This window comes from Poromitra crassiceps, assembly GCF_964638095.1.
Source record: "Poromitra crassiceps genome assembly, chromosome: 2".
Classification (NCBI taxonomy): domain Eukaryota; kingdom Metazoa; phylum Chordata; class Actinopteri; order Beryciformes; family Melamphaidae; genus Poromitra; species Poromitra crassiceps.
Genome location: NC_139624.1, coordinates 104694465 through 104766553, shown reverse-complemented (window position 1 = coordinate 104766553; position 72089 = coordinate 104694465). Strand labels below are relative to the sequence as shown.

The window sequence follows — 72089 nt, the reverse complement described above, 5'->3', positions numbered from 1 at the left end:
GACAAACAGTTACGAAAGGAGCTAGGTTTTCCTAAGTTTGGGGTCAGTCACAGTGCTAAGGTATTCTGCCACTGTGTAGTCTCTGTCTAGGCCAGGTAGCATTCCAGTTTACTCTGCTTTTTGGTTGATTCTTTCCAGTGTGTCAGATAATTTTATTTTCGTTTTCTTATGCAGTAATTTGGTTTAATCTATAGGGTTGTCTGTCTGGTGACTCTGCTTGTGCTTGTGAACGGAGCCCCAGGACCAGCTCACTGAGGGGGCATCTCCTAGGCTCTCTCTGTAGACGAGGGCTTTGTTTTGGAGCATATCAGGGTCACTTTCTTTAAGGTGGTCATACAATTTAGACACCCTCTGAATTTTGATAATTAGTGGTAATCATCCTAATTCTGCTCTGCATGCATTGTTTGGTGTCTTTCGTTGGACATGGAGAATTAATTTATAGAATTCTGCATGCAGAGTCTCCATTTGGTGTTTGTCCCATTTCGTGAAGTCTTGGTTGGCAAGTGGACCCCAGACCTCGCAACCATAAAGGGAAATAGGTTATATGACAGAGTCCAGTATTTTGAGCCAGGTTTTAAACGGTATATCAAACTTGATGTTTCTTTTGTTCACTAGCAAGGACCACACCACAACAATATATCGTTTAGAAGTTTAATGAAGATTGAAATGTGTATGTGTTGAAGATTGAAATGTGTATGTGTTGAGGTGCAGGTGAGGGTGCATGAAGATGTCGTCCGTTGACATCTGTCTGGTCTGAGAGGAGGAACTGAAGACAGGGCAGAGGGAGACTCAGCGTTGGGGGTTCCGTCTCAGCATGAGCTGCCCGAGTGGATTGCTTCTCAGGCGTGTTTACGTTCGAGCTCATTTCAGACCCCTCCAGACAGATCATGGGAATGAGACATGAGAGAGACATGCACCGAATTTGACGGGAAGGAATGAGGATGTTAGGAGGTGAGGGTTGGGATGAGGGTTGAGGGTCGGAATGAGGAATGAATGAAGGGATGAGGGTTGTGGGTAGGGATAAAGGGAAGGGAGGGTGGGTCGAGAGAACTGAGACGATCTGAGACAAACAGGGCAGGATAGGTTCACCAGGTACATGTAACCTGCCAGATAATTGAGGTGTGGTTAGAGGCGTGGTTAGAGAAGTGGTTTAGGTGTGGCCCTGCTCCTGAACCTATATATATGTGATGCTGGGGGCTGGGCCCTTTTTGGAATATCATGATTTTTGTCTTGGATAGGTTAACTGTCAAGGCCCAGGTCTGGGAGAATTTGTGCAGAATGTCAATTTGTTGTTGTAGCCCTTTTTTGGTTGGAAACAGCAGCACCAGATCATCTGCAAACAGTAGACATTTAACTTCTGTGTGTGTCTCTCTCTCTATCAATACAGTACATCAGTGGGTGGCTCGTGCGCGTGTCAGTATTTGTGTATTTCCCTCACAAGTGATCGACTGACTCCCACAGATACGAGGAGGGTGAAAATAATAGGCCTACTGTATATTCCCAGGACACGTTTAATCAGGCTGTGTGTGTGTGTGTGTGTGTGTGTGTGTGTGTGTGTGTGTGTGTGTGTGTGTGTGTGTGTGTGTGTGTGTGTGTGTGTGTGTGTGTGTGTGTGTGTGAGAGAGAGAGAGAGAGAGAGAGAGAGAGTGAACAGGAATGGGGAAACAGCTACACTGGTATAGCTACTGTGTACAAAAGTATCCCTTTAATTGGACACAATATAAACAGATAGAAGCTGAGGCTCAGGTAGCATTCCATCTTACTCCCCAGGCTCCAAAAATCAATTAAGACCTCAATTAAGACGTCTGTAACACATCAAACCTTCTTTATCTATCTATCTATCTATCTATCTATCTATCTATCTATCTATCTATCTATCTATCTATCTATCTATCTATCTATCTGCCTTCATAAATGTATAGTATTTTAGAAGGACGCCATACAAACAAAAAATAGGCTACATAAAACAAGCCCATGAGCAGACTTTTTTTTGTGTGTGACCAAACTCTTGTCAACTCATGTTATCCACATCAACAGTGGGTATGATGTCACTTGACGATTGTGAGTCATGACATGACATCATCAGTGATTATGACATTTAATTAAGCTCAGTGTTTTCCAGTTGACCCCTGCCTGCCCCACTGCCCGCTGACCTCGTCTCTGTCAGGGATTTGCTGTTTAGAACGTAACATCAAAAAAGCCCAACAGCGCCTCTATGGCCTCAGGCATCTAAAGAAGTTTTTGTTCTGTTCTTTTGTTTAACTAGGCATCTCGCGCGCTACGTGCACTCGATTCCTAGGCTCGCCCGTTGCGTGGGCTCGCCTGTCCTGCAGCTCGCTGAGCTGGCCGTGCGGCTTGCATTCGCAGCTCGGCTGTGGCTCGGCTGCTGTGTGGCCTTGCCTGCCCTATTGGCGCAGGCACAATGTCTCCCTCTCTCTCTCCCTCAGTCTCTCTCCCCCTCACGCCTCATGCACACCTACAATGGCAAAATCGCTTTTTCCGCTGTGACGCAGCGTTTTGTGGGCGTGGAAACCAGCTTCCAGCTTGGAGCTGTAGAAACGTTTTCAGGTAGATGTACACAGAAGGGTGGGGGGACGAAATGTGTAGAAAGAGCTGTCATTGGGTAGCTTAACGAAAGGTCCCGCCCTAGTCCCGCCCCGCGAGCGTGAAGCCACTCAGAGACAAGCCGCCTCTAGTCTGCGACAGCGAAACGCAGGGTGGTTCCTGCGGCAGGGGGCGCAAGGTTGAAATGGACCAATCAGACGCGGAAATAGAGCAAGACAGCCTATCAAGCTGCAGCGTCAAAGAGGCTTTCACAGGAGGCATGCCGCCTAGTGTTTCATGATGTGCATGAGGCGTTAGTCTCTCCCCCCTCTTTCTCCCTCTCCTCTCTCTCCCTCCCTCTCGTCCTCTCTCTCCCTCTTCCTCAGTCTCTCTCCCCCTCTCTCTCCCTCTCCCTCAGTCTCTCTCGTGACTTTGTGTGTGTGTGTCTGTGTGTGTGTGTGTGCGTGCGTGCGTGTGTGTGTGTGTGTGTGTGTGTGTGTGTGTGTGTGTGTGTGTGAATGTATGACATCACTGATGATGTCATCAGTGGGACAGACAGAGAAACAAACAGACAGGGCTGCTGTGTGGCCTTGTCTGCCCTATTGGCGCACACTCCCTGTCTCTCTCCCTCAGTCTCTCTCCCCCCCTCTCTCTCTCGCTCAGTCTCTCCCCCCTCTCTCCCTCTCCTCTATCTCCCTCTCCCTCAGCCTCTCTCCCCCTCTTTTTCCCTCTCCCTCAGTCTCTCTCGTGACTTTGTGTGGTGTGTGTGTGTGTGTGTGTGTGTGTGTGTGTGTGCGTGCGTGCGTGCGTGCACGCGCGTGTGTGTGCGTGTGTGTGTGTGTGTGAATGTATGACATCACTGATGATGTCATCAGTGGGACAGACAGAGAAACAAACAGACAGGGCTGCTGTGTGGCCTTGTCTGCCCTATTGGCGCACACTCCCTGTCTCTCTCCCTCAGTCTCTCTCCCCCCCTCTCTCTCTCGCTCAGTCTCTCCCCCCTCTCTCCCTCTCCTCTATCTCCCTCTCCCTCAGCCTCTCTCCCCCTCTTTCTCCCTCTCCCTCAGTCTCTCTCGTGACTTTGTGTGGTGTGTGTGTGTGTGTGTGTGTGTGTGTGTGTGTGTGAGTGAATTTATGACATCACTGATGATGTCATCAGTGGGATTTATGACATCACTGATTATGTAATCAGTGGGATTCATCAGTGGGACAGACAGAGAAACAAACAGAGCCCTAGCTCCCATTTATATACTGATGATCAGGATGATGATATAGTTTATTTTCCCTTTAAAAGTATTGTTAATTATTGTGTTATATTGTTATTATTATGTTTTATTGTTACTTTTACTTTGGCGTATGACTCCTTTCATTATTTCCTTGAGATGGGTTGTAACAGATCTAAATGCAATTGGGATTATTGAGTATATTTTATTTTCCCTATGTTCCCCCCCCCCCCCCCCCCCCCGCTCCCCCCTGCGTGGTGGGCACACCCACACATTCCCACAGGCTCTGATGGTATTCTACCATACACTCTTACATTACACGCACCCACGTCATCCACGCACCAGTACATATTCCACACAGTTATTATTATTAAGGAGCGCAATGGAAACAAGCTATCAGCTTTTTTGCGTTAATCCTTTTGTTAATGGTGGGCTGATGATGGGCTGATGATGATGGGCCTGCCATCCATTCAGGACCTACAGTAGTACTGCCAGAGGCTAACCTGGCTGACACCCCCCCCCCCCCCCCCCCCTGAGCCAACCAGGCTCACAGACAATTAAAGGGCTTTTACTTGACATGTTACATGGACATTTTACATGGACATTATCCCACAGATACTACCCCCCATTAAGGACTTAGGCCTTTGCCACACTGATCTGTGGTGTCTGTCCGTGTGCGTTCATTTCTCTGTTCACTTCCATTCATTTTCAATGACAGCTGTCCGACTGTCCGTGGAGCACTCAGAAACGTACATATCCAGAAAATTTGCATACGTTTTGATGGACAGAAAGTTGAAGAGATGAACTTTTTCTGGATGGACGTATAGGATGGTCGGATAGTCACTGTCCGTTTAGCCAATCAGAGTCGAGGTCTCGAGAGGAGGCGTTCCGAGATTTGTTTCAACTTTTCAAAGAAGATGGCGGCCGAGGCGGTGAAGGAGGCTATAATTAATGCTGTGTACACCATCCCGCTGTTGTACAACGTGATAGTCAGTGTCACTGTCTGATTTCACCATCTAATCTGGTCATTCAGTGGCATTTTATTGCCACATAAGTAACGTAGCGCACAGAGCTAACAGCTAGCTGACGCCAGCTTTCTTCCTCTCTCGGTTTATAGGCGGGTCGCTGACACCTTCCAGGTGCTTACCGCCACCTGCTGTACAAGTAGGTTACTTGTACATGCAACGTACATAAATCTATCCGTCTATCCGTTCTGTCCATTTTATGACGGATCAGTGTGGCCAAGGCCTAAGTGGACATGTTACATGGACATTTACATAGACCCCCGGTCCATATCACTTTAAAGGACTTTTACTTTGCACTTTATAATTTATCATTTGGGATTGTTTTTCTGTTTGCTTCATCTTCTGCTATTGCTGTCCTGCATGCTGCACAAAGACAAATTCCTCAGTTGTAATATGATTACTCACTATAATTATTAAAATTATCTTGAATCTTGAATGTCGACAAGATTCTGCCCTGCTGAGCAAGGCACAAAATCTGACCGTGAGCAGTCAATGTATTGAAGACTGTATTTTGGGGTTGATTTTGGAATATTATTTTGCCTTTTGGAACTAAATTGGAGAGCCATATGTCAAGAAAGACAACAAGAAGTATTTCTGTAGTGAAGCAATGGATGATATTTTGGGCAGAATTGATGATGGAAAAGGATGAGAAAATATGGGCCATCCTGAGGTCCCAGTTTCAAGCTCTTTTGTCAGCAAACATACAGTATATCATCCTGAAGAGGCCTTGAGCAAGAAACCCGTGGGTGTGTCCAGTATGTGTACATGTGTGTGTAGATATGTTTGTGTATGGGTATGTATGTATGTATGTATGTATGTATGTATGTATGTATGTATGTATGTATGTATGCGTGTGTGTGTGTGTGTGTGTGTGTGTGTGTGTGTGTATGTGTGTGTGCGTGTGTGTGTGTACGTGTGTGTGTGTGTGTGTGTGTGTGTGTATGTGTGCGTGCGTGCGTGCGTGCGTGTGTGTGTGTGTGCGTGCGTGCGTGCGTGCGTGTGTGTGTGTATGCATATGTTTATATGTATGCAATATATATTTGTATGCATGTTTCATTTAAATGTTTTGTCACATTATAACCTGGGGACTGAACCCAAATGCAAGCTGGGAGACAGAGAGCTTTGCTGAAGCAAAAAGCTTTAATAACAGAATTAAGGCAGTCGTACAGCAACCAACAGTAAACCAAACGGCAAACAGAACAAACCGGCTGGCGGGCAAAGGGAAACACAGGTAACACGGGTCTTGGCAGCCTCAGGTAAAAACACAGGAAAACAGAGTGCAACAAAAAACTGACACAGACAATACATACACACAATATACAATATACACAATATACAATACACACAGGGACTAAATATATACACTAAATATATACACACAGGGACTAATGAGATCAGTGTACAGCTGGATTGTGATGAGTCTAGGAGCTATTTGGCTGAAAGCACGCAGGAAGAGTGGACAAATTAACAGAGCTAATGGACTGATGGATGGAAGGCAGTCGTGTGTGTGTGTACGTTTGTGTGTGTGTGTGTGTGTGTGTGTTGGTGTAGGAGGGAAAGTCCAAGGACATCTGGTGGCTGGTTGGAGGATGGCAGGACTGAGGAGCAGAAGTGGTTGGCCAGGAAACGCGGGCAGATCATGAAATTAGATCATCAGTGATGTTGCGCAACTCGGGCAACTCAGCATCACCAATTCTATGAGTGATGTCCTCAGTGATGATCAGTGATCTGTGTGTCACACAGGCACACACACACCGCTCGACTTGCCCAAGTGACTCTTGACATTGCGCAATCATCAGTGCACAATAGACCTTTTCACGGTGGCGATTCTGTGTCTAAAAGGCAGGATAAACACAGGTGTACCAATCACATTCATCCAGTACATTTAGGTTCCATTCCAGCTGTGGCCCTAATTAGTGAGTTGGTTGCATCATTGTTTATCCTGCCTTAGACACAAAATGGCGGCTGTGAAAAGGGTCTATTGCTCAACTGACCATGCTCAGCCTGAGTGGTGGATTCAGTAAGTGATGTCATCAGTGAGTATGTCATCAGTGAGTGACCCAATTGCTCAAGTTGCACATGTTGCTGACATCACTGATGATGCCACAGACAACTGATGTCAACTGAGCATGCTCGACCCGATGACACACACACACACACACACACACACACACACACACACACACACACACACACACACACACACACACACACACACACACACACACACACACACAGTCACTCGACAGCCAAGCAAAGGAATTGTTTTTTCACATGTTTTTTCAGATATCAGGATCAGGGGGAAAATGTGAGTTAAGGGGAAAGATAAATGAAAATCATCAGAACAAAAATAAAATAGATAAAGATAAAGTAAGTAATGCATACAATTAAGAGCATAATAGTGAAATTGAAACCAAGAGACCAATGCATCACAGACAAGGGGAAGATTACTGTAAAAAAATAAAATAAAAGGATTGTATCAAAAGCAAGGTAAAAACTAAATTAAGGTCAGATTAGCTCTTTAATTACAATAGCACATTTTTATGTAAAAGGTAAAATAAAACAACAATGGTATTTAACTTTCATCTCTGTAATTATCAAGCCACATTCTTCTGCTTTGGAGAATAAAGTGCTTCCAATTCTCATCCCACTTTGAGGATGCATTATTTTGTATATTGATGATTATCAGTGGGAGGCTCAGCTAGCAGCATGCAGTGAGTTGAGTCAGGTGTGTTCATAAATGACTGTTATTATTAGACAATTATTGGAGTGCGTGCGTGGTGCATGTGTGTGTGTGTGTGTGGGGGGGTGTGTGTGTGTGTGTGAGAGAGAGAGAGAGAGAGAGAGAAAGGAGGGAGGGAGGAAGGGAGGGAGAGAGTGAGGGAGAGAGCGAAGGTATAAATGGGTTAATGGAGTGGTAATGCACTTCCTCAGACATTTGGATGCTACGGGTGTCAAATTTATCTCCCAGACATTACTATCATCACCTTTCAAGCATTTCTTTTACACACACACACACACACACACACACACACACACACACACACACACACACACACACACACACACACACACACACACACACACACACAGACACAGATGCATGCAAGCACAAATACTGCACACACAGTACAGAATGGACTATGAATAAAATGGGGTCGTGTTTTGACTTGACTCGCTGCTGCGTCATCTCTTCTGTAGATGTATGCACCTACAGAGTACTACTGGGTGCTGTAATCCAGTGAACTCAGCACAGAGGAGGATGGCAGGAGTTTCCCTTCCCAACTCTGACCTCTGCTGGTGACAAAGTGTTTGAGTTGGTGATCTGTGGTGATGTTCTGTGGTCAGTGGTTAGACCTGTCGCCTCACAGCAAAGTCATGGGTTCTCCACCCGGTCCTTTCTCTGTGGAATTTGCATGTTCTCCCTGTGTCTGTGTGAAAAATTTAGAAAAATGTCTAGTATGTAACCTATGTTGTGTTATGATATGATGTAGTATGACTACAGTATGATGCTATAAGCCCTTTGATACATGCTTGTGATAAAAGTAACTAGAAAAGTGCACACACTCAGTAGAGTGCAGATCTCCGCCAGGCACCAAAGCCCAATTTATGGTTCGTCGCTGTCTCCAATTGCACTTATCTGTTTCACCATTCCTCAGCATCAACATCATCACCCCTCAATAATGAAGTCATCAGCGATGTCATCAGTGATGTCACTCGAGCAATTGTGATAGAATTGATGTCATCAGTGATGCCGGGGCGCATTATTATTATAGTAGTCGGTGGGCACTACAGCGATATTTTATAATTTTACATGTAGGCCTTCTTACAGAGCCATTGTGACAGCATCAGCAATGATAGACATCAGTGATGTCACTCGAGAATTGAGATGTCATCAGTTATTTTTAGACACTGATGATGTCATAATAATAACACAACCCAGCGAGGAGGGAACAGACATACACGACCGATCACATAATCTCCCCACGGATTCGCCTCTGGCGGACATAATTACACAACGCCAGTGGTTCATACATAGGGACACTCTGGAGTTACTTCCGGTGTTTTTACTTCGGGATCGGGGCTCGCTCTCTTATGGGTTACGCCCACTGACGCCAAACTCAATCCAAAAACCTGTCTGTTTTACTGTTGTCTTGCTGGTCACTAAGTGCGCTCGACTGCTATAACATGACTTTAGACCTGTTATGAATCAGTGGGGTCTTTTCTAATATTCGAGCTAAAAACCGAAGCTCAGACCACGTACGTGTCTTGTTTATTTACAAAATTCATGCCGCCGTGCCGCCCCCCTTGCTCGCGTGATGCGTGAGTGACCTTACGAATGCATATAGATAGACTAAATAAATAGCCTACAGAGAATAAACAGTCAAATTGTCATGCTAATTGTGAGAGGTGTCGAAATAAACTCATGACATTCTACATTTTGCTAGTAAAACTTTGCCATCTTGCTGGATGTCACATGGGGCTCTATCTTCGTACAGGCGATAACCCCTATTTGCGCTTGCGCACCTGTTTGCGCATGTCTTAAGGCAGGGAAGATACCGGTCTGCCTTGCGCATTTGTCCAGGTGTTATGCCGAGTTTTGCACCCCTGCCCGGCAGCATCCCCACCTCACAGGAGCATATTGTAATGATTTCTACAGAAATGTAACTGTTTAAAAGTGATAAAATTGTCTGGGTAGACGTAACCTCCCTGATTTCTAAGTTAAAACAGTCCCGAAATATGTTGGGGATGCAATTCTCTGCGGGCATGTGGAAACGTTCATGGCACGTGCCCGAGGCACAAATTAGAGCTGTGCCAAAATTATCTGCGCCTCAAAATGTCTGCGCAAACGGGATTTGGGTGGTCTTAAGTACCAGAATTATTCACAGGTGTGGCCAGGCAATGCTGGGCATTATTATAGTAGTAGGGGGGCACTACAGCGATATTTTATCATTTTACATGTAGGCCTTCTTACAGAGCCATTGTGACAGCATCAGCAATGATAGACATCAGTGATGTCACTCGAGAATTGGGATGTCATCAGTTATTTTTAGACACTGATGATGTCATAATAATAACACAACCCAGCGAGGACAGAACAGACATACACGACCGATCACATAATCTCCCCTCTCCCATAATCTCCCCTGTTCGCCTCTGGCGGACATAATTACACTACGCCTGACATAGATCTTGGCCAAGAGCAAGAGATGCACTCTTGGCCAAGAGATGCACTCTTGCATATTCACAAATGGATACACAGGCTTACATCCATTGAACAGAAAGTCAAAGATACTTATAGGACACACATCAGATTACATGTCTTGACGCACACTTGAAGGCTACTCTGTAGACTCAACCTATCTGTTATTCTGGCCCTGTAGAGGGCACCGTGGCACGGTGACAGGGCACAGTGTGCGATAGAGAGGAGCTGCAAATGTAAGGTACAAGTTATCTAAATACGTCTGTCTGTGTATGTACACAGGTTATCCAAATATGTCTATCTGTGTATGTACACAGGTCATCTAAATATGAAGTCTGTCTGTGTCATAACTATATGTAACTAAAATGGAAATGTATATGAATATATTAATAACTAGTGATTGTCCAAATAAAGGCTAATGTGATGTAAATTTTCTCTCTCAGTCCCTCCTATTGTTACTGTTTCAATTGTAACAACAACATTGAAAATTTAAATACAATTATAGTTATCTAGAATCATGGCCTTCCAAAGCAATGTGACTGATTTCTATATGAACATTCTGTGGATAAAACACATTAAAAATGGGGGGGGGATTTTGGGAGAGACAGAGAGGGGAACATATCAAAATCAAATGCACTATTTCAAAATCACACAAATCAACTGTAGTAGTCTATATTAAGAGAAACAAATCAACTGTAGTAGTCTATATTAAGAGAAACAAATCAACTGTAGTAGTCTATATTAAGAGAACAAATCAACTGTAGTAGTCTATATTAAGAGAAACAAATCAACTGTAGTAGTCTATATTAAGAGAACAAATCAACGGTAATAGTCTATATTAAGAGAAACAAATCAACTTTTAATATTTGCTGAATGGAAACATCCTGGAGCCCCAGAATGCACGTGGCTGTCTACACAGTCACATGTCGGTGCTTTGAAGGTCCTCCTCGGAGTCGATGTCTCCCATGAAGAATGGGGACCAGGCCAGGTCATAGGCCGTGGCTGAGGCTGAGTCGGATAGGGGCTGGAAATATGAGCCATGTTTTTGTGTAAGGATGCCTGTGGCAAAACCATCCTTTTCATGGACATGCAAGTGGAAGGCTTGTTGATAGTCTGGGAGACTGAGGGCTGGTGTGGTGACAAGCGACTGCTTTAGGGTTTGGAAAGCGTTCTTCATTTGTTGTGACCAAGTAATCCTTGTTTCAGTGTTGATGGCCGCAGGATCGAGTCATTGCGGCTGTAATCATGCAACCAGTGTCTCATGTACTTTGCCATCCCCCCGAAACGATGTCATGCTTGTCTTTATGGCAGGAGGAGGAAGGGAGCACAGTACTTTCACCCTTTCTGGGGACAACAGTCTTTGGCCATTTGACAACAGCTGACCAAGGTATGTTATAGCGGGCAGGCAAAACTGTAACTTGGCAAGTGATGCACGATGTCCTTTCTCAGCAAGGCAGGTCAGCAGTGTAACAGAGTCAAGTTCACATGCCTCCTTAGTTGGTGATGCTATCAGCAGGTCATCAGCATATATCAACAAAGAACTTCCACTTGGCAATGTCACTGATTACAAATCTTTTCTCACAGCTTCAGCATCCTGGAATCAGAAACCTTGTGGCAGATTAATTTGCTCTTTTCCCAGATGTTATTTGTTAATATGACAAACAGGGAATACTTCATTGCAAACTTCCATATTTTACAATTATTGTACTCCTTTATTTCTGGTTCTTGGAAGATGTATGAATTTGGAAATGTATGAATTTGTTCACTTTTGCTGTTTATAATGCTTTTGGTTTCATTAGTATGGTTGTGGGGTCCGTATCAATTATTGCCTAGGCTCTCTCACGTGTTCACCGCAGTTTCCAACTGGACTATGCTAGTCGCTGCATTATGCAGCCTTCTGGCTTTGAAAGAGAGCTCATCTTGCCGCAGTTTCCCAACTGGACTATCCTAGTCGCTGCTTTATGCAGCCTTCTGGCTTTTGAGGCAATATGTGATAACGCTTCTCAGGCTCTCTTGCCCTGCAGCTTAACACTGGACCATCCTGGTCACTGCAAAATACAGCCTGTCAAGAGAGTTTCTAATGGTCCTGAGGTCATCTTTATTATTTACATTGGGGCATCCCCCCCTTGTCTCAAGAAACCCACAAGATACTAACTTAGGTTCTTTTATATCAGACAAACAGTTAGGTAAGGAATTATTCAATTTAATTCAACTTACCGAACTGTTAGTATTTTAGTTACACAGACAGACTTCATATTTAGATGACCTGTGTACATACACAGATAGACATCATATTTGGATAACCTGTGTACATACACAGACAGATGTATTTAGATAACTTGTACCTTACATTTGCAGCTCCTCTCTATCGCACACTGTGCCCTGTCACCGTGCCACGGTGCCCTCTACAGGGCCAGAATAACAGATAGGTTGAGTCTACAGAGTAGCCTTCAAGTGTGCGTCAAGACATGTAATCTGATGTGTGTCTTATAAGTATCTTTGACTTTCTGTTCAATGGATGTAAGCCTGTGTATCCATTTGTGAATATGCAAGAGTGCATCTCTTGGCCAAGAGTGCATCTCTTGCTCTTGGCCAAGATCTATGTCAAATACATCATATCAGACGACTTCTTCTGACTCCTGGCTCCATCATTTCATTTCAACTGGTTTCCTTCAAGTGGTTCACTGTTTACCTTTTGGCTGTGGAATTTCATTCTCTAACAACGCCAGTGGTTCATACATAGGGACACTCTGGAGTTACTTCCGGTGTTTTTACTGGGGGATCGGGGCTCGCTCTCTTATGGGTTACGCCCACTGACGCCAAACTCAATCCAAAAACCTGTTTTACTGTTGTCTTGCTGGTCACTAAGTGCGTCCGACTGCTATAACATGACTTTAGACCTGTTATGAATCAGTGGGGTCTTTTCTAATATTCGAGCTAAAAACATCAAAACAACAAAACAGGTGTGGCCAGGCAAGGCTGGGCATTATGTCAATCAAAACCAATGAGATTCCCGTTTCGCGATCGCTGTTTGCACGAGGCATGATGCAATATGCTGTAATTCTCTCCATGCGTAATAGAGTGGACTCACTCGTGCCGAGGACAAAGAGAGATGGAGAGAGCTTATTGACAGATCGTCTGTGGTGCCAATGACCCTCCGGGTTATGGGATAGGTGAAGGTGAATAGCCTATGTTCATTGTCCAACAGGTTTTCTCAATTAATTTCCCTCTTTGCGATGTGATAAAAGTTTCTCAGTGAGTTATAGTTGATTGCCTCACTGAATGATCTGCTAATACCCAATTTTAGCAGCAGAATTTGAGGTCCTGGGTGGCAAGGCTGTGCGTAATGACATCTCCAAAAGGAATTAATTACTTTGCACTGCGCTGCGCAGCACAGAGATTATGGTGCGCTCCAGCGCACCGAGGTATTTAGTACTAAGAGGTCCTTTTCAAAGCTCTTAGCGCAAAGTAATTGCCTGCTGCTGACGATAGGATAATGCCATCTATCCCACATTTTAGCGCGGAAACGCTTGCTTTGGCATGTGGCAGCCATTGCCCAGTACAATTATGACAGGCATGCGCTTGTGCCCGCCCCCAATTTGCATTGCTCACGGCGTTAAAGGAGCGCAAACGCTAAAATACAGCTTTAGGAAGATAGGGCCCATGGTTGTTGATGCTAAGAAGGCACTAAATAAATTAGTAATATCTGTAAGGGTGTGATCACACCTTGAGGTTGTTCTTTCTTTTCAGGATCTTCGTGAACAAGCATAGCTTCTGTTTACCAGGGAACCAGGGCATGGAAACAACAGACTCACAAGCAGCTTGCTTATTGGACAGAGTTTTGGCAACCTGTCGTCATGCAAGTTTAAAGATTTTGACGACGGGAAGTCAAAAAAAAACGGACTCTGCATGATCTCCTTGCTGTAATTTACTCTGCATGTTCTCCTTGCTGTAATTTAATCTGCATGTTCTCCTTGCTGTAATTTCCCTTCTCTGGTCATCGGCCCATGTGGCTGCTGAGGAGATCGAAAGTCCCCCCTTCCTTCTCCAAATCTGTTGGCCACTGTTTCACTGTGAGAAATCGGCCCATGTGGCTGCTGCGGAGATGGAAAGTCCAGCCTTCCTTCTCCAAATCTGTTGGCCACTGTGAGAAAGTTTGTCTGTTTCATGCAGGTTCACTTTTGAATCTCTTTCTCACATCCTCATCCGTAGTTCTTCATTATTTAGTTCCTCCATTGAACAGATGATGTAACTGGCTTCACTCATTGTCTGTCTGGTGTCAGCCATGTCCTGAAATGACATCCAAAACAGATCCCACTAGTCTGCCTACAGAGAGTCCAGAGTATTTGTAACAGCTTATTAGTTGACATTCAACAATTCAACAGATGTTTAACACATCATAGAGTAGTCTATACACAGTAGCCTATGTGACAATTCATACTACCTAAGCTACATATAGGTGACTGTATACGCATGCAGTTCTGACATTGAAGAGGGGGGGGGGGGGGGGGGCATTGTAGGAAGTGCAACAGAATATCTGTTTGTTGAATGAATCTCAACTGATAGGCTGTTGAAACAACTTCTACAGACAAAGAAAGACAATTGAATTGTTAAATGTCAAGTCAACTATAAACTTTAGAAATGTTACAAATAATCTCTGTAGGTGGACCATCCAAATAAAGTGTTACAGTTACAGTTAGTTATTTTTATTGACACAAATAGTTAACACATTTGGGTTCAAACATGAAAAATAACACATGAATATGATAAACCCATAAGTAAAAGTAATAAAAAGTAATTCAGTACAATTTACAGCACAAAGTACCGTAAATTCCGGACTATAAGCCGCGGCTTTTTTCCCGTTTTTTGGCCCCTGCGGCTTATATAACGGTGCGTCTTATCTATGGATTTTTTCAGAAAAAAAATAATAAATACAAATAAAATCTCTCTTTTTTAGCACTCTTTCTAACTATAAATCCACTTCTGTTTTAATTTCCTCTCTTGCCCTCTTTTCACCACACCGCGGACACTGTGTGCACTGTAAAAATAAACAACGGTGGTGTTGTGTTATGTTGTTTTGTTGAAATGTTACGGTAATACGGTAAATGGGAGCTTCCTCAAACAGCCATCTCTTTCCCGACAATCCCCTCTGTGCGTGACCACTTACATATGGTAATTACGGTAAGCAAACGGCCACTCGGCCATCAACTCCCTCCCCCGACTACCAGGAGAAAATCACAAACTTCGGCGAATTCACACAAAGGAAGATCAAGGAATATTCCATCGAACCGGAGCAGATCATAAATATGGATGAAGTGCCTTTGACGTTCGACCTGCCACTCACTCGGACTGTTAACAAGAAGCGCCCTGGAGGATTCTTTCACCAAAAAAAAGCTTTGCTCGTTCTCGACAGCATGAGAACGAGCAGTAGAAGCAACACTCTCACTTACCATGGGGAAGGTACGCAGAAATTCACACGACGGAGCATTCAAGTTGAAAGCAGTCAATCTCGCATTAAAAGAGGGAAACAGAGCAGCCGCGCGTAACCTGGGCATCGATGAGTCAATGGTGAGGCGTTGGACGGTGCAGCAGGAGGAACTGTCTCAGCACGGAATATTATAGGAGTGTGAAAACATCCACAATCACCAACGGGTTCCAAAACGCTGGACTGCTGCGGGATGAAGAGGATGACACCGCCACAGCTGGCGCTGAGGGCCGTCAGAGGCTTCAGAGGCTGTTCGATGCCGACAGTGATGAAGAGGAGTTCGTTGGTTTTGAGTGACAATGAAGGAGAGAGGAGAGTGGTTGACGAAGCCACCCTGAACCTGTTCGTTTCCGACACTGAAGATGAGGACTTTGGTGGTTTCAGTACGCAGGAAGAAGAGGAAGACGAGGATTAGTGACTTGACTTCTCTGGTTACAGGTTTGCTGCACATATAGCCTATTGTTGTGTGATTTTGTCTGGGGATTAGTGACCTGACTTTTGTTTTGTTTTGTTGAAATGTTAATAAATGGGAGCTTCCCCAAACAGCCATCGCTTTCCCGACATTCCTCTCTGTGCACGAACCCTTTCATATGGTAATTAAACATCAAAACACCCACGGCTTATAGACCGGTGCGGCTTATAGAAGAAAAAAATAGTCAATTTTGGTCCCGCGGCTTATAGACCGGTGCGTCTTATAGTCCGGAATTTACGGTAATGCCATCACTCCATAGAAGCTTGCTGGTGCTCTAATAACTCAAGGCAAGCATGTATCATCACTAGGGTTCTTTTATTAGTGTTGATGAAAAGTGAGCTCAGTTCAGTGGAGTCATGTCCATATTTTGCACAAATGTTCTGCGTGACAGGGCACACCAATTAATGTGTTCTTCATTTTGGATGCCAGCCTTACAACAACACACCCGTTGTTCTAGTGGTGTACGACTCCACCTTCCCATCTCTACTCTGTCTGTGAGAGGACAGTCTGAATGATAACGTGTATATCGCGTGAAGCCATTGGAGCCGACCTCCCAGTGGTTAGAGGACCCGCGCATCCGAGACTCTGAAGGAAGAATGAGTGATGAGTCTCGCGCTAGCTAGCTGGCTGGTAGCTGGCCGCTAGCTACTTTTAGGTGATCACTCGCCTCAAACTCGATGTACTTCGGTGATATTTTAATTCCGTTTTACACAAGGTGCAAACTACGGTTCCCGACTTGCTGTGCCATTTGGGAGTTTTTTCAAGTAAAACGAGCCATTTAGAAGCGTATTGCTGTCGTTCTCTTCCATGCCTGCACAAGCAGGAGACAGGAAACCGAACGGCTTGACTACAAGTACGGGTGCGACGAAGGGACAAAATAGCGGCATGCGATTAACGCAATAAAAAAAACGCGTTATGGTGGGCCCTTAATCGCATCGCGATTAACGCGTTAACGCTGACAGCCCTAGTAATTACGCAGCGGAGATGCAGGAGAGATGCAGATTCAGCGCGCCGGCCCCGGGGATGCACTCACTCTCTCTCCCCCCTCTCTCTCTCTCACTCCCTCTCTCCCTCTCTTTCGCGTGTCAATTTCTGCCCCTATAGCGCACTGCAAGCATCAGATCTGAAATGTAGGCTAAAGCACAGAATGACAGAACATCACTATTTTGGGGAAAAGGCCACTAATTTATAGCCTATGTAGAAAGGCAGACACAAAGTTGTTATACCGTAGTTTTGAGCCCCTGTCATTCAGAGGCTGTTGCATCATCCTCCCTGTGCAGTGGGGGAGAAGAAAAGGTAGCGAGATAAAACGATATCATTCTGCCCAAACTTTCACCAATCTAATCTCATCATGACATCTAGGGATAGGCTATATTTTTCTAGCCGATGCGTTTAGAACATTCTTTTCACTTTGATCTTGCTATAGTGTAGCGTATTTACATGCTTGCTGTATTTAAACTGCAGTGAGATTTGTTTGAGGAGCATAATAATATGGAATAATATATATGGAGACAGACGGGGATGAAAGAGGGAGGGGGGGAGCTCAAAGCGCTTTGGTCGGGCTTTTCTGAGCGGACTGGATCGCTCTGTGGAATTGGAGCTTAAAAGGGAAGATTGTGATTAGTTTACTGCAGTTCTCCAATGAGCATGTTGTGAATAATTCTACGCTTAAAAGGTGTGGTTAAGTGGTTAACAGATCAGGGGCGTTGGAAGTACTTTTAGGTAGGGGGTGCTGTCACCGATTCAACATTGGGGGGGACGGCTGACGGCGCCCGCAGGGCGCCAAAAAATTTGGCCACTTTGTAGCCAGATTAGAGGAATATTAATATTAAGATTAGACTGTTGTGTCATTATTCAGTCACCTTTTCTCACTCACCTCCATGTCACCACTTGCTCCCACTGCTGTGTTGGAATCCTCATTCTCTCTCCCACCCTTTTTGGACTTTTAGCCATATTTAGAGGAATATTAAATTTTAAATTAACATTAGGATTATTCTGTTGTGATGTCATTATTCAGTGTCTTCTCCTCTTCTCTGCAGCATTACTCAATTTACCCTCAGGACTCAGGGACAGTGATAGCCTACCTGCTATTCCTCCGATATATCCAGGGCCGGATTAATAGTACCATGGGCCCCCGGTGCTATTCATTTTCTAAGCTATTCATTTAGCCTTTTAAGGTAGTCATAAAGATTATATCTTCCAGACTGAAATGTTATAACAGAAGTGGAGTATTGGCCAGAATTACATGAACATTTGGACACTTATTCAGCGGGTATTTTGCATGTTGCGTTCAGGTGCACTGTAAAAAAAAAAAAAAAAAAAAAAAAATTTTTTTTTTTTTTTTTTTTTTTTTACATCTCTTGCCACCAGGGGGTGCTGCAGCGCCCACCGCACCGTGCTTCCAACGCCGTTGTAACAGATGGGTTTAGCACCGAGGGGAAAATATGGACTGCGTTTGACCACGCCCAAAATTTGCGCTGCGCCTGGCCTTAAATGCTATTTTAAGGCCAGGGGGGAGATAGGGCCCGATATGTGGCCTCCACACAGTATTGGTTAATCAAACAAGTTCAATTTGCATTTTTTCCCTTCACCTAATGATGACAGCATTATCATACAGTTTGTAGAGAAGCACCAAGAAGGAACAGCACAGGCAGAACTAATGTTTTCAGATGGTAAACAAGATCCTTAGAGTAGAATTGTTTTTTATGTCTGTTTTTTTTTTTTAAATAAACAATATGACGCGCAAAGCAGTTGGCCACCTGGTATTTTCACATTATCTAATCTGGCCCCCATTCATAAAAGTGTGGACACCCCTGTTTTAGATCATTATTGCCAATTTGATATTTTTATTTATTTTGTTGCTTACACACTGCCTTCATTATTTTCTCTGCATCATACAGTTTTTATTTGTCTATTACACTGTATTAATGCTTAACCGTACTTCTTCCCTCCATAGTTTTTATTTATTTATGTATATTACCTTATTATCTTTTTTGTAGAATTATTTATTACCATATTACCTTCCCTGTAGCCTACTTTCTTCTGCTTTTGTACTGCACGTTGCATCTGAATTTTGCCAAATAAAGTGCTATCTTCAAGATGAAGGCATTTGCAAGTTGAGAAGAGGAACTGAAAGCAGCAACTCTCATTATTACTTTGCAGAGAAGAACTGAGCCAGACCACATGGACAACACAAAAGGAAGAGATACTAAATCAACTCTGACTATTGCAAATGAGAATATCTTACATTTGTGTTACTTTCTTCCCTTTCTTTATTTGATTAAAATCAGCTATAGCATACTCAGTGGAAAAAACTGTGAAACAAATGTGTAAAAAAACAATCCAAAATAAGCACTGAAACAGTAGCTATTTTCTGAAAACGGCACCATCAACACCATGCCACACAGATTTCCATCATCTATCTCCCTTCTGATGGTATCAGTTAGATAGAGTAGGCACGTGTCGGTGGAATAAGACTTTCTGAATCCTGATTGCAAATCATACAGTATATTATGTTCATTGACATACTCTGAAATCTGTTCATGTACTATCCTCTCCAAGATTTTAGATGTTACACTGAGTATTGGGGACACCTCGGCATTCCGAAATGTCGGCACTCCGAAATACCGGCATTCCGACAAAATTGAGATCTGTCTCGCCATTGCGAAAGAACCCTCCCCCAGACCCTAACCCTAAACCTAACCTCTCCCACCCCCCACGCCTAAGCCTAACCTCCCCCAGAACCTAACCTCTAGGCGAAACATTTTTTGGAGATAAAAAGGGCCGCCTCTCCGAAAGCATAGAAGTCAATGATCGGAATGCCGACACTTCGGAATGGCGAGCTGACCCCCTGAGTATTGATACTGGCCTATAATTACCAGGGTCAGTCGTAACACCTTTCTTATATAATGGGATGATCTTGGCATGTTTAGTGGCCTGGGGGACAATACCTTGATCTAAAGAGATGTTAACAAGATGGGTGACACAGGGGGCAATTTCATGAGCACCATCCCTTAAGAATCTGGCTGAGACGTTGTCTAAGCCTGTGGCTTTTGATGCATTCAACATGGCCAGCCTTTCTGCTATACTTTCCACGGACACCCTGGAGAAAGTACAACTATTGGCTAGAATCCCTCTGCTCAGGAAAAAAGTGGAATGCGCGCACATCCTAGTAGACAGGTGCTGGACCAAATGAGATAACTTAAGAAAAATGATAGAGGTCCGCACACTGCATAATGCTCCCGAAGTGGATTTATTAAAAGCACAACATTTCGGACGTCACGTCCTTCATCAAGGTGCAATACAAAACAGGTGTGGGGGAGTGGTATAAATACCTGGGGAAATGGGAGTGTCCCAATTGATTAAAAGATACACAGGATGCACACTAGGGGCCCTATTGACCAGAGTAGACAATCAAAAAAACTTGGTTGTCCTAGAAAAAAACATTAGGCCTACAGGCCTGTATAACAAGGAACAGAGAAAACAAACAGTGTCATACAGGCAAGGCTCAGCAGTGACAATGTGTCTAATGTAGGCATATATAGCTCTTTAAACATCATACATTTAGCATATCATGTGTATATCATAGCCTACACACTACACATGTTCAGTATTTCTTATATATGGTAATGAGGAAAACCTGAGCTTGGAAAGATATCAACAATGAGTATACAGAAAGAATAGCCTACAGGAACGGTTTGACATCAAACTCTTCATTTAAGCCTGCTGGCGACATGGTGTTAAGAGTGTGAATATAATATGTCTCACGCTGTAATAGCAGGCGCTTATGATCGCCACCTCTCGGGGGTTTGTTAACTTTTTCAATTCCCGTATACTGGAGGAAACAGAGGTTGTGGCCAGCCTTTTTGAAGTTCAAAAAGGCTGGCCACAACCTCTGTTTCCTGCACTGGTGAATGGTGGTTTCCCTGAATTATAAAGAGATCCAAAATCTGACTGAAAACAAAGTTGGCATTTTCCCAATTACTCTGTTTGTATTGATTAACTGATATTATTGTTTTTTTCCCCCTCTCGGATGAGCCAATGAACCTATATACCTAAAAGTTAAATGGCTGGTGTTTTTAAATACATTTCTTATTGTCAACAAATCCTATGAAAATACCACACTATTTTCATGGAAATACAGAAATAGTTGTTTGAAGTTGATTTCTATGGCTACTGGTTTTATTGGGCAGCATCAGCTTCATGGATGAAACTTGTTAGCTAAACAAATTAATTGCTGAATGTCCTAGGATTTATTGTAAACACCAGCCTTATTCTTTATGATTCTGTGACAAACATTCTGTGGAAAAAACAACATCCAAGGATGTAGCACTCTCCAACTTGGAAAAGGACAAGGACCGTGCCTCAATTTCACAAATTTATTTTGGCCATTTAATTCTCGGAAACTGCACGTCCAACTCCTCTACTGGAAAATTCTGTGAACACTCCTTTTATATCTGCATGATGGAAGTTGTTTATTATTTAATTCCTTTGGAAAAAATAATGCAATGGAGGTTTTAGAGCATTATTGCCAACTTGATATTTTGATTTATTGTATTGCTTATACAGACTGCCTTCATTATTTTCTCTGCATCATACAGTCTATTACACTGTATTAATGCCCCTTCTTAGTTTTTATTTATTTAGGTATATTGTCATATATATTTTTGTACAATTTCTTTTATTACCTTATTACCTTCCCTGTAGCCTACTTTCTTCTGCTTTTGTACTGCACGTTGCTGCTGCGACATTTGAATTTCACCTAATAAAGTGCAATCTTGATCTCTCTTCAAGTTGAAGGCATTTACAAGTTAAAAAGAGGAACTGAAAGATCATCCAGCACATGACAAAGGATAAAACCAATTTAGTCACACACCAGGAACAAACCCCCTCTTGCCCCCCCCCCCCCCCCCCCCCTTTATATATATATATAGGCCTATATTGGAATAGATGTTATTTGGGACTCTGAGGGGGGAATTTACTTACTTTACAAAGGATGCTAAAAGGCAATGACAGTGTGCAAATGCAATGAATTATTAGTCAATTCGTCTTGACACAGTAAGTAAGAAACTTTATTTTCATTATCAACATTCATAATGCCTCTTATTTATTACTTCAATGCAAAAGCTCAGTTGATATTTAAGGTTTGGACCTCTTGTCATGCCAATGTCATGTCAGGTGCAGTCAAATATGGGCTCAGTTGTCACTCACATACAAAATCAATTCAATTCAATTCAATTGTTTTCCCTCAGGAACTTCATTTGTGCAGTGTAAATAGGACAATCACAAGGCAATCAACATAATATAATCTTTACATTGATAATATGATTGCCTTGTGATCTATTAAATAGATAAAAAAATACAGTTACACTTGAACAAGGCTGTCATTTAGCACTCTCAAAAATTTCTTAATTTGTGTGTCTGTTATTTGATATTGTGGTTGATGTTTTGTACTTGTTTGTTTTATTGGATCCCCAGGATTGGATCCCACCTGTTTGGACAAAGAAACTGCCTACAGGAATTCACCTACTTATTTGTTGATTTACTGATATTATTGTTTTTTCCCCCCTCTCGGATGAGCCTTATTCCAACTTATTCCAATAGTTTCTCTCTTGTGGTCTTCTAGATACAACAAGGGCTCTGAAATGAAGCAAAAAACAACAACAATGGGGTCAAGAGAAGTTAGATGTTTTCAACTAAGCTTACTGTTCAGCATTCTTAATTTCATCAGTTTTGCTATTCCTGTCACAGGATATTCACTGAAGAATTGCCGAATCAGTTACAATTTCAATGCCATATGTTCAAAAAGTAACCTCAAAGCTGTTCCACAGGACATTCCGTCAAGAGTGACAAGTTTAGATTTGTCTACAAACAAAATTTCAAATATAGGTGAATCAGATTTCAAAGATCTATCAAATCTGACAACTTTAAACCTGAAATGCAACGTAATTTCTAAGATAGATAAAGGTGCTTTCATTAATCTGAATTCCTTAGAGTCCTTAAATCTAAATAATAATAAACTTGTTCAACTGCAAGATAATCTGTTTCATGGTTTAAGCAACCTCACAGAACTAAGACTAACTAGGAATCACATCAGAACTGTAGCTTCCTCTTCTTTTCAGGCTCTGACCAACTTAACGTTTTTGGACATATCTATGAACAACCTACAATGTTTAACACGAGTTCAGGCTATTATACAGCACTTGCCACGTCTACAATACCTGTTCATTAAACAGAACCGTTTATCCACGTTTAAGTCATGGGAACTATCAAACAAGTCAACAGAACTAATTTCACTTGATTTATCTCAAAATCCCTTCGATGTCTTCAGGCTCACTGCAGATATTTTTCCAAACCTTACCTATTTAAACATTGGCGACACCGGGAAGAAGCATTCTATGATCTGGGATGTACAGAACAGGACTTTTCTTAGAAGAGTGTCCAAGCTTGATATTAGTGGGATTCACCTGTCTTTTGATGGAATAAAAACATTGCTAGGGAGCGTCTACTCCTCACTGACTTTTCTGAGGATGAAAGCTATGAAAGGTAACATTGGAGCGCTAATCAACATTTCCTGCAAAATGCCATCACTGTCCAGACTGGAACTCCAACAAAAACCCCTCAAGGTTGTCACTTCAACTTTGTTGCAGCTGTGCGTTAATGTGACTGAGGTAGACCTAGCAAACAATGATATACAAACTCTGTCTGACAACTGCTTCAGTTCTCTTCAAGGGCTAAGGACTTTGAATCTGAAATACAACAGACTTGCATCTGTTCCATGTGCCACAAGTAATCAACCAACTCTTGAAGAATTGGATCTCAGCTTTAATAACATCAGTGCACTTGGTTGCAATGATTTTGCCAATTTAACAAGCCTCAAAAAGCTCAGACTTCAAGGAAATTCTATCTCCACTCTAAAAGATTGTGTTTTCAAGGATTTAAACAAACTGCAATCCTTAAAACTACAGATCAACGGTATCTCCAACTTGAATGGTGCTTTCAAAAAGTACCTGCCTAATCTTAAATTCCTATATTTACATACAAATCAACTAACTACGATCACACAGAGGGAATTTGCAGGCTTACAATCACTCCAGAGTTTGTCATTACATCATAATCAAATAAAAAAACTTAAAAACAGGGCTTTTATTGGATTGACCAATCTTCTGAATATATCGCTAGAGCATAATAAACTTGAACATGAAGAAATAAACGCTGATGTTTTCAGTGACTTAAAAAATTTAACAGAATTGAATTTGATGAACAATAACATTAAATATGACACAGATGCCAAAATGCCTCATCCACCATTTGCTCAGCTGACTCGCCTGAAGATATTGCTTATTAAGAGTCAAAAACACAGACTTAAGTCTCATCTACCTCGTAACTTTCTACAAGGTTTGACAAGTTTATTGTTATTCAATGCCAGGAATATTCAGATTACATCCTTGCACCTGCACACATTTAATTACACCCCTCAGCTTAATGAACTTGACTTGAGCTCAAATACCCTTACAGATGTCTCTGCAGATTTGTTTTCCCCAATTCCAAATCTTGAAATACTCTACATGTCTTCAACAAACCTCCGGTCTCTAGATTTCTTTCTGCGTGCCAACTTGACCAAACTTCAGTTCTTGCAGGTGAGAAGGAATGCATTTTCAGTGATCAATGAGAGAGAAATGCAGTCTCTGCCGGCTCTTGAATACCTCGACATGGAAAACAACAGTTTCACCTGTAACTGTGACAATGCCTGGTTCCTAAAGTGGGTGGAAAACAACAACCAAACACAAGTTTTTGATGCCTATAACTTTGAGTGTAACTATCCCTCCGGCCTAAAAGGTACAAGACTGTTGGACGTTGATGTCCACTCCTGTTCCTTAGATACTGGCCTCATCTGCTATATCTCCACCACATGCATGGTTCTCCTGTTTCTGGTGGTGTCCTTGACCTATCATTTTCTGAGATGGCAGCTGGTCTACGCCTACTACCTCCTCCTGGCTTTCCTCTTTGACTCAAAGAAGAAGAATCAGCAAGCTCCGAACCAGTATGATGCCTTTGTCTCCTACAATGTCCACGATGAGCCCTGGGTCTTCAGAGAGCTGCTGCCAAAGCTGGAGGGAGAACAGGGCTGGAGACTGTGTCTGCACCATCGAGACTTCCAGCCAGGTAAGATCAGCTTTACAACCTGAATGGGTTGTGATTGGCTACAGTATCTTGGCTTTTTGTATTGTATTTGAAAAAAGATGATGAGAGAAGGAAAGAGCGCGCACCCTTCTATTTTCCAGCACAACTTTAATGGACAGTATGTGCACAAAAACTCTCGTCGGGTTAAACTAAGAGTGTGCACATGACAAGTGTTTACACAGTATGCTTGAAATGTGGAATTTCTGCCTGAAGTTGTTTGGGATAGAACTGAAAAACCAAATAGTCCAGGTATACAATTTGCACTCAAGATGTATCCAATCATCCAAACATGTCCTTAGTGCTCAGATACATATTTGGCCTGGGCTTTCCTGAGTGCTATATTATAGCCTATGGGAAAATGCAGCAATTTCATTGGGCACACTGGAGATGCAAAGCCAGATGTAAATCTCATGATGCAAATTGACCATAATATTGAAACAATCTGGATGCAAGATTGGTGTAGTTTCACCATTACTCCAGATGGTGTCACCGTAATACTATGTACTCTACTGTAGTTTATTCTCAAGGACATACAGTAGACATATCTGCACTCTCCACATAAAAAAATCCCTGCAGTGGTTCCCAAATTTAGGGTCGCGACTAAGTGGGGTCGCCTGGAATTCAAATAGGGTCACCTGAATTTATTTATTTATTTATTTATTTATTTTACACCACACACAATTTAATTTTACTGAAGATGATTAGGGTCACTTGTGTTTGTTTTGTTTTGTTTTTGATTTTGTTTTTTTTAGTTTAAAGTGATAATCTCTAAGATTTCAGTTTTGTTCTCTTGGGTGACACCTGTGGCAGTGGGTGGTAATTGCAGGTGAGATCCAAACAGTGTAATGTCACATAATGTCACTATACTGCAAATGCTTCCATCAATGGACCATAGCTCAATCAACATTGTGAGTGTCTCTTTTTTTTCAGATGAAAATCTTTTAGATTATAACTAAATCAGGATTCTGAGAATGAAGTCAGAATTCTGAGATTAAAGTCAGAATTCTGCGGGGCAAAAGAAGAAGAATATTATGGTCTACCGGAATTTGAAATGTATCGCATCCCTAGATTTTTGTGACATCAAAATAGGGTCACAAGCCAAAAAAGTTTGGGAACCCCTGACTTAAAGCACATATTTTTAAATCTGCTTTTAATCTCTAATTCTTATTTAGGCACTTCGTCTTTAATTGTATGTGTCATAATTAATATTTTAAATGTTTACATTTGGATGTTAAATGTTCTTTGTCTTATTCATAGATATTTCCGTTTTCCTTATCTAATTTATTAGGGATATGTAAAGCACCTTTGAGTACTGTATTATGTTTTACTATTGACCCTTTGCTTGTCTCTCTCTGCTCTTCAGGAAAACCCATCATAGACAACATCACAGATGCCATCTACGGGAGCAGAAAGACCATCTGTGTGATCAGCCACCGATACCTTGAGAGTGAATGGTGCTCCAGAGAGATCCAGGTGGCCAGGTATGTCTCTGTCTCTGAGCTAGAGCAGGTCAACATGTCACCACACAGTCTGCATGAAGTGTGTATTCATATCAGTACGGTACATTGAATCTTTCACTGGATACGCAGTAGCCTACGCTAAGTACGCTTACATATCAGCCCTACTCCAGGTAACTCCTAATGGGTTAAGCTGTTATGATGCACGTTTATACAATACCTTGATGCTGAGTATTGTTGCCATCAATAAACCAGTTGACAGAGATCGATCTACCTGTGGTGTATCTCCCACAGATTAATAAATACGTTGTCGAGAATAAAAATGTGACAAGAGAAAATTAGTGATTGCAGCTTTCTCTTAAGAATAGGATGAATAACACAATGAAAAAAATTAACCAAACAATTTCCTTTGTTTCCATACTTGAGTATTCAGGTAATTCTCTGCATGTAAACAGTAACTGGAGATAACTGGTGTTGCCCTCTGCCTCTCTTATCTCTGTCCAGCTTCCGTCTGTTTGATGAGAAGAAGGATGTGTTGATCCTGGTGTTTCTGGAGGAGATCTCCAGCTGGCAGCTGTCTCCATACTACCGCATGAGGAAACTGCTGAAGAGACGCACCTACCTGAGCTGGCCCCGAACCCAGCAGCACACTGGCCTCTTCTGGGAGAAACTTCGCCGCGCTCTGGAGACCACAGAGCATCTTGCTGGGGACCACCTCCTCCTCACAAATCAAGCTTGATTTTCCATTTTGTTTAACAGACTATAGAGTAGCTGTTGGAAGACTCAATTATGTCTGTTGGCTTGAATGGGTTGTGATTGACAGAAGGCAGGCTTCTTATGCACAGAGAATGTTACAATTAGTGCTGTATTGGTTGAAAGTTTTGGTGAGGAAAACATAGTATTCAGATACAGAATGAGCTGAAAGTGATTTATTTTGTTTACAGGGTCTTGCAGTGTTCTCGACATAATATTATGAAATGGTGAACAGAACTTCTTTCTATGTAAAAATGTATAGTCTGATATTTGTGTCATGCAACTTTGCAAAACGTGATTGCCAGCCTCTTGTTTATGATACCTTTAAACAAATTAGAAGTCTCCAGAGTTGTTTTGTATGCTGTTTGGAATTGAATGGAAGTGAATGAGACTTGAACGGACTATGAATAAAATGAGATTGTGTTTTAACTTGACTCGCTGCTGCATCTCTTCTGTAGGTGTATATATGCACCTAGAGTACTGGGCTGTAATCAAGTTCAGCAAATAGGAAGATGGTAGGAGTTTCCCTTCCCAACTCTGACCTCTGTTGACTGTTGGTGTTAAAGTGTTGACTTGGTGATCTGGTTGTTTGTTTCTTCCCCAAACTGAAGGAGGCTACTGAACTAAGTCAGCATGTAGCAGGTTGAATGTGAAAATTGCTGACTGGTTAAAAATGAGACACTTCTGCAATCTTTAATGGTTAGGAGAGTGCGGGGTGAGTTACTTGAGGTGTCTTTAAAGTGAGGGCATGAAGATAGATAGATAGATAGATAGATAGATAGATAGATAGATAGATAGATAGATAGATAGATAGATAGATAGATAGAATAATCACTTCGGATCTAAAATAAACCATTTACAAAAAGAATCAAATAAATAAATGAAGCAGTCATTTGTCTCAACTTGCCCCTGATGAGGGGTAAGTATGGAGAGGGTAAGTTGAGCCAAATGGTGGTCAATTATGCCATTGATTATGTCGAAGTAAAACATTTTCACCTCATAATGCTATATCAAAGCAAGACCAAATGACTACTTAAACGTTTTGTGATAACACTTTATAATGTTCAATCATGAGTAGTTAATGATGAACTGATCATTTACAAAATATTAATATACATTTGTAGATGATTAATAAGTGCTATGTTAACATATCACAAATATGTTGTAAGTCATCTATTAACTTTTAGTAAATGAAGCGTTCCTTGCCTGTTACATGTATAAATGTGTAAATAATTTACAATTCATTTACAAGGCTTTGTGCATCCCCTAATCTAAAGTGTAAACAATTCATCAGATATGTGTGACATACAAGGGGGTAGCTCCGTTTGTGGAAATTGAAGCCAATGCGGAAGTGTGTTAAACCTGCATTAGTTCGAATGGCAGGCAGGGGGCAACCCATTGGTTTGTGGCCTCAAGTATGGCATTTTCGCCATTGCCATCTTGGTTCTTGCGCAGCCAGGGTGATGGGGGAAGGTGGTGCTGTGTTCCTCTTTTAGTTTTGTTTCTCACACATCTTCTAATGGGTAAGTGAGACTTCTCAGAAATCTATCAGCTATCAGAGTGTAGCCAATGAGATATCATGCTTTTTATTTCGCTCAAAAACTTCTTACAACTTATGTTCTCACATGGTGGATCTCCATTGCTCCTATTTAGAAGAAATAATTCATTGATTGCTAATTAAAACAATATTGAGATATTTCATATTTCTCCTGAGACAAAGAGAAGGTTAAGCAACAGATCTTTCCATACTCATTCATTCCAACAGAGCATTTCATTCTTAGAAATGTGCTTTTAACTGTATTAGTATTGTTGTCAGCGTAGCTACTAGCTCTGCTTTTTGACAAAAAAGTTCTTGCTGTTTTACAAAAACAACACTCCTGTGAACCCCTTTCACTTCCTCATTTCGGTCCACATGACCGAGGATAAAAAACACTGACCGATGTACACAGAACACTCATTAGGCATAACTTAACTACACTGTAGAAACAAAAACTCCCCTCAAAAACAGCCTATATGGAAAAAATATATGATTCTGTTATTTGGAACTGTGAGAGGAATAGTTTACTTTACAAAATAAGTTATTTAAAATGCAATGCAGTGTGGAAATGTGATTATTAGTCAACCCATCTTTGTGTGAAACCGTAAGTATAAGAAACTTATTTACTTTCATTATCAACATGGATTCATATTGCCTCTTATTTACTACTTGCAATAAGGTTCTGACAACTTATCATGTAAAGGTTACTGAACCCTAAATTCAAACATGGACATCAATCAAAGATGGGCTCAGTTGTCAGTAACAATGTGAAAAATCAATTCAACATACTTTGTTTTCCCCTGGGGATGTTCATTTGTGCAGTGAACAGAGAAGACAATTAGGACAATCACAAGGCAATCATAGCAGAGTCCTCTTTCATGTCAACGCTATCTCCCAGTATACTTTCATCAATGTATATGGGGTTGTCCTTGATCAGGGGCAGCTGATGTGGATTACTCTTAAAGACACATCACATCACCTGTGGTGAGAGCACAGACTGATTAGCCAGAGGCTGTGTAAGTATCACACATGCAGGCCTCTTTTTGTTTCCTTGATTTCAATGGCAAGCCGTGTGTCTTGGCATTGAGTTGCATGTTAGCATAGTGTGTAGCTACATGTGGTTGACATGTCCGCTTTGTGAGAAGAGCTGGTCCCACCACGGCCCCTCTCTGGATCGCTAGGTGTCTCTGCACAAGCTGGCAAAAGCATGGTAGTGTGAGGTATTGGCGTTGGCTGTGATCCCTTGCTAACCAATTTGGTTCGTTGTTGAACAAAACAATGAACGGACAGCAAAAAGCCACTTTCGCTTGTTTCCGGGTAGCATGTGTGTGGATGTATGGGGTATGATTCATGTCAAAAGTATGAGGAGGATTCATGCTACTAAGTGCATTTTCCCCCTGAATGGCAAAAAGCATTCACATATTACGCGCTGTGTATATTTGTCTGTAGGCTAGCCCCTGGTTGCACTGACATGCGCCACCAGTCCATTTGGCTTACGCATGTTGAATATATGATTCACAGAGCATTCATGTATGTTTGTTGGAAGGATGCAGAGGAGATGGCAAGCCCTGTATGCATCAGTTGTAAATCTGACCACATTACTCAGTATTAAATCTACCAACATTGCACAAAGTAGGGAGTTCACTTCCTGTGTCTCTGTCAAAATAAAAGCCTACTCAATATAGCACTTCCTCCGCATCTCTCCTTAACATACGAGTTTGCTGAGAGTTTACAGGTGGATAAGGATGCAGTGGAGTGTGGACCAGGGCTCAGGGCTGGACCATGCACACATAGCCTGCAAGGACCCGGCCTCCTGCATGAATTGTTATCCTGCCAGCTGGAGTGAGGGAGTCTAAGGGCTCTAGCAATTCCTCACAAACTTTCAGCCACTCTCGATAATTCAATCCCCCACCCCCCGGGTTGTTATTTTTTGTTCTTGCTCAAATCGAAAGTTTTATGGTCACTCACGATTCAGTAGGTCACAGGTTGGCTTGGTTCCAGCCTTAAAACTCATTATATAAAGATTTTTCGAAACGTCTATGGAGAAAATGACTGGGGAACTTCCGGGACGGGAAAGGTCACGAAAGGTCATGTGACTTTTGAGCTCTATATGTCTCTACAGATTGTATCTGAATGTGGCCTAAGTGGTGGAACTGGTAGCGCCATGGCCTCCCTTTGGATGGTCGTTTGCCGTGCCTGCTTCACACCACTCCAGATAGTGTGATGAGTTTTGGTGCCACTAATGACGTGTCTGCGTGCAGGTGGCTTATGACCTTCACATGCATGCAGCCTGGCTCACCACACACCAACTTCACCTCAGTACCTGTTACACATCACTCCGGGCAGTGTAATGTGTGTTCAGTGTGGGCCGTGAACAGTACATCAGTACCTGTTACACATCACTCCGGGCAGTGTAATGTGTGTTCAGTGTGGGCCGTGAACAGTACATCAGTACCTGTTACACATCACACCGGGCAGTGTAATGTGTGTTCAGTGTGGGCCGTGAACAGTACATCACCTGTTACACATCACTCCGGGCAGTGTAATGTGTGTTCAGTGTGGGCCGTGAACAGTACATCAGTACCTGTTACACATCACTCCGGGCAGTGTAATGTGTGTTCAGTGTGGGCCGTGAACAGTACATCAGTACCTGTTACACATCACTCCGGGCAGTGTAATGTGTGTTCAGTGTAGGCCGTGAACAGTACATCAGTACCTGTTACACATCACTCCGGGCAGTGTAATGTGTGTTCAGTGTGGGCCGTGAACAGTACATCAGTACCTGTTACACATCACTCCGGGCAGTGTAATGTGTGTTCAGTGTGGGCCATGAACAGTACATCAGTACCTGTTACACATCACACCGGGCAGTGTAATGTGTGTTCAGTGTGGGCCGTGAACAGTACATCACCTGTTACACATCACTCCGGGCAGTGTAATGTGTGTTCAGTGTGGGCCGTGAACAGTACATCAGTACCTGTTACACATCACTCCGGGCAGTGTAATGTGTGTTCAGTGTAGGCCGTGAACAGTGTGCCTCGACAGCCCCACAGGCTGAGCCACTGCAGCTGGCTTTGGTGCCTAAAGGTGACCCAAGGGTCTGTTTGGAGGCCAACTGGTGTGGTAGAGCTAGACATGACAAGCCCTCCACTCAGCCCTGGCATTGCTCATAACGCGGCCCCCCTTGTCGCCTCCCAGGACAACACCTGTCCTTGCAGAGCAAGGGGTTCTGGCTGCACTCTCATGGCAGAGCGGTCGTCAGGCGGAGTTTTATCTCAGTACTTCCACATTCCCAGAGAAGATGGCAGACCAATTGTGGCAGAAACACTTTCCAGAACTTTTGGAAGACAAGCCACCCTTACGCTTCGCTTTTCCCAGTTCCGATGGGGAGGCGCCTCCACCTCCTGGGGCTGAGGGCTTCCATGGTGTACATTGTTCTCCTGGCTCTTCTGAGCATGCACCCAGTGCTCAATTTACTTCAGCGCATGAGGACTGTTGCTGCTTATTGCCTGCTCTCTACCCTAAAGTCTAGTCCGAGGCCCAGCTAGGCCAGTCAGTCTATTGAACTGTGCCCTTTCCGCCCTGCTCAGGATGGTGAAGCAGGGCTGAGTGACACTTTGGTGGTCCATCAGGGCCCTGACAGTGAGTGCATCTCCATCAGACATGTGCCTGCAGGGCGACAGACTCTGTCCATTACAGACTGGGCTCTCTCATTGGGTTGTGGATACAACAGGCATAGGTGATGTCAGAGCGGGAACTCTTTCCCTAACTCATGGAAGACAAGCTGCCCTTAGGCCTTGCTTGTCACAGTTTCATTTTGAGGCCAGGGTGACCTGGAGATTGTGCCTAAGCGCTGCCTCCTGAGCCTTGGATTTTGCCCGCAGATAAATCTGCAAACACACAGGCTGCGCCTGGCTCTCCGTCGGTGGGAGAAGCCAGCTACTTGACACAGAGCAATGCCATCGTTTTGGTTAAAGGAATCGTGAGCTCCATGCCTCTTCAGTGAATAGGACTGCTGCCGCTTATTGTCTCTCCAGCTAAGAGCCGCTCCTAAATAGTTCCAATCCAGGCTATAGAGAGCTGCGTGATACTTATAGCCTCAGGCTAATCAGTGGTAGCGTCACCACAGGTGATGTGATGTGATGTGTCTTAAAGAGTAATCCATGTCAGCTGCTCCTGATCAGGGACAATCCTGTACCTACTTCACATTGAAAATGTAATGAACCTGGGTTACAACATAACTAACCATTATCAATCTAATGGATAATCATAATAATCATATAATCATAATCATAATAGATAATCATCTGCCATAATAAGGAAAAAGATACTATTGCACTCAAGTAACTTGAGAGAGGCTATCATTCATGTTAGCAGTCTCAAATGTTCTTATTGTAATTTGTCTCTTATTTGTTATTGTTGTTTATTTTATAGGCTCCTTGTTTGCTTTATTGGAAACCCAGGATTGGATCCCTCAGTTGTATTCACCAGTTGGGACAAAGAAAGGACCTACACCTCCTTGTTTGTGGATATCACTTGATCTTCTGTACCTAATGCGGGAAAGACAATGGGCCCTGAAATGAAGCAAGAAAAATCAATCCCATCGAGAGAAGCTAGACGTTTACAACTAAGCTTTCTTTTCTGCCTCTTGAGCAGTTTTGCTATTCCAGTCACAGCATATTCACTGAAGAATTGCCGAATCAATTACTATTTCAATGCCATATGTTCAAAAAGTAACCTCAAAGCTGTTCCACAGCACATTCCATCAAGAGTGAGAAGTTTAGACTTGTCTGGAAACAAAATTTCAAAGATAAGAGAATCAGATTTCAAAGATCTTCCAAATTTGACTAATTTAAACCTGAAATGCAACAACATTTCTAAGATAGATAAAGGTGCTTTCACTAATCTGAATTCCTTAGAGTCCTTAAATCTAGATAATAATAAACTTGTTCAACTGCAAGATTATCTGTTTCATGGTTTAAGCAACCTCACAGAGCTAAGACTGGCTACTAACGACATCAGAACTATAGCTTCCTCTTCTTTTCAGGCTCTGACCAACTTAAAGTTTTTGGACATATCTATGAACAACCTACAATGTTTAACACGAGTTCAGGCTATTATACAGCACTTGCCACGTCTACAATACCTGTCCATTAAACAGAACCGTTTATCCACGTTTAAGTCATGGGAACTATCAAACAAGTCAACAGAACTCGTTTCACTTGATTTATCTCAAAATCCCTTCGATGTCTTCAGGCTCACTGCAGATATTTTTCCGAACCTTACCTATTTGAACATTGGCGACACCGGGAAGACGCATTCCATGATCTGGGATGTACAGAACAGGACTTTTCTTAGAAGAGTGTCCAAGCTTGATATTAGTGGGATTCACCTGTCTTTTGATGGAATAAAAACATTGCTAGGGAGCGTCTACTCCTCACTGACTTTTCTGAGGATGAAAGCTATGAAAGGTAACATTGGAGCGCTAATCAACATTTCCTGCAAAATGCCATCACTGTCCAGACTGGAATTTCAACAAAAACCCCTCAAGGTTGTCACTTCAACTTTGTTGCAGCTGTGCGTTAATGTGACTGAGGTAGACCTAGCAAACAATGATATACAAACTCTGTCTGACAACTGCTTCAGTTCTCTTCAAGGGCTAAGGACTTTGAATCTGAAATACAACAACCTTTCATCTGTTCCAGTAGGCGCCATAAGAAATCTACCAACTCTTGCAGAATTGAATCTCAGCTCTAATAAAATAAACACACTTGGCTACCAAGATTTTGCCAAATTACCAAGCCTCAGAATGCTCAATCTTCAGAACAATTTGATTTCAACTCTAAATCCCTATGTTTTTAAGGGTTTAAACAACCTGCAGTCCTTAAATCTACAGACCAACATTATCACCAACTTGAATCATGCTTTCAATAGGGCTAAGCACCTGCCAAATCTTAAATTCCTGTATTTAAATGGAAATAAACTAACTACCATAAACAAATTAGAATTTCTAGGATTACATTCACTCCAGAGTTTGTCATTATGCCAAAATCAAATCAAAAACCTTGAAAATGGGACTTTTATTGGATTGAGCAATCTTGTGAATATATCACTAGAGTCTAATATACTTGAAGAAATAAATACAGGTGTTTTCATTGACTTGAGAAATTTAAGAAGCTTGAAATTGAGCTCAAATACCCTTACAGATGTCTCTGCAGATTTGTTTGCCCTAATTCCAAATCTTGAACAACTCTACATGTCTACAACAAACCTCCGGTCTCTAGATTTCTTTCTGCGTGCCAACCTGACCAAACTTCAGTTCTTGGAGGTGAGGAAGAATGCATTTTCAGTGATCACTGAGAGAGAAATGCAGTCTCTGCCGGCTCTTGAATACCTGGACATGGAAGGCAACAGTTTCACCTGTAACTGTGACAATGCCTGGTTCCTAAAGTGGGTGGAAAACAACAACCAAACACAAGTTTTTGATGCCTATAACTTTGAGTGTAACTATCCCTCCGGCCTAAAAGGTACAAGACTGTTGGACGTTGATGTCCACTCCTGTTTCTTAGATGTTGGCCTCATCTGCTATATCTCCACCACATGCATGGTTCTCCTGTTTCTGGTGGTGTCCTTGACCTATCATTTTCTGAGATGGCAGCTGGTCTACACCTACTACCTCCTCCTGGCTTTCCTCTTTGACTCAAAGAAGAAGAATCAGCAAGCTCCGAACCAGTATGATGCCTTTGTCTCCTACAATGTCCACGATGAGCCCTGGGTCTTCAGAGAGCTGCTGCCAAAGCTGGAGGGAGAACAGGGCTGGAGACTGTGTCTGCACCATCGAGACTTCCAGCCAGGTAAGATCAGCTTTACACCTGGCATTAACATGTATCTTAGGTCTTTAGATTGTATTTGGAAAAAGCTGATAAGAAAAGGAAAGAGTTTGAAAATGTCTTTGCTACAGCACAACTTTAACAGTATGAGCACAAAGACTCTTGGTCAGGTCATGAAGAAAACGTAGATGTTCTTCCTCAAGTTTTTGGGATAGGACTGAAAACCAAATAACCCTGGTAGAATCATTCTGCACTCAAGATGTACTCAACATCCAAACACTTTTGGGGAGTTTCGCTCATTTGCCATATCCCCCCCCCCCCATACAAGATAAACAATGTTTTTACCATCACTCTCCGGGCAGTATACAGTAAGTTACAGTCATCAAGTTAGTTAGTATCACCATAGAATGGAGGCAAATGGTACAGTCATTCAAAATCACCAATAACACACATCTAACAGCGCCAAAAAGCTCTTTTGTGCTTCGGGTACTCACCACGTCATGAAATATTAATCCAAAATGCGGAGAAATTATCTTTTTTTAAGGTAAATAGATAGCCGGAATTACTTTCTAAACATGGCCGCCATGGCATGCACGACATACAGCGGAAACGCTGTTTACAGGCAAACAAGGAAGTAACTTGTGTAGGGATTTGCTCCAAAAATGACGTTTCATTTCATGACGTATTTCATCGCGTGGTGAGTACCCGAAGCACAAAGAGCTTTTTGGTGCTGTTAGATGTGTGTTTTTGGTGATTTTGAACGACTGTACCATTTGCCTCCATTCTATGGCGATACCAACTAACTTGACGACTGTTACTGCGCGGAGAGTGACGGTAAACACATTGTGTATCTTGATTATGTATGAGGGATATCACTTCTTTTTTTTTTTTATAATATATTTATTTGAGATTGGAATTTTGCAAAGTTATATACAAGGTACACACAGAACAGTGGTATTTCTTCTCTCTTTTTTTTTCTTTTGGGATGCACCAGTCGCAGACTGGAGCACAACCTTTTCTTATACAATCTCAAATTGACAAAGGCACAAACAGAAAGAAAACTAAAACAACAATGAAACAAACAGACAAAACAAAAACAAACAAACAAAAACAAAACAAAACAAAAAGAAAACTAACAAAACAATAAGTCTACATGATAACACACAAATCAGGCATAGGTCGCATGGGGGGTGATGAGCAATCGACAAGTCCATATAGAAAGATAAAGTAAAAAAAAAAAAAAAAAAAAAAAAAAAAAAAAAAAAAAAGGGGAGAAGTATATAGAAGTAAAAAGAATAAAGTATGCTCAGGGTGTCCATCTCAAAAAATAATAAAATAAAGGTCAGTTTGGGTCCAGAGACACGAGCGAGTTGACATGGGAGATAATAGGCTGCCATCTTCTGTCAAAATTAGCAATTGATCCTCTCACAGAATGCCCAATTTTCTCCAAAGACAGGAAAGACATTAAATCACTCAGCCAGGATGTGGAAGGGGGGGGATTTTGACTTTTCCAATGCAACAGAATGCGTCTACGGGCTATGAGTGATGCAAAAGCGACAACATCAGATTCAGTTTTAGAGAGATTAACTAATGTAGAGGGCACCCCAAAAATGGAAATAAACGGACATGGATTCAGTGTAATATTAAGGGCTTCACTTAATGTTCTAAAAAAACATGACCAGAAATCAGACAGCTTTGGACACAGGAAAAACATATGAGTATGGTCAGCTGGAGACAAGCCGCATCGATCACAAATGTCATTCGTATCAGGGAACAGCCTACTAAGCTTAGCATTTGTGTAGTGAACCCTATGAAGAACTTTGAACTGGATTAAGGTTAGACGAGAACATGAGGATGAGGAGTTTACTCTAACTAATGCCTCCTCCCAACATTCATCAGACAGATCTTGTCCAAACTCCTCCTCCCACTTACCCCTAACTCTCGCAAGAGAGATCGTGTTCGAGTTCAATATGAGATTATACATGACTGAAATTAAACCTCTTGTTTTAGGAAGAGACAGAATGTCGGTTAGAAAAGAGGTTACCGGGAGTAGAGGGAAAGATGTAAAATGCGTGCGAGCGTAGTTGCGAGCCTGCATATATTTAAACAAGTGGGAGTGTGGTAGATTATATTGTACACTGAGGTTCTCAAAAGAGGCAAATATACCCTCTAAGTATAAGTTTGAAAAGCAGACTAGACCCTTCTCTCTCCACAAACTAAAAAATGCATCTAGGTGAGAAGGGAGAAATAAATGATTATGGCATATAGAACTATGTGGGGAAGGGGCAAGCAGGTTGAAATGACGCCTAAACTGTTTCCATATTTTTAAAGAAGAGAGAACTATAGGATTTTTAATAAATTGGGGGGGGCGAGAGTCTAAGGGGGCACAGACTAAAGCTGAAAGAGAAGAAGGTCGAGAAGAGATGTCTTCAATTATACACCAATTGAGAGCGGGTGAATTACACCACGCGTGAATATTTACAAGATTGGCCGCCCAATAATAGAATAAAAAATTAGGCAGGGCAAGGCCCCCATCCTGCTTGTTTCTTTGGAGAACTTCTCTACGGGCCCTTGGGTTTTTACCAGCCCAGATAAACCTGGAAATAATTTTGTCCAAGTTTTGAAAGAATGACTTAGGTATAAAAATTGGAAGACATTGGAAAAGAAATAAAAAGCGAGGAAGAATATTCATTTTAACAGAGTTGATTCTACCTATTAGTGACAAAGGAAGAAAATCCCAACGTTCTAGGTCAGATTTAATATCACCCACTAACTTTGCAAAATTATCCTTAAAGAGAGAAGAAAGAGAGTGGGAAATGCTGATTCCTAAGTAACGAAAATTAGAATGAGCTAGTCGGAATGGTAGCATGCCTGGCGGAATTTGCTTCGCTGCCTCATTTATGGGGAAGCACTCGCTTTTGCCGATGTTTAGTTTGTAACCAGAGAATGAACCGAAAGATGTTATAATGTGTAAGATGTCATCGACACATTTTTCAGGTTCACTGACGTACAACAAAAGGTCATCGGCAAAAAGAGATACACGATGTTCCAGTCCAGCTCTATAAATACCGGTAAAAAGTGTTGAGGATCTAAGAGCTATAGAAAGAGGCTCTATAGCTAGAACAAAGAGAAGAGGAGAGATAGGGCAACCTTGACGGGTCCCTCTTGATAACGAGAAGTAATCTGATTTCTGAGAATTAGTCATCACTGAAGCAGTGGGGGCGGAGTATAGTAATTGTATCCAAGAAATAATTTTAGGGCCAAAGCCGAATTTCCCCAAGACGGAGAACAGATACTCCCACTCTACACGATCAAATGCTTTTTCTGCATCCAATGCAATGACCATTTCGGCAGCTGGTGTGGAGCTGGGGAAAAGAACAATATTCAAAAGTTTCCTTATGTTCCACGGCAACTGCCGTCCCCTGACAAAACCTGTTTGATCATCTGAGATGATGCTAGGTAGGCACGGGTCTAGCCGGCTTGCCAGGACTTTAGCTAAGAGCTTAACATCTGAGTTTAACAGACTAATAGGTCTCCAACTGCCACATTCCTCAGGGTTTTTGTCTTTTTTCAGTATAAGTGAAATTGAAGCTTGATTTAATGTTGGAGGGAGAGAGCCACATTCAAATGAGTCATTAAACATATCTAATAATAAAGGGGCAAGTAAATGAGAGAATCTTTTGTAGAAGTCGGCCGGGAACCCGTCTGGTCCCGGGGCTTTGTTATTTTGCATTAATTTAAGACAAGTACTAATTTCTTCTAATTGAAAAGGGCTATCTAAATTTTGTTTATTATAATTGTTAATGACAGGAATATCTAAATTTTCAAAAAAATTATTCATAGCTATATTGTTTATAGGGGGCTCAGATTGATAAAGATTAGAATAGAATGTAGTGAAAACTTTATTTATTTCAGATGGTTCGGTAACTGAGGAATGTGCAGCATCAAAAACTCTAGATATAACTCGAGGGGCCGCTTGACGTTTAATTTGGAAGGCTAAGAGACGGCTGGCCTTGTCACCATGCTCGTAGTATGAAGCTTTAGTCCGTCTGATAAGATACTTCGCTTTGCCTGTAGAAAGCAAATCAAATTAAGAAATTAAGAATAAGCGTAAGATTGTAATTGAACCCTTCTAGCATATAGAGCTGGACTGGGAGAGATGGAATACTCCCCGTCTATACTGAGGATTGCGTCTATTAGTTTTTGTTGCTTTCGTTTAGTCTCCTTGGTTAAATGAGAGCTAAAGGAGATGATCTCTCCACGCACCACAACCTTGAAAGTTTCCCATAGGAGTGAGGGTGAAGTTGATTCGTTCTTGTTAGTTTCAAGGAACATGTTTATTTTACTAGAAATAAAGTCACAGAATTTATCATTCGATAAAAGACCTGTGTTTAGTCTCCATTGCCTATTGGTAACAGGTGGTGAGAGAGCTAAGTCCAAAATCAGTGGGGCGTGGTCAGAGATCACGATAGCAGAGTAAGAAATAGATTTGACGACAGATAACAGAGTCCTATCTATAAAAAAGTAATCAAGACGGGAGTAAGCTTGATGTACATTCGAAAAATATGAAAACTCTTTTGCAGTAGGATAAAGGAAACGCCACGGATCAATACAACCCAACTGACTCGCGAGAGACGACAAGGCCTTAGACATTCCAGATGGTATAATTGACTTAGGGTGTGAGCGATCTAGTTGCGGCTCAACTACTAGATTTAAGTCACCCCCCAAAATAAGACGGTGAGTGTCAAGATTAGGAATCTCAGAGAAAAGAGAAGTCATAAAATTCGGGCTATCCCAATTAGGGGCGTAAACACAGACTAATACAACTGGGGTTTGGTATAAAGCACCACTCACTATGATGTAGCGCCCATTAGGGTCCGATATAATCTGTTCGGGGGAGAACTGTATATGTTTACTGATTAGAATGGCAACTCCTCTGGATCTACTGTTGAGAGCTGAATGGAATATTTGCCCAACCCAAGGTTTACGCATTCTATTCTGATCACTCACCCGCATATGAGTCTCTTGTAAGAAGGCGATACTCGTGTTAAGAGCTTTAAGATGGGAAAACACTCTGGACCGTTTTATTGGGCCCCCCAGTCCACGGACATTCCAACTCACCAACCTAATAGGAGACCCCTCAGTTGTCCTCTGGTGTACAGTTGGGTTAACCATTGATCGTGTCTGTGACAAAGAAATAGTTAATGACAGAGATGAAAAGGAGATGGACACCCTGAGCATCAAAAGAAAACATCATCGCACATGTCCCCCCAGCGACAATAACAAATAAACAAAAAACACATAATTTAAAACTTTGATAATAAGAAAATTCAAAACCACTTACTAATTGGTTTCCTAAACTTGTCATTTCGAAACCAGACAAGTTGCAGGATTGGTCTAAATACAACCAGTTTACTATGCAGTGGAGTTCACCTCCTGATGGAACGTGATCTACGCCATGTGAATACTCGCAATCATTGACCAGCAACACCATACACAAATCGAGAAGCAGGTAAACTAGACCAGTGATATTGTTGTGATACAAAAAATAAAAATAAAATGGAAGAATGGTAAGGGCTATGCATATTTCAAAAGAGGGGCACTCAGTCGGTTTAGAGTCATTAAGTCAAATTATATTGGGTTTAACTTCTTAATGGGGGGGGGGGGGGGGGAGAGAGAGAGGAAAAAGCAGAAAAGAACAAACAAAAGCAACAGCAATAACAACAGCGCCATCATGTATATGCTCTGGCTATATAGGTGATCTATAGTAAGTGTCCAGTGTGCAGTTGGCACTCAAATGTGTATACATAAAATAAGTGCTTTCAGTACCTGTGTGCTTCTGTGTATGAGTACACCCGCATCAATGACATGCGAGTACCAATGCATAGGTTAAATTTGACAGAGTAATAGACCTCTCTTTTCCACACAGTGCCATTGGTTAAACATGTCAATTTGCGCAGCTCATGTGCTTGCTTTTAAATTTAACTTCACATGGCAACAACATCTTAAAGTATGGAGTCCTAATACAAAGATCCGAGAAGGAGATTAATACACAAGGCAAGCAGGCCACCAACTAAAATGTATATGAAACTGTCGATATTAGCATGGAATGGGGTTGAATAAGCCTGATTAGTTGGCCTCTCTCCACTTGGCAAGATGGTGCAATGATGTGAAGCCTATTTGAAAAATATACATTTATGCCAAAACTGACTTCTCATAATACTAAGACAGTACAATGACATCGAAGCCTATTTGAGAGGTAAGCATTGCCCATATAATATCAGAGTGGGAGAGAGAAGAAAATTAACAACCCTTAAAATAAATATATCGAAAAATACCCAAAAATAAATAAATAAATAAAATAAATGAATGGAAGAAAAGAAAAAAAAAGAAAAACACACACGCATAAGCACACACACACACACACACACACACACGCACGCATCCACACACGCGCGCACACACACACACACACACACACACACACACACACACACACTCACACACACACACCCAAACAAATAGGACATATCCACACAAAAACTAAATACTCTTCACTTTTAAATGAGACAAAAAAAAACATGAACCAACCAAAGACTCAAGTCCTAGTGGAACTAGGCAAGATCGAATGTCCATGTTCAACAGAAGGCATTAGGACCGTCATATTAACGAAAGAGAGAAAGAGAAGCCCAGAGTCGTTAGTTCAATGCAGTGCGTCCAGTGATGGGGGGGGGGGGGGTTACCGGTCCAAACGAACCAAAAATGAGACCCGCTTCACACGGCCAGGTAATCCAAAGTTTAAGCACATGCTCCCGGCATAGGTGCACAACCTGCACAGGGGAACCAACGCAATGTCCAAGTCGCAGAAAGCAATACATACCAAGCTGCGGAGCACCGCGCGTGCCTCATCTGTAGTGTGTCCAGCGGGGAGAAATAGGAGAAAAAAAGAAAAAAGTGGTCCAGAAAAACAAAACAGGGCCCGCTTCACCTGACCAACTTATTCAGAGTTGTGTACACGTTCCTGATAGAAAAGCTCAGCTTGATCAGGAGAAGCAAAGTAGTGGTCCGTACCGTGGAAGGTCACACGCAGTCGAGCCGGGTACATCATACCAAACCGTATGCCTTTCTTGTAAAGCAGTGATTTTACCTCGTTGAAAGCGGCTCTATTGGTAGCCACCTCTGCACTGAAGTCCTCGTAGAATTTGACGCTGTTGCCTCTGTAGACGACATCACGATGTTCCTTGGCCCACCGCAGTATTCTCTCTTTATCAACGTAACGATGAAAACGCACAATCACAGGGCGAGATCCTTGAGGCTTGCGTCTGAGCACCCGATGGGCTCGGTCCAGTTCGAGGTCTCCCGAAACCACTTCACCGGCTACTTCCTTGAATAAGTTAGCCATGAAAAGTCTCGTGTCTCCACCTTCGGCCCCCTCCGGTACGCCAATAACCCGCAGGTTCTGCCGTTTTGAACGACAAATCAAGTCATTTACAGTAGACCGAAGCAGAACCTGCTCCTCCGCCATTGAGGTCGTCTTTACCCGCAGCTCCACTACTTCTTTCTGTAGGCTTGTGATGTCGTCTGAGTGCGCCGTGAGGGCCTTTTCCATATCCACAATAGTAGCAGTGTGCTTCGCCACCGTGTTGTTAATAGTTTCCAAGGAAGAATGAATTGGGGCGAGCGCCGCATTCAGGGAGGCAGTAAACTCAGTGGCCATGCTTCTTCTGGATTTCTCTAACTCGTCAATTAGCGTTTGCAGAGTAAGAGGAGAGTCAAGTGCCATCTTGGCTGCGCGAGTGCTAACTTTAGCTTCACTTGTTAAGAGAAGGCAGGGCTGTAACTGAGACTGTTTCAAAGCTTTACGAGTCCTTTTGTTGCCGCTCATACCGCGCGAAACACTCGAGTGTCGTTCTAGTAACTCGTCGCACTAAAAATGAAACATGCAGGCGTATCTAGCAAAAGTCAGCCATCAAAAAAGCAGGAGCTGCGTACCACGCGTCCGTCCGCTACATACCTCACCGGAAGTGTCAGGGATATCACTTCTACTTTATTTATTTAACTGTTGCCTCAACTGCCCTTCACATACACTGTTACATTGTTACATGGAGAGAGCTTGTCAACAGATTAGGGTTTTATGGGATAAGTAGGTGTGTTACATTGTTGCCCTATGTAACTATTGTCTTATTATCTATTTGTTGCTTGCTGTGTTGTTGTGCCCTATTTGGTGTTTGCTGTGATTTTGCACTATTTACCTATTGCACCTTGTCTGTAACAGAGCCCACAGCACAAGAATTTCACACATGTGTACTCGTACAACAGAGTGACAATGACAATCTTGAATCTTGAATATCTAATATTATGGCGAAACAGGTAACAATCTATATGGGTACAAATAAAGTAACCTTGACCTTGACAATCAGTTTTTAGAAAGCAATGGGCAATTTCAATGGGCACATTGGAGATGCAATGCCAGATGTAAATGTAACCCGGCCAGCAAAATCATCTAACACATACTGTATATATGGGCAAAAATATCTATAGGACGAATCAGCGTGACATCTCGACCAGTGTTGGGCAAGTTACTTTCAAAATGTAATATACTACACTCATTACTTTCGTTTGAAAGTAATAAGTTACTTTACAATATTACTGTCTGTTTAGAGTAACTTGCTACTTATTATACTACTTTTGCATTACTTTCACCAAAATAACAACACTTAACAGAATGACATCACTGCCCCCAACAGCCCAAAAAGTCAGTGTAAACCCTCCAAAATTCTAAATGTTATCATTTTCCTTTCTTATTGTCATCTATAGTGGTTTTTTGCATAAAAACAAACAATTTGATTAGAAAATGATTGTATCTTTATTTATGTGCTTTGATTATTTTTTTTTGTATTAACTCAATTTGTAACTTGTGTTACTTGACAAAGTAACTGGTATAATATTACTGAAATCCTATTAGTAATAAGTTATATTACTGAGTTACTGCTAAAAGTAATATATTAGGCTACATGCAATATGTTACTTTTGTAATGAGTTACCCCCAACACTGATCACGACACACACACACACACACACACACACACACACACACACACACACACACACACACACACACACACACACACACACACACACACACACACACACACACACACACAGTGATTGCATGCTCCAATGCGTGATTGCATGAACTAGTATCTTGAAACAATCTGAATGCAAGATTCGTGTAGTTTCACTGTTACTCCAGAGGGTGTCGCCAAATCACTATGCAGTGCACTATACTCTCTCCCAAAGGACATTAGAGACTAATCTGCATTCTCCACATCCAAAGAGTCCATAAAACACACCTTTTTAAATCTGCTTTTAATCTCAAAGTCTCATTCGGCCTCTTGGTCTTTTCATTTTATTTGCCATAATTAATGTTAAATGTTTCATCCATTGTCGTATTTATAGATATTGCCATGTGTTTTCCTGTATATATAATTTAGTATGTAAAGCACCTTTGAGTACTTAGAGAAGGGCTATACAAATAAAATTGATTGTTATTACAATTACTGCATCATTGATAAATAAAGAGAACTATTGTTTATGAGTTTATTATTGGCCTCTTTCTGCTTCTCTTTACTATACTCTTCAGGAAAACCCATCATAGACAACATCACAGATGCCATCTACGGGAGCAGAAAGACCATCTGTGTGATCAGCCACCGATACCTTGAGAGTGAATGGTGCTCCAGAGAGATCCAGGTGGCCAGGTATGTCTCTGTCTCTGAGCTAGAGCAGGTCAACATGTCACCACACAGTCTGCATGAAGTGTGCATTCATATCAGTATGGTTGGTACATTTTATCTTTCACTGGCTACGGTTACATATTAGCCATACTCCGGTTAACTTAAAGAGCATGGTGCAGGTTGGAGACCACATTGCATGTGGGACTGGTATGTAGCAATAGGATTCTCTTTTGTTTTTTCTTTTGTTTTGTCTCCCCCATTCCCCCTCCCCCACATAGCTGCATTTAGACAGGTTTTATAATTTATAATAATTACTGTCTACACGTGGTGTCTCTCCCACAGATAAATCAGTGCACCAGCAAAATAGGATAAGAAAAGTTCTACCTATACTGCCAATTCCCCCTCCCTCTTTGGCTGAGCAATAGGCTATTTCTAAAACAGGGCTAAGAAATGATAATCCCAATAATAAAATTATAGTGCTCACCAGCATTTCTTTTTTGCAGATGTTAAAATGTAGGCTATAAAGATGTGCGAGTTTGAGTTTGCTTGAGATGGGTCAGACATCTTAAGCTTAGACTAGAGTTTCTCATAACCATAGAGTATGAGCTTAACTAAAGTATGGGCTAAGGGCTTCACTGGGTTTGAGTATTCAAGTCATTCTCTGCATGTGACTCATACCATGCATGCGGGATACGTGGTGTTGCCCTCTGCCTGTCCTATCTCTGTCCAGCTTCCGTCTGTTTGATGAGAAGAAGGATGTGTTGATCCTGGTGTTTCTGGAGGAGATCTCCAGCTGGCAGCTGTCTCCATACTACCGCATGAGGAAACTGCTGAAGAGACGCACCTACCTGAGCTGGCCCCGAGCCCAGCAGCACACCGGCCTCTTCTGGGAGAAACTTCGCCGCGCTCTGGAGACCACAGAGCATCCTGCTGGGGACCACCTCCTCCTCCTCACGAATCAAGATTTGTGAGGATGTTGATTTGTGAGGATGTAAAACCTTGTCAAATGTTATTACCAAAAATTATATTGTACAGTGATGGATTACCTTTACTAAATGAATTAGAAGACTCCAGATTTGTTTTCTATTATTGGAATTGAATGGGAGAGGTTTGGGGAAAACAATGTAAACTATTTTTAATCTTGGTGTTTGGATGTTGCATGTAACGTTGAAAAGATGAAAAATGTTTAAAAAAATCAATTCACACTGAAATTGTCCTGTAATTAGGGTTTTACTGCCCATTTATCACCGAATGGCCATATCTAGAGGGCTTGATTGGGTTATTGATTGGGTTATTATATCTGGCTTTCAAAACCAACGTTCCAGATTGTACATTTTGACCCTGATTCATTAATTCGGTATGCATTCTCTTGAACGTATATATATATATATATATATATATATATATATATATATATATATATATATATATATATATATTGTATGGTAGCTAAGTCACATTGCTATCAGCTAGAGTCCTACTGAAGAGAGCTTTCTCTTCTTTAGGATGAAGAGACACTATCAAAAAGGCATATGCATTTTTCTAATTTATATTCTTGATGTAGGAATGTTGCTTTACTGTATTTGTATAAACTGCCTAACTTGATTTCTTGCTGATCTCTTTCAATGCTGGCAGTCAAACTCAAATTCTAATCATATTGATTCATCACCGTAGAATATGGTGAAATCTGTAATGTGCATGAAAGTTAACTTTGTGATCTATATATAACTGCGACATTTGTATTATTATTTGTAATAAAAAAGTATTACTTTCAAGCCTTGCCAGCCCCCCCCCAACCCCCCCCCCCCCCCCCCCCCATCATTATTTACAGCAATTGCATTGAAGGGTATAAAAGGTATGGTCGATACGAGTTTTAATTTCATCAGATCCATGTTGAGAGACAGTAATATTCTTAATAAAACACATTTTATTAAATTCTGATTAGAACCTTCCACTTCTGAGAGCAAAGTGGTTCATACACCATCTTAGACGGTAAACATCAACACAAAAATACTTTGTGGCACATTCTGAAAACAACGTTTTCAATTGTTTGTTCAATATACACACTGTAGTTACAGTTCTTATGTATTAAGAATACTACACGTCCATTTTATAAAACAGATATACAGAAAATAATTAGAGAATGGAACACAATACACAAATCACAGAAAAGTCCCCAGTATTATGATTTGAAGAGCTTGCATTTACGTGTAAATATACCATTTTCTATAATCAAATCATGTTTTAGCACTGAAGTTACATGAAAGTACCATATTCTGCAAATACACTGATACTCCAGTGTATGATGCTATAGTAAAAAATATAAAAAATAAAAATCCACTTCACAAGAGAGTCCAGGAGATTTGTCTCTTTAGGCCAGAGCTTTCCTCTTGCTTATAAGGAAAAGACAAAGGACAACATGCATTACAAATGTGCAACAAGCTGTTTTGGGCACTACAATGTGATACAGGTACAATAAAACAAATGCAAAAGAGAGACAGATTCATTCAAAACAACACACAGGATATGAATGAAGAAGAGGGCTGTACTCACTCCACACACGCGATCAGTCTCTGAGTCCACTTCTTGGAGAGATCGGCACACACAAACTTGCCAGGAAGGTGGAAGCTGCATGACCCAGAAAACAGAAAGAATGAATACACTCAGTTACACAATGACACCTGTGTAATGTTACATTTAGAAATTGATCTCAGTTTATCTTCTTCCATAACGTTTCCTAGACCCACTATGCAACAAAATAGTAGTTTTAGTAGTAGACAACATAGAGAAATGTGGAAAATTCCCTTAATACATAATGTATTTACAACAGTGTGACCACACAATGTACTCAAATGCAAATGGTAGGCTACAAACATAAGGGAATAAAAATACATAGTCTACATAAAGATTGGCAGCACTCTTGAATGATGAATTATTTTGGCTGACCAGTTGTGCTAAAGCTCAAAATTGAATTTCAACTTTAACATGCCAGCTAACACAAGCAAGTAAACGATCGTTAAGCTTGCATTGTGTTGTTTCTTTGTAAATGCATCATGTATTAGAGAGATTTTAATTGGTACTCAAATAAGGCCATTGTGAAGTTGTTACTGAGTCTTGTACTTTTCTTATGCAGTCTAATGTGTAGCCTCTCTGAATCAGAGTTGGGTTACAGTGCTTGCTTTCACTTCATTCAATTCAGTAAGAAGATTTTCTTCAAAAAAAGATGAACATATTTTTTTTATGAAAAAGGCTATCTAAATGTGTCTATATTTTTGTCAAATAAGTTTGACAAATATATAAACTGCAGTTGAGCATGATGACATGGGATTCAGAGCTGCATTTGGAGGGTTAACTGAACTCACATAACGGCAGTGATGTCACATGGACCACTGATGTTCTGTTTGGTGTAGCCTCTCAGACGGCTGCATGACAGCCTAGGCCTTGTGTAATTCACGCAGCAGCTTGCTGTAAACACACACACACACACACACACACACACACACACACACACACACACACACACACACACACACACACACACAAGAAATGTAGTTACTTTTTCATTTACAAAGGAATTTCATAGTTGGCAGTTGGCATGAAATGTAAGTCATATAATCATAAGCTAACACCAGCAGACTGTGCCCTCTTTGTGCCCATAGCTGAAATTTCAATTGAGCAAATGTCCTTGGTCTTTTGTATGCCTTTGTGATTCTGGCTATGACAGAAGAAAATAAAACTTTTACCACATAATGGACACCCATCACAAGTACAACCTTTTCCCACAATGCATCACAAATGTTCAAGGATTCCAGCAGCAACTCAATGGTTGCGGGAAGCAGAATATTGCGCTTCACTCACCTGACTGTGTGCTGCCGATGAAGCTGGTGAGGATGAGGAGGGAGCAGACAGCTGCCAGTGGCAGGAAACACAGTTTGCAACTAGCCATGGCTCCACGCTGTCTGAGTCTGAGTGAGGTGTCAGGTGAAGCTGTAGGAACTAGGAAGTGTGAGTCTGAGAGCAGTATGTGTGAGAGTGTGACAATGACAGTGTGCCACCAGGCCTTAAGTAGGCTAGGACACAGAAGGGGTTTCCCCGCTTGTGAAATATTTATGCCATGATTGACAGTTGAAGGGGCCAGTAAACTGAGGAAGGTGGGGCGACACATTGTGCACACATGTGCTGACATTGTTCAACTAAGTGTGTGTGTGTGTGTGTGTGTGTGTGTGTGTGTGTGTGTGTGTGTGTGTGTGTGTGTGTGTGTGTGTGTGTGTGTGTGTGTGTGTGCGTGTGCGTGCGTGCGCGTGCGTGCATACGTACGTGCGTGTGTGTGTGTGTGTGTGTGCGTGTGTGTGTGTGTGTGTGTGTGTGTGTGTTACAGATTGGTCCCAGATTGGTGGATATTCTTACAGTAACCTGACTTTTCCAGGTGTCAAGTTTAAAGTGTGTGTCTTCTTGTATGTTTTCTTGTAAAGGATATAAAGGCAAGGGAAATCCTACAAAAAGTGAGGGTTTAGTTAAGTGTTATGATTTGGTTTAAGGCTAAGATTTGGATTAGGGTTCAGGGTCTTGAATTTGATACGAGCCAGAATGGGAAGCCAATGTAGATTGCGTAGGAGGGGGGTGACATGGGAAAATTTATTTTGATTGAAAACCAGACGGGCTGCAGCATTTTGAATGAGTTGAAGTGGTTGGATAGCAGAGGCAGGGAGACCGGCAAGCAGAACGTTACAGTAGTCAAGGCGGGAAATGACAAGAGATTGAACCAGGAGTTGTGATGCTTCTATGGTGAGAAATGGGCGGATTTTTCAGATATTGTAGAGGGTAAACCGGCAGGAACGTGCCGTGGCAGCAATGAAAGGGGAGAAGGAGAGTTGATTATCGAGTATCACTCCGAGGTTCGATCTTGGCTGTTAGGGAGGGTGATACAATGGAGTTGTTGATGGTGATAGAGAGGTCGGTGAGAGGGGAGTCTTTAGCAGGGAGAAAGAGGAGTTCCATTTCATCTAAATTAAGTTTGAGGTGGTGAGCAGCCATCCAGCCCTCAATGTCTTTCAGACAGGCAGAGATGCGTGATTCAATTAGAGTGTCAACGGGGGGAAGGAAAGGTAAAGTTGGGTGTCGTCAGCATAGGACTGATAGGAGAAACCGTGGGATGAGATTACGTGACCAAGTGATTTCATGTAGAGAAGGAAGAGAAAAGGACCTAGAACAGAGCCCTGGGGGACACCAGCCATAGCTTACTGTATACCAGGGGAGGGCTCCCCAATTAGTTTTTCCCAAGGGCCAAATTATATTGAGCATGCCAAGCCAAGCGCCAAGGACCAAACGTCGATTTGGCACGATTTGAGCTACCAGTACCTGCATGTGCCACAAACGACGTCACAGTTGGAAACCTCAAACCTTAAATCCTGGCGCCATGGCTGTGTTGTTGTGAATCATACTATCTGAATAGAGCTTCTTACTTACATATCAGTATTCTACCAATAATGTTGTTCGTTGCTCATTGATTCAAGGTTTAAATAATGTTACTTTGTAGATGGACCTCCAGGGGCGGCTGATGCATTTCTGTCCAGGGGGCATAACAAAAGTAGGGCTATTTACTGTGTGGAGGCGACACATAGGCAGTGGAAAAGAAATCCATGAATGGGCAGAGCTGGTCAGTTGGAGCCGATGGCAGAGCTTGCAGGGAGCGGAAAGGGATTTTCTTCCGCTGCCGACCGTGCCTCTTGAGTTCCTGTTGCACCACATTGAAATGGGGCTGTTTATCCCCCTTGTTCCCCCTCATTGATTGATACAGTTGATCTCAGGGGCGGACTGGGATCATAATTCAGGCCAGGCATTAGATACCAAGCAGGCCAGGCCGATATGGGCCGATGCGCGCTTGAATAATGTGGGCCGTTTGAAGCCCAATTTGGATCGTTTGAAGCAAGATTTAGTGAATATAATGCTAACGCAAGGATATATGTTACCTATTTGTTCACTAATAGAAACATCAACATTGCCTAGATAACTGCAAGTATAATATGAAGAAGTAAAACCAAAAACATGCCTCTGTACAAATGCTACACAGCAAACTTTATTTAAGGAAGAGTGATCAGATCGTGCATACTGCGTTATTCTCCACAGGCTTAAGAAATACACGTCATAACAATAACAATAATAATAAACATTGACATATTCTCAGTTTCATTAAACATCTTCCTTTTTAAGCAAGCCCCTAACATTAAAGACAGTGTGTTCTGCTCAAGCCCCTACCTTTGTTTCTGAAAAATTAGGCCAACAATGGTTTTAGTCTCTATAGCCTATAGCCAAGTGTTGAGCAATGCAAAACTCAAGGCTCCAACACAAGAGTCCAGAAATGAATGAGTGACATCATTGTGGCTCTGTCCATATTTTCATACCGTCTATGGTTCCGAGTTTCTGAGTCCAATTTTACAATGAGATGCACCCACTTTAACCCTGAGGTGTAATTATTACTTCAGACTAACCAATAAGTAATAAAACCACTAGTAAACCAGTAGGCGGCACCTGGCCTGCTGTTCAGTGAGTGGCCTGACTCACTGGCGCCGGAACAAGGGGGACATGGGGACATTTTGTCCCCCTTAAAATTTGGTCCCCCTAATTTTTTAATCTGAGGGGGCAACTGCCCCTGTCGTTTAGAGCCCACTTTACACTGTTTACACAGCCTGTGATGCTTGTTAAAGCCGTGATCGTTGTGGGATTATTACACCTGAGACAGACAGACCCGGGGATCAAGTTACAGAGAGCCCACTTTACACTGTTTACACAGCCTGTGACACTTGTTAAAGCCGTGATCATTGTGGGATTATTACACCTGAGGGACAGACAGACCCGGACTCTGTACTGCACTCACTGTCATTGGCTGCTGCTATAATCGTATACGGTTATTGTTATTGTTATTTTTGTGTTGAGATGACAAGTTTTGCACTGTGTTTCGAAGTGATAATAATAATAATAATAATAATAAGTTCAGTGTTTCTGCCTGTGTTGCTGTCTGTTGTAGTGTAATTGTAAAATTAGCTAAAGGGAGAGCAGATCACCAAGTGAGTGAGAAAAGGAGAAAATACTGAATAATGACATCAGTATAATCCTAATGTTAATTTAAAATTAGATATTCCCCTAAAAATGGCTAAAAATCATCCAGACGTTCAAAAAAACGTCAATTTTTCTTGCCGGCACTCGCCGGCAAAAAAGAATTGGAAAAGAAAAATTGTCATTTTTTTTTTTTTTTTTTTTTTTTACAATTTTTTTTTTTTTGACAAAAAAAAATTAAAATGTCCCCCTAATTGCAAACTCGTTCCGGCGCCACTGACTGCGGGCACACACACCAAAAAAAAAAAAAAAAAATTGCAGGCCAGGCCAGGGCAGGCCACCGGGCATCGGCCTGAGGTGCCCGATTATGCAGTCCGCGCCTGGTTGATCTAACGTTAGCTATACTGTAGATGTACTGTAGTTGAGTACGCTCTGCCTCATCTCAAAGAGGTAGGTAAACAGAACTGCGTTTGTTTTCCGTCTACGTCCGAATCTGTGCAGCATGCAATAATGTTTAACATTAACACGGTAACTTCTGCTACTCTAAAGCCCCTTTTAGACTGGCCAAAAATCTCACTAATATCCACAAACTAGTGGCATTTTCTTCAGTCTAAAAGTTTCCAAGCCGCGCCATTTACACGATAGAGCGATCCTGCAAGTGAGGTGGCAAGTGGCAAGAGAATAGGCTTAGATAATGGTCTTACCTACATGTGTATGAGGAGGGATTGTGTTCACAACATGTACAACTAACGTTACTTGCTGGTCTGTCTAACCAGAGATATGATGCACTCAGACAGCCAGGATAGACTGAGCGCTTGTAATATACACCAGCATAGCTGAGCGCATGCTGAAACTGTCAAGAGTGGCTGGAGTAGGTGTTATGTGGGTTATGTGGGCATGTTATGTAATCGGTGTGTGCCTCACCACCTTGTAACACCGGTAACACCGGTAACACCTAATACCGCGGCAAGCCTACTATCCTGTCTAAAGTGTATGCTGAGGCTCTAGCTCAGGAAGCATTACCACCCACAATGACTCAGCCCAGGATTTCGGTCCTTCTGAAAAAAGACAAGGACCCATTGAATTGTGAGTCTTACAGGCCGATAAGTTTGTTGTGTTGTGACTACAAAATCCTTGCCAAGGTCCTGGCTGCCAGACTTGAGCCGGCAATGTGTACAATAATCCATCAAGACCAGACTGGTTTTATGACTGGACGCCAGCTATTTGGTAATGTACGCAGACTGTTTAATATATTGTAGCGTTCCTGGTATTTAAGAGGCAGAGGCTTCTTGCTGGTACAGGGTTCTTTATTCACAGTTAGTCATATCACAACTCTAGGCGGTTGCTACGCCATAGCTAGCTAGCTGCTTCTCCTTAGGCGGTCACCGGAGACTGACTCCACGCATGCTCTCCCCCCGGAAGCGTTCCCACCAACCTAGTGTTCCCCCTCGGTAACACTCCCACACATCAGTTCCCAGCTGCAATCTAGACACTTTTATTGCACACCACATTACATGTAATACCTGGATTACCTGGATCGCTACAATATTATATTCTCCCGGTAATGAGCAAACAGCGGAGGTTTTGATCTCCCTAGACCAGGAGTCTCAAACTCACGGCCCCCGGGCCAGACACGGCCCCTAAAACGATTTAATACGGCCCGCCAGTTGATATCAAGTTATAGTGAAATCAGGCCCGCACCTCCGCTCGTTGTAAAACACAGAGCGCGCTCCCGAGGCGCGTGGACGAGGTGCTGCCTTCATGCAGACGAGTTGCATTTCACACCAGCGTTGCTAGATAAATTTACATAGACGTGCAGTTCCTTGGGCTGTTTTGTGTGCATTTTGGCGGTTTTTGAACTCTTTATGCTGGAAACTGTCAGCAGTATCTGGCAACACTGCTTCACACTCCAGGGCAGCGGGATCATCACTGCATGTAAAATCCACCTCATTAGCAGGTGATTTGGTTCACCCGAGTGAAAGAAAAACATTTGCATGCTAAAATGTTGTCTTTTGTTGAGAAGTGAACATGTCACTGCCAAAAGGCAAAAGAAAGGTTGATGGCGAGCACAGACAGTTTCAGGAGAAGTGGGAGAGTGATTACTTTTTTCGTCGAGTTCAAAGGGAATGCCGCCTGCCTCATTTGCAAAGAGAAAATCGCCGTACTAAAAGAATATAACCTGAAGCGACATTATTCAACTAAACATGCAAAGCAGTAGCCTATGCAAAGTACCGGGAGATGAAAGGGACAAACCTGCTGCACAGCTAAAGAAAGAGCTGTCATTAGAGAGCCGCAGGGATGACGTATTTTTGTAGGCTGAATGCGGAAGTCCCGAACTTCCTGGTTCTTCACTGTTTCTGTCTATGGGATTTTTGAATGGGTTTTTGGCGTGATGCTTCAAATAATGTCTGTGGGCAACGCAAGTTTAATCAAACGCGAACCAAGGTTCAGCGGGATAATCTTCACACATGAGGACCACTTTCATGAGTTTTGTAGCGTAAATGCGAGCCCTAGAAGTAAAATGCTCGAGCTAAGCTAATCCAGAACTACACACTGTCGCATAGGCTTCACGTCACGTCAGCAGTCAACCTGGACTGTTGTTGGATGTGTGCACTGATTACCCCGGGCTGAACGGGGCTGAACCAGGTGAGGGAAAGAGAATTTCCGTGTTCGTCGTTTGAAGTGGTGACGTTATTGACGTATATATCCACATCGACTCAGCAGTGTAGTCTCATTTAGCCGTTTGCTAGCTAGCCGCCCGTTTAACGGCATGTAAATGCTTCAAAACTCATAAAAGTGGTCTTCATGTGTGAAGATGATGTTACTAAACACTGGTTCGCATTTGATTAAGCCAGCGTTGCCCAGAGAGATTATTAGAAGCATCGCGCCAAAAACCCTTTCAAAACTCCCATAGGCGAAAACTGTGAAGAACCAGGGCTGTTAGCATCGATGATTTCCGGACTCGTTACTGCGGCTCTCTATACAACAAAAGCTCTTCCAGAAGGGAGAAAGGAGGCTGGTGCAGCAGTTGAAGTAAGTTACGAGTGAGATGATCGCCAAAGCGGGGAAGCCGTTTACTGAAGGCACGTTGACGTTTCTAAAAGACTGCATGCTGCAGGTTGCAAATATCGTCTGTCCAGAAAAAAAAAGTCACTTAAAGGCCGGCTTTACTGATTTTCAACCAGATTTGTATCATTACAATGTCAGTAGTATGATTAAATGGGCAGCCTTTACCTCCCCTCACTAAACCCCTTTTGTATGCACTCTGTATCATTCACATTTTTAGTACACCGCTCTGACGCGTTTTACGTCACGACCGCGTCAGAGCGGTGTACCACACACTCTGAAGAGCTAGACCTTAAAACTACAACTCTTTTGTGTGTGTGCACTGTGCCGCCTCTAGGGGGCCTCCACGCACCTCCAGCTCTGAAATCAAAACATTCAGTCAGCCATCTTTTCTGCGCCTGCATAGCCTGCAAGCTAACTTAGCTCACCTTAGCTCAACCATGGCTGAAGGAAATATCTCAGATGAAATTTAAGAGTTTGATATGGATGAAGACGATTTTGAAAGTGTGCTAATAAACTCTGACATTCAGGGCTACTTAACGCCATATGAGCCAGACTACAGTGCAGAGGAATTGCGCTGTATGGAAGGAGAGGCAGTTGAGCAGGCCGCCGGAGACGAACCACAGCCCGGCCCCGAGGCTGCCCGTCCCAGGGACAAATTCTGCATTGTGCCGCTGCCACAAATGTGCTCCGATGGATCGCTCTGCTACAGCGAGAGGCCAATTTCTTCTTGAAGAAGTCGCTGAATATGCCGAGGAACGAAAGGGATGTGTAATGTTTTGGACCATGGATCATTGGGGTTTAGAAACTTTTGTGAGGAGACGGAAAATAAACTAGAAGAGCCAGCAGCATCGAGTGAGTACTGTAATAGCAGAATGCGTAAATATTACTCTACTGTTTTGGTCTTATAGTGGCATCTGGGAATAAATTAAATAATTATGTGATTATGTTTTTCATAGCGATACAACGATACGTGTAACAATACGTTACTATACTGTTTTGGTGTCTGTGTAAAGTTAGTCCTGATAGCTAGTAGAGTATGATGATAACCAATCGTTTTTTGCATAATAATATTTAGCAGAACATTTGTATGTAAGTCAAACGTTACACTGAAAATAGTCTTGCTGTTCTAATACTGTTTTTTCTTTGTTTGTTTTTGTTTGTTTGATGACAGTGTCGTGATGTCCTGATAGCCTATCGACATTTCCTCCAGTGGGGACTACAGTGCGAGAGAGGGAGGCATCGTCGTATTGTTTTGCCAGCGTGTTGTGCAGGCGATCCATGTACCCTTCACCTGATAAACAATACCGTGGCTTCCAGCAAACAATCCATGGCATAGAGAACATTTTCGAAATCTTAGAATTAGCTAGACATACATTTTTCATTTTCTGTAGGCTACATCTTATTATTCTATTTTGCATAGTGTTTATATATTGTCAGAACCTGTATTAAAATTTAAAATATATGTTGCTTTGGTTATTTGCCACTATAATCAGTCATGCCGGTATGGGGTTGTACAAGCTCTAGCGAATAGGTTGATATTTACATTAGATGCAGTAGATTCTTTGAGGTCTTTGAGCAGTTATTGCTGGCATCTATCATTTCTGCACCTGCCTCAATACTACTGTGTTAACCAAAGAAACATGAACTTTTTACTGTTGTAAAAACAAAGTATAAACACATGGGATGCAGAGCTGTTGATTTTCATACCAACCTATAAAATGTCTTCATTTATGCCAGTAGAAATCACACATCAGTTTGTCATATAAATCCTACTGCATTTTCTAAGACAGTAGGCTATATGGTTCTCAAACTTTTCATGTCAAGGACCCCTAAACTCTGCCAAATTAGACCACTGACCCTCATTTGATAATATTATGTTCCAGAGCACCACATCTGATAAGATTTTTGCTTTAGATGTTTTATTACAGAAACCCATGACCAAGCCAGGTCCAAGCTAATGGAGGCCTATGCTAATGCTAGCTACCTAGCGTTAAGCTAGCCGTAGCGCTAATTCTTTTGGAAAAAAATGTGAAATAAACGCTTTGCCCGTTTCCTCTGCTTCTCTCCTCTTCTTCGACATGCACGCGCTAACTACACATTTAACCCTTGCCATTATCGTTTGATGAACAAACAAAGTAAAGTTGAGTAATAGCAAGATTGCGTGAATAATGTTTTAGCCTGCAGGGCCTGCTTGCTTCTTCTTCTATTGTTTTATGGCGGTAGGCAAACAACTTTTTGTGCATTACCGCCACCTACTGGAGTTAGATGTCTTCATAGTGGAAGGGCCTGCCTGCGGGCTGGGCAGTAGAAGGCCACGAGCCCAGTGCATTGTGGGAAGTGGAGTATTTCTGCCCCTTCGCACCCGCCCCTCCCCTCCCACCCCCACCCCACCCCACAGAGTGCATTTTCTTTGATTTCTCTGGCTAGCAACCATCAATTCAAAAAATTTCAACGGATTCCAACTCCATAGGTGCGTTACATTTAATAGATCTTCATATTCACCACGGAAAAGCCATCCTTTAAGCAACATCAGCCTTTCAGCCAACACAGCGGCAGAGCGGATTACTGAGCTGTCAAGTGACATTTATGATCAGTTCTAATTCTAGCTAGTTCCAAGGGACAGTTGAAAATTAACACAACCTAATTTAATAATGTGCATTGTCCCTAAAAGAAAACAAAGTCCCTCAAATAAATAAATAAATTGTTAATGTATGTTAGAGAATGAAATTCCACAGCCAAAAGGTAAACAGTGAACCACTTGAAGGAAACCAGTCGAAATGAAATGATGGAGCCAGGAGTCAGAAGAAGTCGTCTGATATGATGTATTTGATATAGATCCTGGCCAAGAGCAAGAGATGCACTCTTGGCCAAGAGATGCACTGTTGTATATTCACGAATGGATACACAGGCTTACATACATTGAACAGAAAGTCAAAGATACTTATAGGACACACATCAGATTACATGTCGACGCACACTTGAACTACTCTGAAAACATTCCTCACAGTCACAACAACCATCTTGTTGTCCCCGCTAGTTTACGCTTGCTAACGAATGTTGCTAACCTTAGTTGATATTGCTAGCCTTGCTCCATTGCTCTCACAGTGCATATGTTACAGGTCCCAAGTGGGAGACCATGTAGACAGAAGGGATTGATTCTGTTAAAACAGATGAAAGAAATGGACACTGGAACGTTAGTTGTGTATCCATACGTTTCTCATGGCAGAATTAAAGTTTCCAAGTTATAGTCTTTTGTCTCTTTTTTCATTGTTTCTCAATGTCTCTTATGTTTTCTTTAAAGTCCCTGGAAACCAAAATCCACAAAAACGTTCTAACTATGTTATTTAGGGTCTTATGTTAGTAATTGTGTGCCTCAGAAATTATGATACATGATTACTTTCAACCCAAAGCCTTAAAATCTACACTTTTCTACAAGGTCTGGATTTCCACTTCCTCATTGAAGAGAGCAGTGCGCGAGGTGCTAAAATGCAGGAGCTTATGACGTCATAAGCTCTATATAACCTGTACACGCGCGCAATCCGCCCTTCTCCTTTTGTCCGTTCTTATAAAAACCTTCTTGCCCCCACACCGCTCGCTCAGTGTCTGTCTGTCTCCCTCCCACTCTGTGTGCTGTGTGTCGAGCGCTATGCTGCCTGCTCTCTCTCTCTCTCTCTCTCTCTCTCTCTCTCTCGGGACTAGTGAGAGAGAGAGAGAGAGAGCAGGCAGCATAGCGCTCGACACACAGCCTGGTGACGCGAGGTTACTCACACACACACACACACACACACACACAGTAGCACTGTGCACTCGCAGCGGCAGAGCAGAGATCTCTTCCTCTCAGTACGCTATGCGCGGAGCAACGCGCGAACACACACACACACACACACACACACTCACCCCATCTCTCTTTCCTTCGCTCTCTCTCCTTCTCTCCCTCTCTCTCCGAGAGAGGTCTCCTCCGAGAGAGAGAGAGAGAGAAATTTCCCTGCTGCAGACGGGACACGCCCACACAGTCCGTGGGAGAAAATACACTCTAAAAACGAATTGATTCTCATGACTTTTGCCATGACTGTCAAACCTAAATTTATATACTTTGCGGCGTTCATCATCGTTCATATTTGGCTGGTGGCTTATTAACATAGGGTCCTGTGATGTGATGAACTCAAAATGCTAAATAATAAAGAAATATTTCTGGTTTCCAGGGACTTTAAGAATATTTTTACACTAGTCATTTGACCTCTGGGTCAAACTTGTTACAGCACAGTAACAGTAGCTACTACTTGAGGGTATGTTGGTCCTAATTATTACTTATTTTAACTGATTCTCTTTTCCAGAGTGACTTTCCACTTACGGGACACTGTCCAGTAGGGGTGGGAATCGCCGAGTAACTCACGATACGATATGGTACGATACTTGGCCCTCGACAACGATATTATCACGATATTGACATGAAATTGACATGAAACATACAAAAAATGCATACTGCATTAACTGCAATGCATAGTATATCATGAAACAATAAAATTACATAAAAAGTGCATATTGCAATGCTGCAGTGCCTCTTGAACACACTGACTGGCTGCAACTTGTCCAACTTACTCCACATATGAAGTTAAAATGTTTAATGGAAATTAAAATCTTTAAAGGTTTGGGTTTTCTGGGTTCTCTCCGCTGTCCGCCATGATGAGATTTTCTTTTCTCTTCTGCTGTCTTTTTCTTCTACACTTTCCCGCTGGGGTCATCCCTATGTTCCCCGGGTCCTATGTTCCCCGTTTTTAACACTCTCCGTAACATTTGGGGTGTCTATCCGCTATGCCGACCACCCGCAATGCCAACCTTAGGTTTAGGCGTGAGGGGTGGGAGAGGTTAGGTTTTGGGTTAGGGTCTGGGGGAGGTTAGGAAGGGTTCTATGTTCCCCGGTCCCACAAAAACGGGGAACATAGGACCCGGGGAATATAGGACCCGGGGAACATAGGTACGCTCCCTTCCCGCTCACTCACATTACCCTCATTCATTGATCAGCATCCCCACGTGGTGTCATGAAGTAGTGACTCTGTTTATCAAATGGCTGCGGGGAATCAGTTTCAAGATCCTGCATTTTAATAAAATATCAATACTTTTGGCGCCAGTGTATCGATAACGTATCGCAGGTGGAAATATCACGATACTGTGAGTATCGATATTTTGTCCCACCCCTACTGTCCAGCTAGGCCCTAGTTCCTCATTGCGCGGCTCGCGAGGCTCACCTTTTAAAGTCTCATTTTGACATCCTCAAGTGGCTCAGAAGAGAAGGTACCGTAAATTCCGGACTATAAGGCGCACCGGTATATAAGCCGCAGCAGCAAAATTGACTGTTTTTTACATATATAAGCCGCACCGGACTATAAGGCGCGGGTGTTTTGATGTTTAATTACCATATGTAAGGGTTCGTGCACAGAGAGGAATGTCGGGAAAGAGATGGCTGTTTGGGGAAGCTCCCATTTATTAACATTTCAACAAAATCAGCATTACGGTAGGCTACTATAAGAAGCTCCCATTTATTAACATTTCAACAAAATAAATATAAAAAATAAAACAATAATAATAATAATAAAACAATCCTCAAAAGGATAATGTGCTGTAAACAATAAAACAATCCTCAAAACGATAATGTGCTGTAAACAATAAAACAATTCTCAAAAGGTGAAGGTAAGGTGCAGTAAACAAATTAACTGGAAAACAATAATATAACAATCCTCAAAAGGATAAGGTGCTGCTGTCAACAATCAAACCAGGTACCGTAATCATTGTCTTCATCTTTTAGGGACTGTTCGTTATTTATGAGAGGGGGGGGTATGGTGCAGGGGCGACTTTGTTTTCGTTTTGTTCCTTCACCCTCCCCAGATCTATAAATATTTTCCCATGTCCCTCCCTGAGTGACTGGAGATAAATGCATCACCCTCCCTCCACCATAAATAACCACACTTTATCATATTCACACCAAAGGTAGTAGCCTACTGAAGAACGCTACGTTTGATAGCGCCCGACATCGGGGGGGAGAGGGGGCGGGGGGCATATAACGTTAATAGTACCCAGCCCAATATGGCCTCATCTCCTAGTTATAAAGCCTACAGTAGCCTAGCCAACTGCATATGTGTCAACAATTCCAGCTCTGAAACAATATAGGCTAAAGCGATGATAAACGTTTCCAGTCAATGCACCAAGCAAACTGCAGGACCAAAACAACCTATTCTGCACACACACACACACACACACACACACACACACACACACACACACAAAACATACCGACACGTGCATATTAATGACCGTTCTCCCAAATGTACTGAATAGGCCTGTACACAGTGCATACTGTAGGAGCAGCGTCCACAATATTGGCACGGCGGCCATATAACACTTACCATTTGATGGTCGCATGACAACGAAATCCCTGGAGTTGGGGGGAAAGTATAGGTTTTCTGTACCAAATCCTGGTGTACGTTTTTCATCTTGAAGGATAAATCCTCACTTTCAGTTTCTGTGTTGTTTTTTCCCGCTATCTTGTATTTGGTACCACCAGCTAGCAATCTGCCGCTGCCTCTGGTGGCCCGCAATCGCATTTTGAGCGGCAGAGCGGCGGTGGCATTCCTTCAGCGGCCATCCAGCGGCCCACTGGAGGAACGCCGCTACCTTCACTCTGGCGAAATGCCGCTGGAGGGCTAGCAGCGGCAGGCCATCGGCAAGCCGCCAAGAATTTTCCCTCTCTGAGTACCACATCAGCGCTGGAGGGGCGCTGGTGTCTGGCTGTCGGCAGATAGGCCCACCCCATCCATTAAACTGCATTCATAAGCATTATGAAACTATAGCTCTAATTTGAAACGATGGGCTAAGTTCTGTTCTATTTTGTTTGAAAGAGACTATTTAATGGATTTCTGTTTTTATTATGCTAGACAAAGGCAAAAATACCTTCACAGCATTCAAAAATGAACTTAGCAAGATTTTCCAAATCACTAAATGGATGAAAAACACAAATTCCCAAAGATTATACATTGTATTTGAGAAGTTTATTGTAGCCTATTTAACCTCTGTAGTAGCCTAATTGTTTTGTCCCTGCAATACTCTGTCTCTTTTTCTCTCATTTACTTTTTATTTCTGTTGTTCTCTCGAATTTTTATATTTACAGTCTTTGAATTAAAAAACATTTATTTATTTATTTATTTATTTATTTATTTATTTATTTATTTATTTATTTATTTATTTATTTATTCATGTCCGAGTGAAATGTTATTTGCTCTCTCTTGTGATTATGAATGGACTAAAGACACCTCACATTAGGATAGTGGACAAACATTTCTAATCACCTGTGTTGGAATGTTATTTGAATACCAGAAATCAAGTCAATAGCTTATAAATTCACCTCCTTGAATAGTTCATGCCTGAGTCGTAAACCAGAGCAAATTAAAATACAACTGGATGGATGTTGGACTTTGAATGGTTTTGCAATCAGGGTGCGAACTACGGGGGAGCTGGGGGGGGCTTTGGCTCCCCTTAAAGAAATAGTAGACCCCCTGAAAACATGACTTGTGAAATTTGGGGGGGTCTCTAAATTATTGACTAATATATATTACCCCATGTATTTTCTATTTCTTTTTCTGTACCTTCATAGTGAATAATGCCTAAAATTACGCTATTTCAATCGTATGATTCAGAGTGTGCTCAATCACTGTCAAATTCACTGTAAGCCCCTATACCGACATGCATGTTATTCTTATCATCACCACATCGAAGCGTGACGGCGCAGGTGCAAATCAAACGTCACTCACGCGGGCAGGTCAGATTTAAAACAACAGCAAGATGTCAAAAAGAAAACAAGGCAGATTGACAAACTTTACATTCACGAAGAAATGGAAGCAGCCGTCAGTTGAACAGCAACAAGTCGCTTCTACTTCAAACGCAGATGTGGAAAAAGTGACGACGACGTGAAGCTGGAATACCTCCGAGTCCTCCCGCATATGGAGGACTGTTTGTGAGATGGAATGCGTCAGGAACTTCACAGTGAGTGGGACATGTGCGTTATGGAGTGGATAAAAGTGTTGGGCAGAGATATCATGTTCTTGTGGATGCAGTGTATATGGAGAGCAGTGCGCCCGTTTCGCCTTTCTGTGCTCTCTCACCCTCCCTCCCTCTCTGTGTGCGCAGCGCGCTTTTCTCTCTTGGAGAGAAAAGTGGAACACGACAAGAGCTGTATCCGTGTCTTTGAGCGTGCTGATAAACTATAGAATAGAGATCTTACTGTGGTTTTTGCTTTTTAGAGCGTGGAGGATGTGGTCTGGTCATTGGGCTACCCGGCTACTGCTTATGTGATACTGTAGCCTGTATCGGATGTGCTGCTGCCTGAATCAGACTGTGAACATTGAAGGGAGGCAGTCCTTTCTGAGGCACGCACAAGCAGCTGTCCGCACCGGGTCGCGCGCACGTCCGGTTGCACCCCCCCCCCCCCACCGGTGAAAAAGTGTGCTCCCCCGAAAGTCACAGTATAGTTCGCACACTGTTTGCAATAACCAAGCAAAGTGGTGTATAGCTTATAAGTGCAGTGGTTCTCAAACTTTTTCAGGTCAAGGACCCCTAAACTGACACAAATTAGACGGAGCCTCATTTGATAAGATTTTGTCCCAGGGTCTCAGCTTTTGTGACAACCCTCCCACTGTGTGGTCGTCACACGTTTCACTGTTTTATTACATAAAGTGTATGAAATTCATGATCAAAATACATTCAAGATTCAAGATTTTTATTGTCACTCCGTAGTACAAGTATCACGTGTGAAGTTCTTGTGCTGTGAACTCCGTTTACAACATAGTACAAATATAACGGGGCATATGAGTGCAAAAACAACAAAAGACACAACAAGCAATAAGGCAGTAGAGTGATAAGACAAGTCAGAGACAGTGGCATATTCACTGCACATAGGTGCACATGTCATGTGCATACTTGGACGTACATGCATTCTGTCATTGTGTTACTTATCATTGGAATTATTGTAAAAATGATTTTTTTGCTGGGGGCCCTGGAAGCCCCTCAAGGACCCCTGGGGGTCCCTGGACCCCACTTTGAGAACCTCTGCTTATAGTGCATACCATACATTTGGTCAGCTCTAACTTACACTTCTCCTGTGAGCCCACAGCTCAATGTTAATGTCTTGCATAGATAAACCCTCCCCCACCCCCACAGCCATTGTTTCCGTTCCGCCCCTGGCCGGCACTTTGGCTGGAAACCTGCCCAGGGCACAGACACAGTTGAAACTTAACTTGCTCACCCAGAATCCAGAGTTTGGCTGCGTGATCCTAGTGCGAGGAAGGATCTATCAAATTAAAAGGTTTGTGTACACTTTTAGACCTACATTGTTTAGTCCCATACGGGCGAACTATCATTGTCTGTGTAACGTTAGCTAATACCTAATATCAAGTAGCCTTTATTGTCCCTCCTTTTTATCCCTTCCCTCCTAAGGCAAGTTAGCTAGCGTTAGCTGGTTTGGTTAACGTAGCTATTATTTCACCTAAGGGCTTGTGCGGGCTTAACGTTAGTTTTAAAGACACATTAAAGTCTCTTATAGCATATGAAACTAATGTTAGATGTGTTGGCTGTTTTGCGAGGGAGCTCTGCGTTATGTTATTATTTTGTTACCAGTAAGTAGTCAAACCATTGTTTCTCTGTTAGCTAACGCTAGTTAGCCTGGCTATGCCAGGCCTACTGCTGCTTATACGGCTAGCCAATATTTGCTTGGCATAGCTGTAGGGCTTGTGCGGGCTTAACGTTAGTTTTAAAGACACATTAAAGTCTCTTATCCACCTTATTTTTGAATGCCCCACTGTAAAAAAGAATCGTGGGTACAAGGTCCGGTTTAACGTGACTCATTGTTGTCGCTTGCCATTTCCTTTGTTATACTCTGGCTGCAGACCCGAATTATAAACCGGAAGCTGGAGTCCGTTATAAAAGTTATAAATATAGTCACGTTATAAACAACTAACCAATGCTGGAGGTCCGTATGGAAACTCGAAATGTGTGTTACTCGAAATGGTTAAAAGTTAAATCAATTTGGTGGCGTTTTACTGCCATGTAACATAGCTAGCTAGCCGCTAACATGCCTGACATATACGGCTAGCCAATATTTGCTTGGCATAGCTGTAAGCTAACGTTAGTTAGCCTGGGTGGCAAATCCGTGTATGTTGTGTTCTTTCGTTTTTCCGTTTCAAAACCAAATCGGAAAAACCAAATAACGGTTTCGTTTTTTTCTTTTTCCGTTTTGAAACCAAAACGGAAAAACGGAAAATCCAAAAACGAAAAAACAGGAGGGTTTTCTGTTTTAAAACTAAACGGGAAAAGGGGAAAATCAAGTTTTATTTGTTTTGTTTTGTTTCTGTGATATTTGGATATTTTTGGAAACCCCCGTGAATGCTGGGAAAACGAGGAGAGGAGAGGAGGATGCGTGACATTTCCGCGGAAGTTTGAGTCTCAGAAAACAGGAAGAGAGGAGTATGGTCTGAAGTTTGCTTGTTACTTTTTGACAACTTATTGCAGTTATGACCGCACTTGAACCTTATCATAACTTGATCCACGAACTGTTTGAAAGTGGACAAACATACTCCGAGATCAGTGCCGCTCTGCAGCGTTTTGGTGCTCCGCGCTGCTCAGGTTAGTAACGTTATTTCGTTATTTTTTATGTTGTTTGTCGTTTTTATGTTGTCCTCTCCATGTGGCCATGCTTTCAAACTTATATCAGCTAAAACAGATGTTTAGGTAACGTTACATTAACGTTAGCTTGCAAGCTAACGTTAGCTTTCAGCTGTTTGAGGCAAACCTGCCGCTCATGTTGTGGTGTTGTACAGTATAACGTAGCGACTAGCTAGCTTGTCTGTCTGACCGTCTGCATGTCTCTTTGTCTGTCAATCTGTCTCACTGTCTGTCTACCTGACTGTCAGTCAGCAGATAGACAGACAGTGAGACAGACAGTCAGTAGCCTACATCAGTCAGTGACTAACTGACTTTCTGACTCTGTCTGCACGACTGTCTGTCTCACTGTCTACCTGACTGTCTGTCTACCTGACTGACTGTCTACCTGACTGTCTCACTGTCTACCTGACTGTATGTCTGTCTGTCTGTCTACCTGACTGACTGTCACTCAGCGTCTCTCTGACTGACTGTGTGTTTCGCCTGTCTACCTCACTGACTGATGTCTGTCTGCCACTGACTGTCTGCCTGACTGTCACACTGGATGTTATGTAATTTAGTGTATAGCTTTCCATTGTTGCTTTGAATTTGACATTAGGCCAGGCATGACAATAGAGGCCTCTTTTAGGTCTGTGACCTCTGACCCCTTTTGTTTTTGCCCATAGTCTTCTGCACGGCGCAGCCACAGTCTTCATCACCAGTGTCAGGCCCAGTCTCCTGAAAGGTTCCGCCTGTGTCATTGGTGTCCGGGCCATCGTCCAGGGTTGCTCCACCCTTCGGCCCAGCCTCCTGGACACCCTCTACACCTGTTGTGCCTGTTCGTCGCTGCCCAGGCCACATCACCTGCTCACTTCCTGCATGGGGCGACTACTTAATTTGAACTATACCTCAACATCCTGGACTCAATCTCCCAGAATCTTTCACACCATCACCTCTCACTCACCTCATTAGTGCCCACGATCAGGATTTGATTACCCCACCTTCATAGCCTGGGTAAACCCAGCCTCCACATGACCTCTATCATCTATCATACTATCAGCACCGAAGAAATGTACACTACAGGCATAGCCTGTGACGTCACGTTGATGGCTGGGTTTACCCAGGCTACCACCTTCATCCTGCCTTTTATAAATGGTTATACTTGCAACCAGGGTCTAAGCTGATATATTTCATACATCTTTGTACCAGCTAACATCCATGCCTCTACATACATGCAATATTATTAGTCTAAAGTTTAGACTTAGACTACCAACCAGCAAATATCTACAAATAAAAGCTGAGAGGACTATCAGCATATCAACTTCTTGGTTTAACAGTCTACATATAAAATTGTATTTTTTTTTCTTTTACCAAAAAGTCGTTCTACTCTTACAGGCAGGGCTATGTCAAACATGGACCATAGACAAGTAGCTAGTGCCAAGTACTGTAGCTTAAAAAAATGACCAGCAGGTCAATTCACACTCTTACATAAAGGTGGCTATGTGATAGACCAGTGGTTCTGACCCTTTTGCTTTCAAGGACCCCTATGAGGACCACAATGGAATAAGCCTTTGGGCTTTATTGTGTTTTCATCCTCAGCGATTCTTTTATTTTAAATTTCTCTTCTATGTTAGTGTGTTGGCAAGATGTGCCCTTTTTAATCACCAAATAAAACCATACCATAATTTAGTCCCCAAATTAGGGCCACTGACCCATTTGATTGGGGGGGACTCTCACACACAAATCTGAGAACATTGTTATTATGTAATTTTGTCCAGAACTCCATAACTGTCTGCATTGTAGAGAGAGATATGAGGACCGCAATGGAAACAAGCCAGTGCTTGAAATAGCCAGGCTTTATTGTGTTTTTATCCTTGGTGATTGTCTGTACCCTGTATCTTTGTTGACATGTCACCAAAATAAATCAATCAATCAATCAAGATATGACAGATTTGCTGGTGCCTCTGTGTGTACAAAAACAAAGCTTTGAAAGAGCCACAATCCAAGTCCCTTTCCTCCCATTATTTTATTAGATTTGTATTTATTTATTTTAAGTAGCCGCATGTGGCTCTAGAGCCTCGGGTTGAGTATCACTGATCTAGAGAATGAGTGATATTGTACCAGCCTTAAGCTATACTCTGTATTCCTCCGCTTGCAAGCTATAATATATTCATCTGAGACCAACCTCTGACTCCAGAATCTTTATTCAAGTATTTTACATCATGCAGTGTCAACTTTTGACCATTAAAGCTGTTTGGCATATCATCATGTCTACTAAAATGTACTGACTGCATTTGTAGTCAATTCTAAATACTTGAGGGGAAAGGGTGGGCATTGGACCTTTGTAGACCATATTACAGTAGCTATCATTTAGCACAATTTTATCTGTAGCTGATATCCATCCATACCTTAATTGCCTGGAGAGTTTGGTCTTCACCTGCTTTATTTGTAAAGGATCTTAAGTGTATGATTTGGTGCTGTATAAATACAATTGCCTCACCTATATTTTTTTAATTCAGCAAATCAATAATCAGCTGTGTTCAAAATCAAATTTAGTATCCATTTTGTCTGTTTAAACAATTGACACATATTCAAATAGTATTTGTAATTTACTTTGAACAAACATATCTAATACATGTGGCAATGCATATTTTGAACAAGCATATACATGCGGCAATAATACATATTAGGAAATGTAAACCTTTTAAATAAAAATAAATTAAAAAAGACCAAACTGTCTTGTCTTATCCGAACTCTGCATCATCTATTCAAATTGCTCCTGCCAGAACTACCTTTTGTATAATAATCAATTGACCGATGACCAAAAGGGTGGACAGGGTGGAGTGACCTGACACGGCCTAGAGTGTGTTCTATTGAGTGTGATCAATAGAACACATGATAAAAAATAGATTAACAGAACCTTTAAAGGAACACTGCAAAGGATGAAGGTGGGGCATAGATTGAGGTGGGGTAATTCAATCCTGATTGTGGGTACTAATGACGTGTGTAACTGGCAATGGTGAGAAGTGATGTGAAAGATTCTCTGAGATTGAGTCCAGGACGTTTAGCTTGGGTTTTTGAACAGCTGCCGCTTCAAATGGTACATTTATTTGAAACAGATACACAAATCACAAGCTGGTCTAGTTAAGTGTCAGTTGATGTATAGTTCAAATTAAGTAGTCGCCCCATGGAGGAAGTGAGCAGGTGATGTGGCCTGGGCAGCGACGAACAGGCAGGTGTAGAGGGTGTCCAGGAGGCTGGGCCGAAGGGTGGAGCAACCCTGGACGATGGCCCCAATGACACAGGTGGAACCTTTCAGGAGACTGGGCCTGACACTGGTGATGAAGACTGCCGCTGGGCCGTGCAGAAGACTATGGGCAAAAACAAAAGGGGTCAGAGGTCACAGACCTAAAAGAGGCCTCTATTGTCATGGCTGGCCTAATGTCAAATTCAAAGCAACAATGGAAAGCTATACACTAAATTACATAACATCCAGTGTGACAGTCAGGCAGACAGTCAGTGGCAGACAGACATCAGTCAGTGAGGTAGACAGGCGAAACACACAGTCAGTCAGAGAGACGCTGACTGACAGTCAGTCAGGTAGACAGACAGTCAGGTAGACAGTGAGACAGACAGTCGTGCAGACAGTCAGAAAGTCAGTTAGTCACTGACTGATGTAGGCTACTGACTGTCTGTCTCACTGTCTGTCTATCTGCTGACTGACAGTCAGGTAGACAGACAGTGAGACAGATTGACAGACAAAGAGACAGGCAGACGGTCAGACAGACAACCTAGCTAGTCGCTACGTTATACTGTACAACACCACAACATGAGCGGCAGGTTTGCCTCAAATATAACAGCTGAAAGCTAACGTTAGCTTGCAAGCTAACGTTAATGTAACGTTACCTAAACATCTGTTTTAGCTGATATAAGTTTGAAAGCATGGCCACATGGAGAGGACAACATAAAAACGACAAACAACATAAAAAATAACGAAATAACGTTACTAACCTGAGCAGCGCGGAGCACCAAAACGCTGCAGAGCGGCACTGATCTCGGAGTATGTTTGTCCACTGTCAAACAGTTCGTGGATCAAGTTATGATAAGGTTTAAGTGCGGCCATAACTGCAATAAGTTGTCAAAACGTAACAAGCAAACTTCAGACCATACAACTCCTCTCTTCCTGTTTTCTGAGACTGAAACTTCCGCGGAAATGTCGCGCATGCGCCTCCTCTCCTCTCCTCGTTTTCCCAGCATTCACGGGGGTTTCCAAAAATATCAAAATATCACAGAAACAAAACAACAAAACACATCTTGATTTTCCCCTTTTCCCGTTTAGTTTTAAAACAGAAAAACCTCCTGTTTTTTCGTTTTTTGATTTTCCGTTTTTCCGTTTTTGTTTTAAAACGGAAAAAGAAAAAAACGAAACCGTTATTTGGTTTTTCCGATTTGGTTTTGAAACGGAAAAACGAAAGAACACAACATACACGGATTGTGGCAGGGCATACACTTTGTAATTTATAATATGGGAGAACGGTTTGCGGGCCGGTGTTTATTATGTTGAAACCGACGGTGCGGAATCAACGTTGTGGTCGCACACAGTACATGGCGGACTGTTAGCTGTTGCGTTAGCTCAGCCAGCGGTGTTAAGCTTGTTGTGACATCACCGCATTCAAAGCACTTTATCCTCCAAGAGCTGGCGTAGTCCATATAAAAACCCATGCTTTACCCAAATTAAAACGTCCAGGTTTTGTTTTGGTCGGTGGCTCCAATAAACAATGTTAAATTGTTAAATATTGACCACAAGTGCACTAGTTGTTATTTTAGGGCTGATCATTCATGATATTTGATGATTCTTCATCTTTTCTGTTTTTGTTTGTTTGTAGGTTGAATCAGCGGTACAGGCGATTCACCAGGGCCGACGCGAGCTGTCAGAGGAGGCCTGCCGCTCCTACACCCGCAAACGCCGAGTCCTCATCCCCGAGGACCTGAAGCACGTCATCGTGGACGACCAGCATGGCATGCTGTACTGCTACGTGCCCATGGTGGCCTGCACCAACTGGAAGAGAGTGCTCATGGTCCTGACGGGCGTCCGGGATCCGCTGGCCATTCCCGCCAACGAGACGCTGGAGCAGGACTCCCGCTACGTACTGCAGCTGGCCGGGGTGGAGGGGCAGGTCGCCATCCCGGCCTCCTCCAAGAGCACCAGGACTACGGTTGACATGGCAGCCCAGTTCTTCCACAACATCAGCCCCTTCTACCAGAAGAAGCTGTTCAACCTCTACCGCATGGACTTCATGCTCTTCAACTACTCCATGCCAGCCTACCTCAAGTTTAGTTGAGGCTGGGACTTCACTCATCCACAGACTCATGCTTGAACTCTCTGATCCTGATCTTTACATGGACTCCATTATGTCACTTTCAAGGTCTGTTACTTTGCACTTTAATGCAAATTAATTTGAAAATTGCCTTTCTGTCTTGCCGATATTTTGTATTGCTGCGCTGCATACTGCACAAAAACAAATTCCTCATTTGTAACATGTTCATTATGGCTATTAAGTAAGCTTGAATCTTGAGACTATTGTTTATTTATATAACCTACTGGACTCCCCCTGCTAGTATTGACTTACAATAATTACAGCCCTTGATAATTACCCACCTATAATAACACACAATTTTATATAAAATTTACTTTTTGGAACACGGTGGAAAAGTAGGAATATCTATGATGTGCTGCTGTGCGTGACTTTATGCTTGTTTTCTATTTGTATCTTTATGACTGTTTTATTTGACTATTGCACTATTTAAGGCAGATTTTGTGATTCAAAATGGCAG

The 72089-nt window shown here is 42.3% G+C and overlaps 3 protein-coding genes across 3 annotated transcripts; all 3 read left to right on the top strand.

The window, feature by feature from the left end:
* Window positions 1–21914: 21914 nt before the first annotated feature.
* Window positions 21915–27737, top strand: LOC310772508 (uncharacterized protein). Its single transcript, XM_083632336.1, has 4 exons — window positions 21915–22009; window positions 22430–25117; window positions 26499–26616; window positions 27097–27737. The coding sequence occupies exons 2-4, from the start codon at window positions 22597–22599 to the stop codon at window positions 27329–27331; spliced, it is 2874 nt and encodes a 957-aa protein (XP_083488462.1). The 5' UTR covers window positions 21915–22009; window positions 22430–22596; the 3' UTR covers window positions 27332–27737.
* A 5712-nt stretch (window positions 27738–33449) lies between these two features.
* Window positions 33450–34599, top strand: LOC310771188 (uncharacterized protein; the record flags this gene model as incomplete). Its single annotated transcript, XM_083631887.1, has 2 exons — window positions 33450–34433; window positions 34591–34599. 2 exons carry the CDS (start codon window positions 33450–33452, stop codon window positions 34597–34599), a joined length of 993 nt encoding a protein of 330 aa, XP_083488013.1.
* Window positions 34600–35103: 504 nt separating this feature from the next.
* Window positions 35104–71596, top strand: LOC310771178 (toll-like receptor 13; the record flags this gene model as incomplete). Its single annotated transcript, XM_083631886.1, has 5 exons — window positions 35104–35736; window positions 45356–45473; window positions 46180–46416; window positions 66941–66977; window positions 71141–71596. Exons 1-5 carry the CDS (start codon window positions 35139–35141, stop codon window positions 71594–71596), a joined length of 1446 nt encoding a protein of 481 aa, XP_083488012.1. The 5' UTR covers window positions 35104–35138.
* Window positions 71597–72089: the final 493 nt, after the last annotated feature.

Coding starts and splice junctions, on each gene's coding strand:
- LOC310772508 (XM_083632336.1), top strand. CDS start 22,597: ATGAAGCAAAAAACAACAACAATGGGGTCAAGAGAAGTTAGATGTTTT. Junction 25,118..26,498: donor CCATCGAGACTTCCAGCCAG/GTAAGATCAGCT, acceptor TCTGCTCTTCAG/GAAAACCCATCATAGACAAC. Junction 26,617..27,096: donor AGAGAGATCCAGGTGGCCAG/GTATGTCTCTGT, acceptor ATCTCTGTCCAG/CTTCCGTCTGTTTGATGAGA.